This window comes from Saccopteryx leptura, chromosome 1 (genome assembly GCF_036850995.1).
Source record: "Saccopteryx leptura isolate mSacLep1 chromosome 1, mSacLep1_pri_phased_curated, whole genome shotgun sequence".
Classification (NCBI taxonomy): Eukaryota; Metazoa; Chordata; class Mammalia; order Chiroptera; family Emballonuridae; genus Saccopteryx; species Saccopteryx leptura.
Window position 1 is genome coordinate 235146027 of NC_089503.1, and position 72089 is coordinate 235218115.

The window sequence follows — 72089 nt, forward strand, 5'->3', positions numbered from 1 at the left end:
AGAAGTTCAATTCTCTGTAATGGTGTTATATCTTAGAAGACTTTCACAGTTGGAGTTGTGACATGGGAAACTGGATAGAGTAATAGTTACAAGTGGCCCTCGGGCAGGACAGAGATATTCTACATCCTGAGGAAAACCAAACAGAATGCCTATACCCCATGCCTTCCTCTTCATACAAACCAACTTCAGGCTCTTATAATCAAAATGTATATTCACTAAGTGAACAGGAATCCCAGTTGGCACTGAAAACACAGACAATCACAATTGTCATTTGTTGCTATCTAATTTAGACCTCTCTTTAAAAATCTAAATAAATAACCAAAATCTCACAAAAAATTTCAGGAAAGTCAGGATGCTGAATGTTAACAAAGGTGGTAAAAGGATGAAACCATAATGTTTTCCTATGAGGTATTATTTGTGATGACTCTCAGTGAAGAGAATAATTTAAAGCTAGGCAATAGATGAGAAATTACAGTTTAATGGTTTCAATATTTTAGATTAAAATAACTGAGCAGATAAACATCAAATAGTAATTAAATAAGGAAAGTTGTACTTTAATGGGATGCATGTTCTGGAAGGTTTTAAATTTCAGCATTTTTATATTAAAGATGTGATGAACACTTTATTTAGGAGATGGGGGTCTTAGCAAGAGTAGCTTGAACTCCCAACATATTATATTTTAAGCAACGTCTATTTTTATTACTTCCATAGTTATAAATCATTGTGATTTGCACCATAAATTTAAAGTTCTATACATGGCTTCCTAAGCTCTATTGGTTATGCCATTATAAAATCAAACTCCATAATACTGGAAAATAAAACACCTGCATGAGTGTGCAAATTAAATTTAAAAATAGATTATGTATTTTGACAGGGAATATGTTCACAGGATATGTACTCACAAAGGACAGAAAGTGAATTAATGGTGAAATAAAAATGGAATTTAGGACTTCCTGATTGCCAATTATTATTTTTAGTAAAGAAATCAGTTTTGTCTACTTTATTAACAAGTGTTCTGGCAACATTATCTTTGAATTTAGCCAACTAGAATTTTTGTCTAGTTGATATGAGAATCTAAGGCCTGAAATCTAAGCAGACCCGGAGGAGGGACTTCCTAAATGGTTGATATGAGAATATCAAGTATATAAGAATGTACAAACATACGTCCATTTGGGTCAGAGTTGAGAGAAGAGGAAATTGTAACACTTTACTAATTACTAAAAATACTTCTTAGTTATTTAGAAAAATAATATTTTTTTTACATTTTTAGATCATTATTTTGTTTAGTAAACTTTTAATATACAAGGAAGAACATCTAATAACATAAAGTAGGTTATATGGCCCTTGTGTGTTATTTGCCATTCCTATGGGCCCTTTCATTGATAGGACATCCACCTAATGTTAATTAAAGTGTCTCCTCCGGTGGTTTTTCTAGTCTGTAGTTCCTACTAAACTATAATCTTCAAAAAAATAGGAGCTTTGTATTATCTAAATCTGGCATAATGCCTGGCACTTACTAAATATTAAATAACCATTTAATGAATAAAATTATTATATAGCTATTAGTCTAATTTAATCTAAATGTATACTTTATTTAATCAAGTTAGCTTTTCAGAAAGTTGGCTTGTCATGACTCTTCAGTTCTTATAATATGAATATTCATATTTTTATTGCTTTCAATTAGGAAATTATTTTAAATTAAATATATTTTTTGGTTTTGACTTTTTGGAATTTTATTAATTTATTAGAAATATTTAATCTTATCTGTATAATGATTTTTTTTCCTTTTCTTTTATTTAGAAAATTAAATTTAACAGTGTGACATTGATCAACAAGAGTATATAGATTTCAGGAAAACATCACATCATTTGAATAGTCGATTATGTTGTATACCCATCACTCATAGTCACATCATTTTATGTCACCTTATATTTGTCCCTCTCTACACCCTTCCTCAACCCCCTCCCCTCTACCCTTTGGTAACTACTAAACTCTTATCTATGTCAATAAGTCTCAGTTCTGTATCCTAGTTACGTGTGAAATCATAGTGTTTAGCTTTTTCTAATTTACTTATTTCACTCAGTGTAATGTTCTTGAGGTCCATTTATGTTGTAAATGATACTATGTCATCATTTCTTGTGGCTGAGTAGTATTTCATTGTGTATATGAACCATATCTTCTTTATTCAATCTTCTATCAAAGGACACTTTGGTTGTTTCCATGTCTTGACCACTGTAAATAATGCTGGGATGAACCTGAGGGTGTATGTGTCTTTATGTACTAATGTTTTTGAGTTTTGGGAGTATATACTCAGTAGAGGGTTTGCTGGGCATATGGTAGTTCTGTTCTTAATTTTTTGAGAAACCACCATACTTTCTTCCTAAATGGTTGTACTAATTTACATTCCCACCAGTAGTGAATGAGGGTTCCTTTTTCTCCACAGCCTCTTCAACACTTGTTTCTACATGTTTTATTGATAATAGCCAATCTAACAGGTTTGAGGTGGTGTCTTACTGTAGTTTTGATTTGCATTTCTCAAATAGCTAGTGAAGATGAGCATTTTTTTTTCATTATTTGTTGGCCATTTGTATGTCTTCTTGGGAGAAGTGTTCAGGTTGTCTCCCCATTTTTTTATCAATAAATTTTTATTAATTTTAATGAGGTAACATCAATAAATCAGGGTACATATATTCAAAGAAAACATGTCCAGGTTATCCTGTCATTCAATTATGTTGCATACTCAACACCCAAAATCAGATTGTCCTCTGGCACCTTCTATCTAGTTTTCTCCGTGCCCCTCCCCCCCCCCCCACCGTAACCAACACACTCTTGTCCATGTCTCTTAGTCTCATTTTTATGGCCCACCAATGTATGGAATCATGCAGTTCTTGTTTTTTTTTCTGATTTACTTATTTTACTCTGTATAATGTTATCAAGATCCCACCATTTTGTTGTAAATGATCCGATGTCATCATCTCTTATGGCTGAATAGTATACCATGGTGTATATGTGCCACATCTTCTTTATCAAGTCCTCCATTTTTTTTTTACAGTGATTAAAGCCTTTAAGCAAACTCTTGGCCAATACAGCAAGAATCCATAAAAGAGTAGTGTCCTTAACATGTTCACCAAGTCCAAGTTGACACCATCACCATTGTAAATCCCTGAAAATGCAACCCAACCCCAGTTCAGTCTGTTAGGAGCTGTCACAAGGAGCAGGAGTCCAGAAAAAGTCCACATCCAGGAAAAGTCCACATGGCACTGGAATTGTCACAATTCTATACTTTGCAGCTCACGTACAAGTCCCAATGACCGCTGATTCTAGCTGGTAATGAATCAGGTAAACTGGAAAAGCCATCTGCAGCATGTGTGGAGATGGAGCGTCTGTTCTCCTCTGCCTGGACAGTGTTTCCCCATTTTTTAATTGTATTGCTTGCTTGTTTGTTGCTGAGCTTTGTGAGTATTTCACATATTTTGGATATGAACCCCTTATCAGAGATGTTGTTTCAAATATCATCTCCCATTTAGTTGGCTATTTGTTTTTGTCAGTTTCTTTTGCTGTGCAGAAGATTTTTAGTTTGATATAGTCTCATTCATTTTTTTTTTTTTTTTTGCCTTTACTTCCCTTGCCTTTGGGGTCAAATTTATAAAATGTTCTCTACTGCCAAGGTCCATGACTTTAGTACCTATGTTTTCTTCTAAGTAATTTATTGTTTCAGATCTTACATTTAGGTCTTTGGTCTATTTTGAATTGATTTTTGTGCAAGGGGACAAACTGTAGTCAAGTTTCATTCTTTTGCTTGTGGTTTTCCAATTTTCCCAGCACCATTTATTGAAGAGGCTTTCTTTTCTCCATTGTGTGTTTTTGGCTCCTTTGTCAAAGATGATTTATCCATATACAGTGGTACTTTGAAATACAAACAGACCAACATACAATTTTTTTAAGATACGAGCCGTAACTTGGTCTGTATTTTTGTTCGAGATCCGAGCGAAATTCTGAGATACAAGTCGTTATTCAGAAAGCTGCTGCTAGTTGGCACGTTGGTGCACAGGTCCAGTATTGGCAGTTTGATATATGAGTTGAGTGACTTACGAGCTTCATTACAGAACAAATTAAATTCGTATTTCAAGGTACCACTGCATATGTGGTTTTCTTTCTGAGTTTTCCATTCTTTTCCATTGGTCTGTGTGTCTATTTTCTGCCAATACTATGCTATTTTGATTAACATGGCTCTATAGTATAATTTGAAGTCAGGTAGTATAATACTTCCAGCTTTGTTCTTTTTTCTCAAATTGCTTTGGCTATTCATGTTTTTTATGGTTTCATAAAACCTCGTGATTTTTTGTTCCCTTTCTTTAAAAAATGACATTGAAATTTTCATGGGAATTCCATTAAACTTATGTAGAATAGGGACAAGCTTTTTTTCTTGGATAAATAACAAATGTCCAAACATAATTTATTTTGACTAGATTTTTATTGATTTTCGGAAATTTTACACATTGACAATATTGGTGTAGTATCCTTTCTAAACATGATAGCTCCTCTGTGTCTGATGCTTATTATTTTTGTTTATTTATTAGGGGATTGTATTAAAGCAACCTCCTGGTTTCCATGGACTGAAATGACAGTGGAAAATGAGTACTAAAATGGGAGCAAAATAGAATACTTCAATTGAAAAGTGAGAATGATATGAACTAACATTATATTTATACTAAAGTGAAAAGTGAAAAGAAATGGACTACTGAAAATAAGAGAGGCAAATGATTCCTATGACTCAGAAAGGATTTTATCATTGTTGTAACCACCCTCTATATGAAGACCTCCAATATATGAAGACCTCCAATGGTCTTCAACTACTGCTATTCAAATGCTTTTATTGTCTATCCCAGTCCCACCACATAGGGCTGATTGTATAACCAGTAAGATATTTTAGAAACAAGATGAGTGACTTCTGAAAAGAGAGAGAGAGAGAGAGAGAGAGAGAGAAGCACATACTTTATACCTGAAACATTTGTACTGATGAGATGGATAAACGGAAAGATGGAATAAATTCAATTAAAGGTGTCTTACTGCAGCAATAGATGGCATGGAAAACAGGTGAATTATGATTGTCAAGAACTTAATATGTCCAAAAGAAGTGAAACAAAATCAGATTACACTAGCATGCTGCTTTGGTTCTTTTGGAAGTTTCAAGTAGTAGACAATCAGGGCGATGGAGAACTGTATACCTACCAAATATTCATAATATCTTACAGCTTCAATTTGGAGATATAACTGAAACAACTTTCCTTTTACATATACATAAAAATAACTTTTACAAGTTATTAATAAACAGATTAGTCACTTTATTTTTTATCCTTTTTTAAAAAATTGATTTTAGGGAGAGAGGAAGAGAGCAAGCAAGGACAGAAACATTGATCTGTTTCCATGTGTGCCCTGACCCGGGATCAAACCAGCAACCTATGTGCTTAGGAATGATGCTTTAAGCAACCGAGCTGTCAGTCCAGGGCCAGATTAGTCTCTTCTTATTTGTATAATTCATGCCACAGCTTTGTAATTTTCTAGATATATACATACTTACATAACACAAAGCAGCACAAAGATAGTAAAATTTAAGAATGTAGCAATTGTAAATTTACTTGTGCTTGCCATGTGCCTGGTACCTTTTAAGTGATTAACAAGCATCATCTCACATGATCCTCACCATGACAAAGTATTCGCATAAGAAAACAAAGGGTTGGAGAGATTTTAATGATAATTATGACTCACAAAGTGGAGAACAGGCTTTAAAACAAGGCCAAGGGACTCCAGAGTTGGCAATTCTAATCAATATGCTCTCTGGTTACAAAATGCATAATAAATGTGCCCTGATTCTATGCTGTTAATGTCAAATTTTAAATTCATTTAAGTTAAAAAAAATCTCATAATTATGAGCAGTCATTATATCCTTGTTTTCCTTTTTCCTTTTGGTATGTATTGTTAAAATAGATCTTGTTGAAAAGTAAAGTGTCCAATTTACTTACATTTCAGCTAATTTAATAAAACACTCATTGCATTCAACATTATCTTAGCACCAATTACAGATCTTGGTTCTATGAGAAGATGAGGTAATGGAAAATAAACCTTTTTTCTCCTTTGGTCTTGTTCTACCTAGTAAGTGAGACAGAGCTGTTACACTTGCAAGCTTTTTCCACCTGAGTACTTTTAGGAACATTTGAAAATAGTGTATAAGTAAAATACAGTGTAAGTGCTATGATTTAAACTCCTTACATAAGTTCTGTTACCTAATTTTTAGTGACTGACCTAAATGAAATTTCAACTTTGAGATTTTTTTTTTTAATTCAGTGAGAGGAGGGGAGGCAAAGACAGATTCCCACATGCACCCTGTCCAGGATCCACATGGCAAACCCACTAAGCGGTGGTGATCTGCCCATCTGAGTTTGTTGCTCTGTTATTCAGCAACCGAGCTCTTCTCAGCACCTGAGGTCAAGGACATGGAGCCACCCTCAGCGCTGGGGGCTAACTCATTCTAATCGAGCCATGGCTGCAGGAGGAGAAGTGAGGGGGAAGGAGAGTGGAGAAGCAAACGGGAGCTTCTCCTGTGTGCCCTGACTGGGAATCGAACCCAGGACATCCACATTTTGGGCCGACACTCTCCCACTGAGCCAACTGGTCAGGGCTTTAACTTTGAGGTTTAAAGTGCATTTTATATTTCGCACATGTATAGTTGGATGCTGTATTTTTGTCTTTTTTGCAAGTTTGATGAAAAAGATAAAACTTGGTTTTTATGTTATATAAATTGATAGGTAAGTATTTTGAATTCAAGCTAGATGTTTAAAAAATAAATTTTTAATTTATCTAAAATTTTTTTAATAAGAACAAGCAAAATATAGAAAAATTTGTAAAATTTATTTTACCTTTAAAAAATGTAGTTGGAATTAAAGAGATCTAAGAATAAAATTTAAAATACATCTTTTCATAAAGAAAACATCTCTGGTTAAAATTAAAAATAATAAATTTAGAAGATAATATTATTTATGAAAGTCCATAGCTTCATTCAATATTAATTGAATATTGATAGCTGTATTAGTTCTTTATTGTTGATGTAACACATTACTACAGATTTAGTACTATACCAACACAAATTTATTATTTACAGTTCTGTAGATTAGAAATCTGACAGTCTTACTTAGCCAAATCAAGATATTAGAAAGGTGTTTCTTTCTGTAGGCTCCAGGAACAAATGTTTTCTTGCTTTTTCCAGCTTGTGAAAAGTATTCACTTTCCTTTGTTGTGACCTCTTCTCCCATTTTGGAAGCCAGCAATGTTGCATCTCTCTGAGCTTTACTTACAGAGTTATATGTCTCTGACTTTAACTCTCTGTATAACCCATTCTTTCACTTTAGAATGCTTGTAATCACATACAGTGCATATCTACATGATACAGGATGATCTCCCTACCTTAAAGCTAACTGATTAGAAAGTATAATTCTATTTTCTATCTCAATTCCCCTGTGCCAATAACATAAGATAGTCATAGATTCCAAGAATTAAGGTGTGGACATCTTTGGGGACCATAATTCTGCCTACCACAAAAATTTATCTTTGCTTTTAATTTATTTTATTATTTATTTATTTATTTATTTATTTTGTATTTTTCTGAAGCTGGAAACAGGGAGAGACAGTCAGACAGACTCCCGCATGCGCCCGACCGGGATCCACCCCGCACGCCCACCAGGGGCGAAGCTCTGCCCACCAGGGGGCAATGCTCTGTCCCTCCAGGGCGTCGCTCTGCCGCGACCAGAGCCACTCTAGCGCCTGGGGCAGAGGCCAAGGAGCCATCCCCGGCGCCTGGGCCATCTTTGCTCCAATGGAGCCTTGGCTGCGGGAGGGGAAGAGAGAGACAGAGAGGAAGGAGGGGGAGGTGGAGAAGCAAATGGGCGCTTCTCCTGTGTGCCCTGGTCGGGAATTGAACCCGGGTCCCCCGCACGCCAGGCCGACGCTCTACCGCTGAGCCAACTGGCCAGGGCTCTTTGCTTTTAATTTAAACATTATTGATTCTAGATTCTTTTATTCAAACAAAGTGGCAGTTATCACATTTTGTCTTGGTCTCATTTATTTTTCTATTTTATTTCTATATATTGTTCATATTTCATGATGCAACAAGAAAGGATAAGTACTGTATTAGTGAATACCACTTAGATGACCCTGAATCATTTCCCTCTGGACCTTTATATCAATTAATTTTGAAAATACTTTAAACAGTGGCCAGGACACATAAATCAGCAACATTTCACAGGATCCTTACCTCAGTGGAGAAAGAATGGAATGAACCTCAGAGCAAGTTTGCTAAAAGTGCCTCTGTTGGCAAACTGTAGACATGGGTCAGGACCTGAAAGTGTAAAAAAATACATTTTTAGGAAAGAAAACATATTAAGAGGATAATTTATTTTGAATTATTATGTAAGCTAGTCTAAATTAACTTATTGTCTCAATGTTTTGTTGTAATCAAAAGAAGAGAAATCATAAATGTAAGTATATAGCATATGACCAACCAAGGTGTGGCATAGACTACCCCAAATATTCTGAAAAACTTAGAAGGCTAAAGTAATTCCACTGCTCACTCTGAGAATTTCTGTATGAACTACTGAAAACATGGGAATATGCGCCTTATAAAACATGGAAAATGGTAAACTTATACAGTCATTGTCTCTTAGGTGTCCTGCTCATCTTCCAGCAAGTCTCTTGTCTCTATACAGAGATGATCTTGATCCCAGCAAGGTTTGCACATTGCCTTGTCCATGTGTAGGGACATTCGAGCTGCCTATAAAACTGTGGCAAACCAGAATTTGTCTATAAGTCTATAGGTAGATTTCAGTATTATCAGGTAAGATCTGGACAAAAACTTTTTTCTTAAAATTCTAGCTGCTTTTTGTCCTTAAACCTGTCCTATTTCAGGTGGATGCTCTCAAGTGTCCCTAGTGTCAGGGTCCCATCACACATTCTACTCGGCTCTCACCTACTGCCTTTTGCAATATATTCCTTCTTTGACCTGATGAGAATGTATGACCTTATTGTACCCTGGAAAACTGCAACATTAGATATCCCCAAAGTTCATTTATGTATGCAGATAAAATAGACTGCCAAGTAACACACTCCACTGCATGCTGAATAAACAGGCCTCTTATCAACACATCTTTTCAGAGAGTGAAACTGAGCAGTTAGCAACCCTCAGAGTGTGAGAATCTCTTGAAATAAAGGAAGTCTTGTTAGGATACTCCCTCTGGTAGGAAAATTTACCCAAAAGAGTAGACCTAAAACATAGTCTAGGAAAATTATCACACTTTGTTGACTTCTGGGCTTTCAGGCAAATAAATAAACAAAAAGACAACCTTTCAAAGGAATCACCACAAAAATACATTGATATTGTGCTTTTTAAGATGATTCATTGAAATAAAGGAGGGAGCCATACCTCAAAAACACTCAAGGAAAATACACACCAAGGACTGCATATCTAGATCCCCAGACTTTTGTATACCAAGATCATTGAAAAATTATCCATGTAAGAATTCAGAAAACATTCTCCCCGAGTACTTCCGTAAAAGACAGCAAAGGTTGGCAAAAGAAAGCCACTCCTGTGCCCTTTTTATATGGCCTTTTTTTCCCAGTATTTTTTTCCCCCTCTCTGTGTTACATTTTGAAAAATTTCTATTTCTATGTCTTCAAGTTTTCTCCTGCAATGTCTTAGGTTCCATTCATCTTACCTGATACATGTTCATCTCAGATATAGAAATAATTTACTGTAGTATTTTAATTTATAGATTTTTAAAATCTATACTTTATGCCTGTACATAATATGATGAAGTTTAATTGTACCTTCTTGAAATTCAGTTATAATTACTTTTCTATTGTTCCTGTGTAATTATTCTGAGTTCATTCTTGTTCAGTTTTGCCAAATTGGTTTTTCTTATTACTTACTTTTTTAAGCCTAATAACTTTTGATTGGATGACAGGCATTGTGAATTTTACCTTTTCAGTTCCTACAGAGCTCCAAATAGTACTTATTTTAATTTGTGTGGATTGTTCTTTTTCTATCATAGGGAAATTTCTTCATACATTTTCTGACAAGTGTACTTGGGGTTTCTCTGTACCTTCTCTGGTGCTTTTCTCTACAAACTCTAGCCCCCTAGACCCCTGATGGCGAACCTTTTTATAAAAACCGCCCACTTTTTCAGTGCTAGTCAACCTAGTCCCTCCTGCCCACTAGTGAGCGTTTCAGCTTTCACAGTGGCCAATCACTGCCCTGTTTGATTACTCTGCTACCACCCACCATGAAAGCTGGAACACCCACTAGTGGGTGGGAGGGACAAGGTTGACCAGCACTGCAAAGGTGGGCGGTTTTTATAAAAAGTTTGGCCATCACGGCCCTAGACTCTTCTGGACTTCCTATTGATATATGATTCTACTTTTATACCTGAGTACTCTCTCCTGGTACTTTATCCTGAAAAGATTCCTAGGGAGTAGACTAATAATAGCAATAATAGGAGTCACTTTATTTTTGTTCTTGTCTCTCTGAGATTACTGGTTTTTGTTACCTCAGGTTCAGTGTTTTGAGAGGAGAGTCTATGTTGCATATATTTTGTCCAATAACTTAGTTTGTTTCAGGTAGGATGGTAAATTCAGTTCCTTTTAGTTTACTTTGTCTAAAAGTATAAATTATTGTTAACATTTTGAGCTTTCTCCCTGTATCTCCTCTCCCGCTCTGTCAATATTTCTCTATTTATATTTATATTCGTGTGTGTATGCAACATATATATTTATTTAATAGTAAATGTACATTTATTTAATTTAATGGTAACAAAAGAAATAAATAGGATATTATACTACCAGTGCATAAATATATAGACATATATACCACAGTTGGCTTTTGTTATATTATCTTACCAATCTTTTGCCTTTGATGCTATTAAATAGAGCCTTATTTTCACAAAATAATTTTTGTTTGAGAGCAATAATTTTTTATAGAAATACTTTTCAATTTTATTTCTGCAATATCTTTTTTATTCATATCAACTCTTTGCTTATAGGTGACTATAATTGTTCAATTTACTGAGAACCTACCATGTACTAAGAACTTTTTAAAGTGTTTTTAAACATACTAATTTGTTTAATCTTTCCAACTACTCTTGATCTCACTTAAAAATTGTCGTGAAGACAATGACTACTCAGAGACCACATAGTGGGCACCGAGGGACCTAGGGGAGACTGCCTCACAATCCCTTATACAGGTTTCATGAGATGGTCCAGAGCCCCAGTCCTTAAGGTATTTATTGATACACACAAAATAGAAGCAGGGACAGGAATGGGGAAGTTGGGAAGCAGAGAAGAGAATGAGAAGAGAAAAAGAAAATCAGGAAGGGAAACTTTGCTAGAGCAGATTAAAAGGCAAGCAAAGTAGCTCAAATGTCCCCACCTCTTCATTAATCAAAATTGCTAAATCTATCCTTACTGTGCTGCAATCAGTACAGTACAGCGGTCCCTCATTTAACACGGGGGCTAGATTCACCTGCTGGGATAGGTGAAAATCCAGAAGTAGCAACCTTAAATTTATTTCATTATTTATATATATTTTAAAGCTATGGTTGCTGAACCAATCAGTGCACAGCCAATCAGAACACAGTGCTCTGGTCGTGTCTCCCATCCATCAGCCAATAGTGTGCCTGTATGATCTCATGTGGGCAAACTAGCTCAAGAGAAGTGGCCTTAGCTGTGTTTTCCATACATGGAGTCTTTGTCTACTCATCTGCTATAGGCTACGTATTTTATTTCAATTTATTACTCTTTTAATATGTTTTAATTAATATATTTTATATTTCTTATATTGTTTTCAATTTTTTAGACTAGAAAACGCTTATTTTACCACAAAAATAATTAATAAATATATAAAAATATCAATATACTGCAACATCCTGTGATATAGCAAAAAATCCACGATACAAAATTAGGTATATACAATTTAAAAATCCGTGAGATTGTGAAAAGTGAACTGCGATATGGCAAGGAATGACTGAACTACTCAATACTTTTGTCAGTAAAGCCACTATGGCCTCTGCCTTGGGGCACTGTGCTCTGTCCCTGTTTTATGTTCCTATTCAGGGCTTCTACCAAAGAACAAAACAAAACAATAACAAGAAGTGAATGAACCTGAAGCTTAGAGAAAATAAGTGACTTGCTAAGATTGTAGATTAACAGGTGCCAATATTTGGATTTGAATTCATCCAGGCTAATTATAAAGCCTTCACATGCTCTAAAATAATATATGTACTGCCTCTGTCTCTGCTGCTCTGAACCCTGAGTAAACAAACATCCTCATCATCTGGGGATACTTTTAAAAACAAATCAGTGTTCTTGCCTTATCCCCTGAATAATTTCTAATACAAGTAATTTGGGATAGGTCTGATATTTTAATTTTTTAAAGTCACCTGATCATTAAATATGGACCTGATTGTTCTGATGACAAATAATGGCATAAAATAGACGGATAAAATTTATAGGTGACTGTATGGAGATTCGGAGTGTCACATAATTAATTCTATGAAGTGCTTATGTACCAAGACAAGTGAATCAAGGTATAATTAGTTTAATTAGCACTTGTACAAGTTTTCAAAGGCTTCAGTTTGCAAAATTCTTGTTTTACCCAAGAACATAAAGGAAATCACTGGCTGTAAACCTCTTTGTGATGAAGATTTTAGGCTGTCAATCCTTAGGGGTAATTACTTTTTTCATGCATTTAGTTTTACTTTTTAAATATTAATAAAATAATAATGTTTAATTATATGAAGACAAATGCAAGAGTAAAATTAAAAATAATATAAATAGGTAAAAATAAGGTCAATCTTTTCCGAAAGATTAAAACAGGAAGAGGATGCAATTATCATAAAAACTTAATTCTTCTTAGATGATCTCAGTAGCTCATTTGAGATTTCAGACTCTATTTTCATACCTCCATTAGCCCTGTTTATCCCTGGAAATAGGCCCTTTTCTTAAGATTTTTCCCAGGAATACAATTCACTTATAGAATTTCTTTAATTCTTTTCTCGATGTTGGTAACCGCATGGGGCATTGCCATGATGGGACCATTGGTTCCTCTCCTGCTCTTGCTAACAATCTGTGTACACAGTTTATAAGACTCATTACCTTTAAAGTCTATAAGTACTTCACTGTGCTGTTCTGAGCATTTTTATAGACGTAGCAGTGTAAATATTATTTGCCATTTGCTTGAACTTCTTTGATTCTTCTCTATTTTATGAGTTTATTAAAATGAAAAATGTGTATTCTCTTTCTTGAGCTATTATGGCTCTACTGAAGAATGAAACAATTATTTTACTTGATTGCTATACACAAGCTCTGCCTTTTGTATACCAAAATTATCATTAAAAACATGGTTATGATCATGTTGCTTACATGCTCCCCCCCCTCAAAATGAGAGGAGACAGCAAGTACTAACCAATGCATGCTGAATACAATTTGCAGCATTTTTCCAACCATCTTTAATGCATTTTCTTTCCTTTGTCCATGAATTTCTAAGTAAACAAAGTAAAAAAATATTTAATACACTTTTAATAGATTTAGCATTGTCTTGTCTATATGCATTACTCATAAATTGAAATAACCTTCTTTTCTACCTATTTGTTCTCTTGTTCAAATGTTATATATTAGATTAAACTTTTTTGGATCATAAAAGTGAATTTTTTCTCCTTTAATGGGCTCACAAATATTTTGTACCTATATTGACTAGAGTACCTATATGTTACTGCTTCCTTCACTAAAGCCTAGCATCTTGCTTTACTCATCTTGCAGTCTTATTTATTTTTTATTTTTAAAAAAGATTTTATTTATTCATTTTAGAGAAGAGAGTGATTGAGAGAAAACACAGAGAGAAGGTGGGGAGGAGCTGAAAGCATCAACTCCCATATGTATCTTGACCAGGCAAACCCGAGGTTTCGAACTGGCGACCTCAGCATTCCAGGTTGATGCTTCATCCACTGTGCCACCACAGGTCAAGCTCATCTTGCAGTTTTAGTGTACGGTTTATCATACATCATAAGAAACTTGAAGTGCCTGTGCAACTCATTGGACTACAACTTACAAACCACATTCGGAAATAGTTTTTTATCTGTGTTACTTAGGTATGTAGCAAATATGTATCATATCGTTGGTACATACAAAAGGTTAGTATATATTATAATTACCTCATGTCATCAGTATAATCTATGACAGAATGGTGCCTTGATATTAAAACTTTTCATGCATAGATATAGAGCTATGATTAGAAAAATGTATATTTTATATACCATATAATGCCACTATATTTTTAGATTCAATTATTAAATATGCACTGACTTTTAATTTATAACCACCTATTTGAAAGAATTCATAAACAATAGTCTTTTAAATCTGAGGTGTAGATTGAAGAAACTACTTTGTGAATTTAAACTATGAATACTTTTCAACTAAGAAATAAATAAACATGCATTTATACATCAAAATGACAACTCTTGCCATATGAAAAGTGATAAAATACTGATTACAAATGACATTGAAATTGGCAAAGCCTAAACCATAAGGATGATTTATTTAAAAGGCATTTCTGCAAACCTTTCCAAATGATGAAGGATAAGGTGTTTACCCTTATAATTTCTTTTGTGTTGCCAACTAGATTATGTTTCTGTGGAGTGCTACTGTCAAGGAAAAGAGAGCAAAACACTGAATGATTAATGGTATAGGCATTTTTATCTTCCAAAAAGAAAACATTCTGATTAGAAAACATATAAATTTAAAATGCCCTTTCCTTCAATGGAAATTTGATAGTTGAGAATGATTTGTGTATTATAGAAAATCTCTCTATATCCAGTGACACTTCATATTTTATATTGATGATCCTATAAATGGATACATCTACTCATACTCTGATATGCACTTTTTAGAATCTCTGTAGAATATGTTGGGAAAAAATATTATCTGCTTAAAGAGTAAATATATTTGTAGGGATAGTTTCATGGTTTACCATTTATTACACATTTTATGACACTTACATGATGCTGAATCTATAGAAAGATAAAACAACCACTGGTTGCCTCAGTAGTTGAGACCAGCTTTTATACTCTCATCAACTGCCTGAAACATTTCTGTTTTCTGAGGTTCCTACAAAAGCGAACTGGCTAGTAATCTCCTAACAAAGTACTATATGCTGCTTTGAATTATAATCCAAACAGGGTTTTGCCAGGAACAGAATCAGCCATGTATACAGTTTAGTTAAGAAAGTACCTGAGAGATAAAAAAGAGCTAAATAAATGCTTGCTTCTGTTATTATTTCCATTGTCATTTCATTGGTTTTCCCATAAAACTGAGGGTGAGAAAAGTGTTCTAGAGAACAGTCTCTCACTCTAACTTTTGAAAACTTTTCACTGGTTAAACAAGACTTTGATTAACCATGCCTTCATTAAATGTCATCTGACATGTGAGAAGGGTTAACACTCCTTAGTGACAGGTGAATGTATGTTTCCAACATGATCATTAGCAAAGAAATGGCTCTGCGAAACATAGTTTATCAATTACTTGTGTAGTGTAAAAAATAGATATTATTTAAATATTTTATGAAAGACACTTATTTTACATTAAAAGTTTTTTTTATTAATTGAATTTAATGAGGTTACTCTAGTTAAAATAATTATACAGGTTTCAGGTGCCCAAATCTACAACACCTCTCTGTATAACAAGTTGATTACTTAGACTATTTTTGGATATCTTAGTTTGTATTCAGAATAGTTCTGAATATAGTTACTGCAGTGTCAACCTGGTTCTCTGATTTTTAGCTGAATATCTTTCTGTAAATAAAAATGTTTTAAACTATGGTGATCAGCCATCTCGTTTTTGTCTGTAACAGCCTTGGTTTAATCCTGTGGATATGGTGTTTAATATGGATCAGTATTGTTCTGGATTATGAATTGCTTTAAATAAAGTATTATTTAAAATACATTAAATGGAACCATAAGTATTTTTAGTAGACTAGCACTGGTACTTATAATTCTTCCTTGATCTCATATAGTAGTATGTAACAAGCATGTAAAGGGTGCTGTCATTTTAAATCATGTTAAAACTTAAAGATCACAGATGAATACTGAAAAATCCATGTCTTTCTAGACAGAATATTAGAAAACCCCCCCTTTTAAGGGTACCATTTTAATATAAAAATCATAGACATCAGAAGCCAGGGACAGTTAATTTCTTCTTATTCATTTGGTGGGAGGGAGAATTATTTAGTCATTCAGTAGTAAAAGTAGCAAATCATTTGATAAATGTTTGTGAAATATACACATGAAATGGATTCCGAGCAGTCCTGCTATAGAGAATGTAGAGAAGGTGCTAAATGTTCTTGCTATAGGGATTTTAAATTTTATTTTGGGATATTAATTATAGGTACTTATCTTACTGTTTTAAATTATTGCATATTTCAACAACAAAAAAAGATAATTTACATATTATGTTCTTGGTTTTAGTCTTAAAGAAAGTTGATAACAAATGTGGAATTGGTCTAAATCTTGACATTTATCATTTACCTGAGGGTAGATGAATATCAGAAGATACAAATCTGCTGGGAAAACATCAGTCTCTACTTCAAAAGTTAGTAAATATTTCAAAAAGACTGTGCTGGAGATGGTGATTTAACACCTGTAGGTATTGAAGACTTAATTAGCTCATTACTCTATGGAATATGAATCTTTATTTAGATCAAATAACTGCTCTTCAAATTAATTTTACTCATTTTAAATTCAAGTTTTCTTATGATCATGATTAAAATTGCAAGACTAGTGGTTAATATGTTGCCTCCATTAACAGTTGAACTTTGCAGACATTGCAAATATGTCAGATTCAGTAGGTTTAATCAGATGGTTCAAATTGAAAATCAGTAAGTTAATTTCAGATATACAGTGATACCTCCATTTTCATTGATAATCCATCTGAAAACAATCAGCAAAATCCAAACCAATGAAAACTGAGGCAATTATATCCATATGAATCAATGTAAAACCAATTACTTACTGTCCAGAGCAATCACTAACATGTAATTGTAGTATTTGCACTCGCAATCAATAAAAAAAGCACAAAAACACTGAAAAGCAATGGAATTTTTTGACTAGACACATGGGATAATGCTCACACAAGGAGAAATAATGCCACGCTGAGCAGGAGAACGCATGGGTCACCCTTTGTTTTCGCAAAATTAGCAGCGAGGTCAAGTGGGCACCCAATGAATTCCAAGACAAATTTTTCGCAGAAAAAAAATCTATGAAAACCAAAACCGACGATAACGGAAGTCAACAAAAACCGAGGTACTCTTGTACTTTAATTTTATCTGGCATTATTCATTTTCAATTGTTTATTATTGTGAATGTTCTTGAAGTATAGATTTAAAGTTTACTATTGATAGTAAAATATTTTGCCTTGACATTTACTGTAGAAATAAAAATTTTTGTTACACACAATTGATAAAGAAAATTGATATTCCTACAAAATTAAGCATCTATGAAATGGATATACTTGGAATTGACAACTGCATCCAAACAAATTGCAAAATATTACCACTAGGAAAAAATGGGGTTTTCAAAATTTATAAATGCACATAAGTAGAATAATTATACTCTTATTTTGTGATAAAGCTGATATTGAATACAAATTATACTTAAGCATACTAGAATTGTGGCTTTTTCTTTGCTGACAATCATCAACTTAATTTAACAAAGATTTAACATTTAAATAACCACTTTTATATTAAACACTGTCACCTAGAAAGATATAAAACTATTTTTGTAAATGAGTACTTAAAATTTTGTTATATTTTGTACAGTCAGTTGAAACTACTCAAATTATTCTATATATGGAGAACAAAAATATGTTTCATTTTTTAAGCTTATTGTGTTGTAACTATTGAAAATCACACTTGAAATACAAAGGAGTTGAAAGTTATCTCCTAAAATCAATGGAGAAATCGAAAAAAATTAAAACAGAGATCATATAGTACTTTGCTTTAATTTTGAAGCCCTAAAGTCAATCTTTGGATTATCTACAATTTCAAGAAGAATCCTTCTAAGGGAACTTTTATGGTACTATTTTTAATTAGATAAATTGATATTCTGAATCAGAATCAAATTTTTGTAGATGAATTGTAAAATGGCCCTGATTCTTCATTTTTCCCTGTCCATCCACTTTATTCTGTATTTTGGTAGCTTCTTCTATCAAGAGATAGTCTTACCTTAGGACTTACTTGAGATAAACAGCCATGGCAAAGGAGTCAATTTGCCAGGATGAACCTAGGCCTCCTGAGGTTTGGCATACTACTCCCTGTTAGAGACCGTCATTTAGAACAAGTTAATCAGAGGATAAGAGACCATATGTGGTCAAGTTGAAGAGGACTTCTTATCCCTGCAGGAAATAGCTCAGACCAGCCAAATGACTAAACAAACACAGCGGACATCAGCAGACCTCCAGACATCATGAGCAGAATAGCCCAACCACCTCAAAGACTTTTGATGAGTCATTGTTTTAAGCCACTGAGTGTTGGTTGGGGTTGTTTATAACACAGCAGATAGCTAACATATAGGCATGAAGAAAAAGTTTACAAATTTATAGTATCTCATTTTAGTAAAACATTCAGAAGATTCATAGAAACAATGTTTTGTAGAGTATTGATTCGTCTGAGTATTTCTTAACAAATGAAAAAAAAAAGGTGCCTATAAAAAGATGAAATATTTTCACATTTCAATTGTTTTTTTTAAGAAGCTAGAACCAGAATGGAGACTATCTTTATTTCCCAGAATGTCCTGAGTTTACCATGTAGGTCAGCACCTTAAGAGATAACATTTTTTAATTTAAAACACCGAGACCTATGAAAAGAGTCAGTTGAAAGAGTCATTCATTTCACTGAGTGCCCTAAAAATGAAACTCTGAAAATTATAGACAAGTTATGAAAAATTAAACATAAGGACTGAGAAAGATATAATATTCAGAAAATAACAGCTATACAGTATTAGAGACAAATATAGTTAAGGATTAAGTGAATATGTGAATACCTACATCAAAAAGTGATGATTTTGATTTTTATTATTAAATGTGCAAATAGCCATAAAAAAAAGCTTGTTTTTATTTGGTTGTTTTTTAGGACTATTTTTTAGAGCAATTTTAGGTTGATGGAAAACTGAAAGGGTACAGAGATTTCCCACACCACCACCCAAAATTTCCCAATGTCTTCCAGCTGCTACTAGTGCTTCAGAGTTTTCACGTTGAGTTTCATGCAAATTACACATGTCTTAATAATTTTCTTTAAGTTCTGGAGTACATATCTACTATTCAAGGTAATTTTTCTCTGTCACATTGAAATCTCAGCTCTAGCCATTTTGTTTTGTTTCTTCATGTACACTTTTTATTCTGGCATTTGAATGCTTATTTTTCCTTGTATCTTTAGTACTCCCGTGACGGCGAACCTTTTTATAAAAACCACCCACTTTTGCAGTGCCGGTCAACCTGGTCCCTCCCGCCCAATAGTGGGCGTTCCAGCTTTCATAGTGGGTGGTAGTGAAGTAACCAAACAGCACCGCAATTGGCACCAGGTTGACCGGCACTGCAAAAGTGGGCGGTTTTTATAAAAAGGTTCGACATCAAGGCTCTACTCCCTTATACAAGTACACAAAACTCATCTCTTTCATCCAGGTTTTGAATTTAGTTTTTGGTTTATATTTAAATCCTGCCTTTTTACACTTTCATTCCCGGAATAAACCTAACTTGCTAATGAAATATTATCCTTCTTTCTATGCGCAAATTGCAGAATAATATTTTTCCAAATGTTTTTTTTATTTTAAACTTTTATTTATTTATTTTTAATGTGAGAAAGAGAGAGTGTGTGTGTGATAAACAGGGACACACAGGAAGGGAGAGAGATAAGAAGCGTCAACTCATAGTCACTGCACCTTAGTTGTTCATTGGTTGCTTTCTCCTTTGTGCCTTGACTGAGGAGGCTCCAGCCGAGCCAGTGACCCCTTGCTCAATCCAGCGACCTTGGGCTCAAGCCAGTGACCATGGGGTCATGTTTCTGATCCCATGCTCAAGACAGCAACCCCGTGCTCACCTGGTGAGCCCATGCTCAAGCCGGTAACCGCAGGGTTTTGAACCTGCGTCCTCAGCATTCCAGGCTGATGCTCTGTCTACTGTGCCACTGCCTGGTCAGGTTCCAAATATATTTTAATTAGTTGAAAATTTCAACTAAATTTTTTATTACATAAGTATTCAAATGTGATCTTATTTTAATATCTGTATAGCTTTTCATTATATCTCTTTAATTCAATCACTTGTTTATTTACATTTTTCTTGATTAGTCTCACAAGAGTCAAGTCAATTTCATTTTTTGGTTCTAATAAAAAGACTTTTGGTTTATATGACACATGAAATACATTTTTAAAAATAACTATGTTTATAGTAATCTGGGTAGCTAAAAACTTTAGTAGAAGCAACATAAATGAGCCTGTGATTGTCACACTAAGCACTTAAATTACTGCCATCCCACCGGTGCCTACTGTCCACTGCACACTCATCTGTCTCTTGTTTATCTTTAACATCTTTATTATAGTTCACATACTATACAATTCACCCACTTAATGTATGCAATTCAATAGCTTTTAGTATGTTCACATATCTTTTCATGTTTTTATCTCTTCTTTCTCCTGCTCTTTTATTAGGGTTCCTCTGATCTACTTCTCAACTAAAAAGTAGTTTTATTAGAAAGCTAATGATATGAACTAACCTAGTATTGGTAAAATGCCACAAAGAACCAATCCCAACTGAGCTGTATTGTGTTATACTGACGCCATTATCATTTCATTTTATTAAAACCTATATAGGCTAAGGAATAGGAGTAATAAAAAGATGTCTTGAGTATAATAAGAAAATATCACTGGATTCATTTGCCTCTAGTAGACTTCGCATCCAAATTAAAAGTACTAAAGGGAAGTTGAGTCTCTTTATATTATCAGTAGTGGTAATACTTGTGAAACTAAAATTCATAAATGCCTACTCTGAATTTACCTACCATAGTAGATGATTAAATAGTACTAAGTTGGCCCTGGCCAGTTGGCTCAGTGGTAGAGCGTTGGCCTGGCGTGCAGGAGTCCCGGGTTCGATTCCCGGCCAGGGCACACAGGAGACACGCCCATCTGTTTCTCCACCCCTCCCCCTCTCCTTCCTCTCTGTCTCTCTCTTCCCCTCCCACAGCCAAGGCTCCACTGGAGCAAAGTTTGCCTTGGCGCTGAGGATGGCTCTGTGGCCTCTGCCTCAGGTGCTAGAATGGCTCTGACTGCGGCAAAGCGACGCCCCAAGATGGGCAGAGCATTGCCCCATGGTGGGCATGCCGGGTGGATCCCGGTCGGGCGCATGCAGGAGTCTGTCTGACTGCCTCCCCGTTTCCAGCTTTGGAAAAATTAAAAAAATAAATAAATAGTACTAAGTTTACAGAAGTTCACATTTTTATGCATTCCTGACCATCACATGGAAGTGTATATAATATGGGAAGGCTTAAATTAAGTGTGCTGCCTGACCAGGTGATGGCGCAGTGGATAGAGCGTTGGACTGGGATGCGGAAGACCCAGGTTCAAGACCACAAGGTCGCCAGCTTGAGCGCGGGCTCATCTGCCTTGAGCAAAAAGCTCACCAGCTTGAGCCCAAGGTCGCTGGCTCAAGCAAGGGGCTACTCAGTCTGCTGAAGGCCCGTAGTCAAGGCACATATGAGAAAGCAATCAATGAACAACTAAGGTGTTGCAACGAAAAACTGATGATTGATGCTTCTCATCTCTCTCTGTTCCTGTCTGTCTGTCCCTATCTATCCTTCTCTTTGACTCTCTCTGTAAAAAAAAAAAAAAAAAAAAAAAAAATAGGTTGTTGATAATTTCTAATTTCAGTATCACATAATAATACTGAACCTTCATATTAGTACATTAGTATATGCAAATACTAAAAGATTTCAAAAAGGTAGGAACCTAAGCATTCATTTTACTTTCTTTTACAGTTTCCAGAACTAATTTTCAATGTATTAAATAAATTAATTTCATCCTAATCTCTACTGCACATTTATGCTACGTAGTTATACATTGTATAATGAAGAATGTACAGGAGAGATGCATTTCTATAATTGGAAGATACAACTCTTATATTTTTACATGTAATAATCTAGAATTGAATCTTAATTCGAGTTAGCTTACTTTTTGTAGGAGTTTTTATTGTTCACTAGAATGATGAAGAGTTAAGTTGTCAGAGTGATTAAAACTACCACACATATTAATGATACATTTTATTCTTCTCTATCACACAGGATTTTTCCAATAGTAGAAAGTGTAATTTAACTTTTGTGTAACATGTATAAACAAAGATATGTAAGCTACATTGTTAGAAATCTAAATGGTCTTTCTAAAAAAGAAAAAACAACTTATTAATTGTATCTTAAACTATGTATAACTAATTCTATGGGGGAAAATAAACCAAATAGTATCAGAATACATTTCAAAACATTGAATATAATATGTCTGTAAACTAATGATGAGTATATTCATGAGCATCTCTACTGACTCTAAATTGTTGAATTAAACAACAGACCTAACTTAAGATATCAGAACATGCCAATATTCAGTCTTAGTCTTCAAGCTTTTAGCTTGAAATTTGGCTCAGAAGTCTGGGAGAGTGGTATGGATTAAACCTCATTTTCTTTAAACTACTCTAGACAATAAAACAGAAGTCTCACAGTATATATTTAACTTTCTTTTTACCTACTTCTCATTTAACCTATCAAAAATATATAGTTACTTTAAAAACTACCATTACACCAAAGGAAATTACTTGGGAATGAAAAAAGACAGCACAGAATTTATGGGGGGCATGATGTGGAGGGTTGAGGGCATTATATAGAGTGAGACACTTGAAACCATATTAACACAATAAATTAAATATTAAAAAAATACCATTACACTTTGAAGCTGTACAGAAGATATATGGAAGGAATAAAAAGAGAAAAGGCATTTGAAATGAACATCAATGTGAACATTCACTCAGACACACACAAAGTACACAGAAAATGCTCTTTTTTAATATAGTTCTTTCTCTTTTCTTCTTGATTGAAATACTTGATGTCAGGCATGTTGCTATCTCAATGTTATTACTATTCTTATAATTTGTTTATTACAGTGCTTTGTATATAACATCCCAATGTGAATGATCATATAACCAAAAGTTATTGTACCACTGCATAACCAAAATTTCTTCCTGCAGCTATTTTCATCTTGGAAGAGAGGGATAAACTTATTTTCCCAAAAATTATTTTCAGACAATTTCTGTAGCAATAAAATAAGTTGCTGTAAAAGGGATATAGCTTAGGGTACAAAAAAAACCCAAAACTATTTCTATTCCTAGGTAACTCATCCTTTCAAAATCTATGAGAGTTATATAAGGAAAGAGAAAGGGAAATAATGGAAATAAAATGTATTATGATCTAGAGCCATAATAATAGACCCTGGTGAATAGCACAAGTGAATTAGACTTGACCCAATGGAGAATTTCATTGTCTAATCTAAATCAGTTGTAATAACATAAAACTAGGCTTTTTGGTAAACTGCTGTGTATCTTTCTGTCCTACCTGATAGTCTAAAAGACATTTTATATATAAACAATGTGAAGAAAAACTGTAACCTTCACAATCATTGGAAAAAGAAACAGAAAGTATGTTTGCTCTAATGTCTAGGTAGAGTTGGAGGAGGAAGACTTCCCCTAATAGAATCTATATCTGACTTTGCCTTAAATAGGTTTTTTGTTTGTTTGTTTGTTTGCTTGTTTTGAGAGTGAGAGAGAATAAAAGAGAGAAATAGGAAAGGGGAGAGAAAGAATAAACGAGGGTGAGAAGTGTCAACCTGTAGTTGCTTTTACTTTAGTTGTACTTTGAGCTCATATGTGCCTTGACTGGGGCTCACCAGTGTCTCCTTGCTCAAGCCTTGGGCTTTTCATGCCAGTGACCTTTGGTCTCAAGCTGTCCTACTTTGAGATAATGTGGACGATTCTCCTGCTCATGCCAGTGACCCTGTGCTTATAGCCAGTGACCTCGGGGCTTCTAACTGGTGACCTCTGCATTCTGGGTCCACACTGTACCTTCTGTGCCACCACCAGACAGGCATAGATTTTTTTTTTTTTTGTATTTTTCTGAAGCTGGAAACGGGGAGAGACAGACAGACTCCTGCATGCGCCTGACCGGGATCCACCCGGCACGTCCACCAGGGGGCGATGCTCTGCCCCTCCGGGGCGTCGCTCTGTTGCGACCAGAGCCCCTCCAGCGCCTGGGGCAGAGGCCGAGGAGCCATCCCCAGCGCCTGGGCCATCTTTGCTCCAATGGGGCCTCTGCTGCGGGAGGGGAAGAGAGAAACAGAGAGGAAGGAGAGGGGGAGGGGTAGAGAAGCAGATGGGCGCTTCTCCTGTGTGCCCCGGCCGGGAATCGAACCCAAGACTTCTGCACGCCAGGCCGACGCTCTCTCACTGAGCCAACCGGCCAGGGCCTGGGCATAGATTTTTGATATTCTCTCAGAAATGGAACATACATGACAGTCTTTTACTAGGCATTGTGAGTCCTTCAGTAGTTATAACAAAAACAAAAACAACCTTGACCTGAACAATCCAGAACAATGTTCCTTCTTCTTAGCAATGAAACCAAACATTGAGTTAATTAATTTCTCTTCTGATTAACAGCCTGAAAAAGTTAATAGCCAATATATCTGCTTTTGTTCCTTTTTTAAAATTTTTATTTTATTTATTCATTTTAGAGAGGAGAGAGAGAGGCAGAGAGAGAGAGAGAGAGAGAGAGAGAGAGAGAGGAGAGAGAGACAGGGGGGAGGAGCTGGAAGCATCAACTCCCATATGTGCCATGTCAAGGCAAGCCCAGGGTTTCAAACTGGCGACCTCAGCATTTGCAGGTCGACGCTTTATCCACTGTGCCACCACAGGTCAGGCCCCAATATATCTGCTTTTGTCTCCTACCAAAATGGTTGACTTCTCAAGGAAAGTGTGTAAACCTAATAACCACTTTCAACTACTATGTATAACTTTAACAAGTAAAATTTATAGCTGGTAAATTATTCTTAACTACCATCCTTATCTCAAAATGCTTAAGGAAACTTTATACATGGAGTCATCCTCAGTCTTGTTGGTCATCTTCAAGACTTTTCTGTGAAATAGTCATCAAAACTTTTTTTTAAAATTCAGATATCAGCAGCAATAAAGTTTATGTTGCAAAGGGGAGTGGAGAGAACATGGCAAACCAGGCTTTTTATGACAGTTGAAATTACCTACCTTTGTTTATAAAATAAAGGGAAAAATGACTGGAGGGAAAAATTGTTGCAATTAACATTACCATTAAGGAGGAAGAATGAGAATATTTCTTATAAGCAGCATTAGATCTGAATTACTTATGCTACATAATTTTATACTCACACACACATACATGTAAAGTTCCCTAAGGAAAGAGAATCTTAACACCTTTCTGTATATTTTCAAAGACCTAAAGTAGCCCTGGATAAGTGGGGAAATTCTGTATCACTAGAAATAACACCTGTGCCGGCAGCCTGCTCTCAGCAGCTTGGCACAACCTGAAGATACCATTGCTACATATCCCACTGACGCACCACCAAAGAGTGCTGGTGCCAGGTGTTCCTTCCAAACATACTGAATTGGCTCAGGCTAGCAGGTTGTTTCATGGCATAGAGAGTCCATATGTTTAAAAGTAGGAAATTATTTAGAGGCATGCAAAGCTATAATTAGCTTTCCTGTGACCAACTAGAATATCGTAAATAATCTTTCCAAGGTTACCAATTCCCTGCACAGTATAGCTCAAGATGTAGCTGCTTTTTTTATCTGATACAGATGAACTTGAAATATCTTTATATGATATTTCGATAAAATGTCTTTTGGATCACTTAGGACATCATCTTCAAGGTTTATTCAACTGAAGATCCGTGGGCCCATCCCAGACTCACAGAACTCCATAGATGGGAGGCCAGAACTCTTGGCATGTGAGCATACAGGACCCACTCCGTTTAAGAATCACTATGCAGAACACAGGGCAGGTGGTCACCTTCAGAAAGAGCTTGGGCAGAGTTTGGTTAAATGGTTGCTTAATAGAATTCTGTATGCACAGGGCTTTAAAAGAAAAACTCTCATTCTAAAGTGATTAAGGTTTTTCCATCTGAGGAAATAACTGGCTGGCCTTTTCTGTTTTCTTTAAAAGAACATTCGGAGTTCACTGCAGAATAAAGGGAGGCAGGGAAGCGCTGCTACTTCTATTTGGAAACATGGCTCCTATCAATTTTGGTACAATTGGCTCCTTTGGCTATTTTTATTTTAGCTTGGGCCTTTCATGTTAAAAGGAACAGAAAGCTGAAATTGTTGGACATTTTCTTTAAAAAAACAAAAAAAACCACTAAAATATATAGGGAAGAAGAAATATAGGGAACTCTTCACTAGCCACATATAGCCACACCTCGTGCAATTAGAACAATGTTCTTTTTCTTTCGAGGTGCAACATTTTATTGGTACCAGAAAATCTAACAATTCAATAGCAGTTTCAGGGATTCTGTTTTCTTTAAATTTTTGCGTGATTATGATGCAACTGAGAAGCATGGGAAGATATCTGTTTCCTGCTCTAGAGATTTCAGAGTTGGTTTGTTTTACTGTCTAGATTTGCTTTATCTGCTACTGACTCTGCTTCTATCACTATTCTGGATTGTATGAGCTGCTTTTATTTCATACTCATTTTTTTAAGTAAGCTATATTAGATCAATTTATTTTTAGTCAGTATAGAAATCAATGAATGAAACTATGTCTTTGTCAGACCACTGCTGAGCTCAGGCCTTTCTTGTATCTAGTATGTGGTTATTTATTCTAAGGAGCAGCCTGAGGTAACTAGAAATGATAATAAAATACTCTCACCAGAGTTCACCAGATAACTGACCACCAGAAAACCTTGAAGAAGATTACCTTGTTTTTCTGTGGGGGTTTTTTTGTTTTGTTTTGTTTTGTTTTTGTGTGGGGAGAATATTATTGGTTTACTCATGAAAAGAAAAAAGAGAGAGGAAGAGGAAGAGAAGGAGAGAAAAGGGGAGGGAGGAAGTAAGGAGAGGGAGAGAAAGATAGAGATAAATTTATTTTACTTTTAGTTGGATGCTTTCTAGCTAGACAACTTATTCTGTAGAAAATAAAATCCTTTATTATAGCATGGAGATATAGGTGCTTTGTTAGCTATCCAGTAGTTGTGACTTAATAATACTGTTTATCCTTCTCTGTTAGGTACTTTGGGTTGTAAATGGCAAGTTTTCCAGTATTCCCTGTAGTTTAGAAGAGTGACTCAGGATGCTATTACATCAAATGCTATGGAACTCTCAGCAACCACATAGCAGATTACCAGCTTTCTCCAATAAAGAGGTTGCTTTCTTCAAGTGACAGTTATTGTCATGATAGGAAATGTTCCTGTAGTTAGTATTTATTTGTCTAACACTATTATTTCCTGCTTGGTCCCTGATTATCTTTTAAAACGTGAGAGTTATTTCTGAGTAAAAGCTACAGAGAAAAGAATTGTGATTTTCACAAAAGCCTCCAAATAAAAGCCTTATGTCTTAACTTGTATAAAACTAAGTTGTGATTCCAGTAGTATACAGCTCAGTTCTTTTGGGCAACATGTGAGTTCTCCCTTTTATTAACATAGTTACATGCCAGAATTTAGCTGAGCATTACTATTTTATTTTATTTTCGAATCAATGGCACTCTAGCTATTTATTAGATGCCCTACCCTAGAAAGAATGAGACAGGAGATTATTATCAGTGTGATGAATAGATAAAGTGCACCTCTTTCTATGTAGAGGTTGTGGAAGATTCTCTGCTTCCCCATATGGAAAAAGAAAGCACTTTTCTATACTACTTATTGATAATGCTTGTTTTCTTGTCATCTCCATTTAAGAACAAGGGTTAAAAAAACTTCATTGTGATGTACGTCCATCAGTGCTTACCACACATAGAATCATAGAGCAGACGAGTTAATGAATTAATGGATACATGAATGAATTGGAGAGGATTCATTAATTTTTTCCTTGCTCTGTCACAGAGTAGCTTACTACATGATTTGAATATACATGTGAATGACCTGGGTGTCTGAATAAAATGCATAGCCTGTTTGGTGGCACTAAAGTAGGGCCTGAAGTGTCTAGTTTTTAACCTAAATGATGCCAATCAATATTTTTGGTAAATGAAACACATTTTGAGAAACAAGTTTAAAAGTATTGTTGCAAACAGTAAGTTCCTTTTTTGGGAGTTTTTTGAATAAGGTAAACAATGTATAACATTTAAAATAAATGATGTGGCCTGACCAGGCAGTAACTCAGTGATCGATAGAGCATCGGGCTGGGATGCAGAGGACCCAGGTTTGAGCAAAGCTCACCATCTTGGACCCAAGGTCGCTGGCTCGAGCAAGTGGTTACTCCATCTGCTGCAGCCCCATGGTCAAGGCACATATGAGAAAGCAATCAGTGAACAACTAAGGTGTCACAACAAAAAACTAATGATTGATGCTTCTCATCTCTCTTCGTTCCTGTCTGTCTGTCCCTATTTATCCCTCTCTCTGACTCTCTCTCTGTCTCTGTAAAAAAAATAAATAAATAAAAAATAAAATAAAATAAATGATGTGGCCCACTGCATGGCAATATTTAAAATTTTTCTATTTGTTATTTAAAAAATAATGTAGATAGCTTAATCAAGCTATACTTTCACATGTGTCTGCATTTTATTTTTTAAACTATTAAAATAATAAAGATGTGCATGCAACATACTATTTGTTAACCTGCAGAGACTACATTTAGTGCTTTAACTAGTCTAAACAGTTGTCCTCAAAATCTAGTCTGTGAAACAGTGGAGATCCTGATTTATTTTCATGATAAAACGAGGATGTTTTTACCACTAAAAAGTGTTTTGAAACTAAGATATCATTTACTTTTTTTTATTACATTGACATTTTTGATGATAGTGCAGAAATGATAGCTCTTTAGCATGAATCAAGGCCATATGGTCAACTGTACTAGTGATTGTATTCTTGACCACCATGTACTCACAGTTAAAATAATGCTAATTTCACTGAATAATGTCCATGATGAAGCAATTGAGATTACAGTATTTTCTTAATTCTTGGCCTCCAGTATGTATCTTTTGAATATTCTGTATATTGAAAGAGGAAGCATGTATGTAGCACTTTTCTGCACAATGAAATGCAATGCTTGTCTCAAGGAAAAACACTTTTACAATTTTCGATTTGTGAGCAAAACCGGTTGCTGTTTTTAATAGAACACAATTTAACTTAAAAGAATGCCCGATTATGAGTTTCTGATTTGTGTGTGTGTGTCAGACATTTCTATGAAAAATGAATGACGTGAGTCTGTCACGTCAAGGTAAACAACTAGCAGTATTTGTTGCCAGTGATAGAATTTGAGCTTTCTAAGAAAATCAGATTTTGGAAGAATTGTATCTGCCACTGTGTTTTTGACAGCTTACTTGTACCTAACACTTTCCTAATGAGAAGTGTAGTGATATTTAAAAATGAGATTTTTTTTTGATATTGTATAATGTAATCTGTCAACATTTTTGAAGCAGTGAATAACACACAAGCTATTATTTTCCAAATGATCAATACATTCTGTTGAAAAATTATACATGGTTAAAAGAGCCTTCCACAATAAGAAAGACAAATAGATGTTAATGTGGCCAAGTACAAAAAGTTCATTGATACGGTTTTAGATTCCAATTGCAACTAACATTTGTAAAAAGTACCATTTGTCAAGAGATTGGGTGTGGTATTATAAAAGAACAGTCTGCTGTTTCAATATGCCGTTATATGAATGCATCCCAATTTTTAACTATAATTCATTAAATAAAATTATCAATTCAGATATTGCTTCTCTGATTATTACTATATTTTCATCTTTAAAGTATATCTTGACTTAGTAAAATTTTGGCATTTCTAAGCAATCCTGCATTATTCCTACATATATACTATTTTATAATATATATCTATGTAATTATATATGCCTAGTAGTTGGTTAACTGCTTAAATAGTTAAATTTTCAGTCACTGTAAATTTATTTGCAATTGAGTGAGTGGGTGTTTGTATATTTACTTTTGTTTATTACAGTCAAGCATATGCTTCTGTAAAAATTATAAAGGTATTTCTCAACATATAATAAAAAATGAGCAGTTTATCAGAATTATTTTAACACTGGGTCAATATTTTTACTAGTTAAGACTAATTTGCTTGTTAATCTAGCTATATTGTGTTTAAAATATAAAAACTATTCCAATATTTTTTGTTGCTGTTATTAAATTTAGAGTCCAATGCAAAATGTATATTAATTTTTAAAGTTCTCAAAAATATTGGTTTTATTTTTAATATTTCCATTATGTGTTTAGAGTAAAAATAAAATGTTGGCATAAATTTCTTAAGTCATAATGTCTAAAAAATTAACTTCAAAGTTATTTAACTGTCTCAAATATGAATTAAGTGTGATAATATTGAGCTATATTTGTTTTAATTTTTTTAAAGATTGTTATCATCTAAATAATTACACATGAGTTGTCAGAAATTCTAAAGATTTGGATCTAGGATTCTTTAGTCAAATGGCTATGATTTTATATAATCTGCTCTGTGATCACAAAAGTCCACCAACATAAGAATGGAGTAAAATAAATGAATCATTTCCTCTTGGTTTGACTTTGGAACAGGGGGCAACAAACTTTTTCAGTAAAATGTCAGTAAGTAAACACATTTGTATTTGTGGGCTATACAATCTCTGCTGCAACTACTCAACTTTGTTGTGGTATGGAACTGCCAAAGACAAGAAGTAAATGAGTGTGTGAGCCTGTGTTCCAATACAACTGTACTTACAAACACAGATTTTAGGCTGTTTTGGCCAAGAGGGTTGCTCATTTCTCCCTCCCAAGCTATAGAAAGATGATGTAGCTTGTCACTGGGTCCCTGACACAAACAAATAAAAGGTACCTTAGGAAGTACTTGGCTTTATGTTAGCCATTGCTATTTTTAGTATTTTTACTGCTTCAGATGGAGAGTTGAATGCATACTGTGTGACAGGCACTGCCCCAGTGCACGCGGTATGGGAATTACTGATCTCAATGTCGAGTTAAGCATAGCAATATATCATTCAACAGGAATAGTGAATTTGACGGGGGACAACATGAAGACATATGCTATGTCCATAACAAGGGACCCTAGAAAGAAAATCATGAAGCCATAAGTGATGAGAAGACACAAGCTGACTTTTGAAATGTAAATAAGTACAATTGCTTGTTTTGAAATAAGATTTAAAAAGCATGTAGGCAAAAGACCAGCAGTATGGCTCACCATGTTCTTCTCTGCAGTGCTCCTGGCCAAACTGCTGGCCTTACCACCCAGTGGGAAAGACATATAAGGAATTTGCATAAGACAGCTGTGCAGAATGGAGCTGGATGAGCCTTCTTTGTGCACAGAGATACTCCTAGAATAACCCAGATATTCTATTTGATTTCACACCAGAAAACTATGAGGATAGAGGCAGTTGTAAAAATCTATCCAGAAGAGCATACAGCAGCAGCTGTGCTTCCAGTCCCAGATATAGCCCAAAGACAGAGAGATGGCTACCCATCTCTGCTATGAACAAGGTTGCAGAAGTTTTACAGGTGCCTCCAATGTAAATGTATGAAGTAGCAACGTTTTATACAATTTATAATCGAACATGGGTTGGAAAGTACCACATTCAGGTCTGCACAACTATACTTTGCATGCTTCAAACTCTTGACAGCATAGCCCATTCAGAAAAAGCTTAGAATAAACATTGGAGAGACTACATCTGACAAACTTTTCACTTTTGTAGAGGTGGAATGTTTAGAGGCCTGTGTATATGTACCAATGATTCAAATAAATAACTACTATGAGGATCTGACACCAAAGGATTTTGAAGAAATTACTGATGAGCTCAAAGCGGCAAAATTCCCAAAGCTGGGCCAAGGAGTGGCTGCTTCTCTTGTGAGTGAGCTGGGGGTCTCACCTCTTTGCCTGGACCACCTAAAGGATCTGTCTTTGGTGTGCAAGAAGGTCTTTAATTTATATTCAACTGTAAATATGTCACAGGGACAATAAAATATGAATCTCCTAGCTCCATAAATTTTTAATATTTGTTCGTTTCAACCTGTGTATAGCTTAGTGGTAACCTAGCAACTTGCAGTTCTGGAAGTACTATGTCAAAACTTCAGAGCTCCATTTTAAAGTCTTCTGCTATCTGTAGCTAAGTATGAAGGCACTATTTCATAATCTAGTTAACAGTAACTCTAAGGCCTCGTTTTCAACTGCCAGGTCATTTTTATCTATAATACTAGGTTATTGTGAAATAGAAAGTCAAATTTCAAATTAAAAAAAAACCAAACGTGTAAGTAAAAGGTATTTGTGTTAATCTTTGTCATTCTTTTGAAGTGATATATTTCATGCTTATGACAGTCATCAGGGTTTTGAATGGACCTGACAGTATGTTTTTTTGTTTGTTTGTTTTTGGTTTTTTTTTATATTTTTCTGAAGCTGGAAACGGGGAGGCAGTCAGACAGACTCCCACATGCACCTGACCAGGATCCACCTGGCATGCCCACCAGGGGACGATGCTCCACCCATCTGGGGCGTTGCTCTGTTGCAACCAGAGCCATTCTAGCACCTGAAGCAAAGGCCATAAAGCCATCCTCAGCGCCTGGGCCAACTTTGCTCCAATGGAGCCTTGGCTGCGGGAGGGGAAGAGAGACAGAGAGGAAGAAGAGGGGGAGGGGTGGAGAAGCAGATGGGCGCTTCTACTGTGTGTCCTGGCCGGGAATCGAACCCGGGACTCCCGCATGCAAGGCTGATGCTCTACCACTGAGCCAACTGGCCAGGGCCCTGACAGTATGTTTTGACTACCTAAACTTACCTTTAATTTTTCATCTGTTTTGTTTTATATCGCCCCTATGGTGCCAGCTCCACGAGGGCAGCCACACTGTTTTGTTTATTATTGTATCCTCAGTTAGTCACTATCTGGGACAGTTAGGGTCTCTGGTCATGCGTTCGAGGCCCCCTAAATATAGTACTTCTTTGCTGGAATCCTCAATCAATCGAGAAAAGAAAAATGAACAGGCAGAGGGGGCTTCTATGAGTTTCTGTTTCTTTGTTTATAGCTACCAATGGTCATCAAAAATAACTTATTTCACCGGGTTGTTATGAGGATTGAATGAGATAATACTTATTAAGCACTTAGAGCAGTGCCCATCCTATCCACTCAACAGAAACTACCTGTTACTATTAACAGGCTACAATTATATTTTTAAATAAACACTAATTGAATTAATGTGGAGGGTCTCTCATGGTGTTTTTAATTACTTTCATTTGTATACATGATAATACTTAAAATTAAGAAAACAACAACACATTAGGCTCTTACTGTGTTGATGGTAAATTTAATTGTACTTGATTAAAGTTATAAAGGAATCTTGGATTTATTTATCTTCAGTAGAAAATGTTGGCTTTTTATTCCTCTAATTATTTACTGTGTTACTCTAATAGCTTTAAATTTTCACTTAAATTGTTTTTAATAACTATTATCTTTTTTCACAATACTTAAAATGAAACATAAAACCTATAAATATGGGTTCGTACCCTCTTAGTGGCAAATGTAACTCTACCTGCTTATGATTATAAGGAAAAGCTAGATTTATTCATGTATTGTATATGTTTGTTGTGGTACTGAAATAACTTTAGATTTTGTAGTTTTATAAACTATGGCAGAAGAGAGTCCTTCATATCATCTATTACACAACCCTTTGTGCTGGACAGGTTCTTTGTGCTCCACCTGATTACTTCCCATTTCTACCACTGCCATCCCACTCTGTGCTGTGTGCAACCATAGATGGGCCAGTGTGTACTACACTAACTGGATCCTTTATCCAAAGGCAACTACCTTCCAGAAGATAAGAGGAAAGGGCAAGAATGAGGTCAAGATATTTCTTCCTCTGCAGGGTGTCACTGGATGATGTCAGTCAGTCATGACATGAGGTCATAGATCATGTTAGACAACTCCCTCTACACAAACGTTTCTCCTCCAAGTTTAAATACATGTCCTCTGGGCTCCCCTCTTCAGGCCTTCAGGCAGAACACTGTTCTCACTTTTATTAACCTTAGGGTACTGTTCTATGCCATGTGGCTTTCTTATATCCTACCACAACTTTGTAAATAATCCTTTTGTTAATTCTCCTCACATTGGCCCAATTTTAGTAATACTTATATTTTAATTCTCTGGACACTGATGACGCACTATGTACAAATAAGAGAAAAAGGTTTTGAGAATAGGAAATAGCCTACCAGTTGGCTCAATGGATAGAATGTTGATCTTGCCTATGGATGTCCCAGGTTTGATTCCTGGTCAGGGTGCACAAGAGAAGTGACCATCTGCTTCTGTTTTTCCCTAACCCCCTTCTCTCCCTCTTCCCCTCCTGCAGCCAGTAGCTCGAATGGTTTAAGCCTCAGCCATAGGCACTGAGGGTGGCTTGATTGGTCCAGGTGTTAGCCTCAGGCACTTAAAATAGCTCATTTGATTCAACCATTGGCCTCAGAAAGGGGTTGCCCAGTGGATCCCGCTCGGGGTGCATGCAGGAGTCTGTCTTACTATCTCCTTTCCTCACACTTAAAGATAAAAATAATAATAGGGAATAGTTGTCTTTTAACTAGAAGCATGGAGACCAGGGACTAGAAGTGAAGTCTTTCAGTTATAATTAGTAAGATCTTAATTGCCTTCATTAGCAACTCTGAAAACAAATGAATACAGCAGTGCCCGTCTCTATATTGCACTCATTCAGTACATGTATTGCTTGCAGTCACCGCAGGGTAGTGATTAAATGAGGTTCTTTAGCATCTGGTTGCTTTCTGGGTAAAGGCTGCTCACAGAAGGACAATGTCTGTTGAACAAAGCCAGCAGTTGGATGATGCCTGCCCTGAAGAAACCGACCTGAAGCTTCTCAGCCGGAGCAAAGCAGGCCTCCAGAACTGAACATGGAACTTACAAAAGAAAGCAAGCAAATGTAGAATCCTTATAAGAAGCAATTGTCAAAAAATAAAAATAAAAAAAAAAAAAAATAAAGAAAGAAAGAAAGAAAAAGTGTGCCAGTCTCCAAAATTCACAGAGAACCATTGCTTCAGTTCAGGAGACCTCGGCAGAAATGATTTGTCAACTCCAGAAGAGTGAACTCTGTAAGTCCACAGCAAAGTTCTTATAAAAATTATCCTGAATAAGAAGCAGAACAGTACCTTTCTAGACCTCAGTGCCAATGTGAAAGAAGAGAAAAATGACCCTATTTCTCCTGCGAGTCTTAAAACGTGGTCCCTCTCAGATGTGCTGGAGTGCTGCTTTGTCCCAGTGTCCTGGCTGCATGACCCAAGAAATGCAGCCACAAGCCCACGAGCTCCTTCAGAAATACAGCAACCCTAAAGGTTACCAAAGACCTTCTTCTGCACATGAATGTTCAAGGGCCTTTAAGATAAACTGTGCCAAATTCAAACAGACACCTTTCACCACTGCTAGACTCTTACTCTTATCCATAAATGTCTTTGCAGTCATCCAAATAATACAAAATGCGGGTCAAGTTTGAATCAACTCTACCCTTAGACACAGTAGAATTTGACTATGGGCTCAATTGTGGTCTCCTCCTGAAGAATCATTAAAACCCAGCCGTAGTTGTTAGAAGTGACACCTACAAGAGTGATTGTTGGTCATCTCTAAAGCCTAATGTAGGTCTCACTGAAAGAGGAGAAACTTTTAATCACCTAGTGTTATGTTCTTAAACACTAGTGGCCTCTATAAATGCTTCTCCTGATAGTGAATATGTCCTTCTTCTTCAAGATAGAATTGCTACAGTTTATACCATTCTTAAAATTATTTTTGTTACCGTGTGCTCTCCCCTTCTACTACTATGACTTCTACTAAATGTGAAATAGGCCTCACCCATTTTATTGCATTTGTTCGTTTGAGCAGAGATTATTAAAGTCTTTGAACTTGGATTGTTCAACTTGAACTTTTTAATGGACTCAGGGTTGTTAAATCACCTGACATTCTATGCACATTTTGAGGGACTGGATAGTCTTTAGGTTAGGTTAAAAAGAAATATAACTACACAAAAATTAGCTAAAATGTGATTTAATATTTGAAAATCACATTATCTTATAACAGAATTATTTTGCTTTTGATTGGGAGCCATTAGGATAGTTTTGGAAGTTTAGAGTCTTCTCTAAATTTAAGACTGTAAATGCAGTTTCATATTTAATAGTCATAACTATTTATGCAGTTAAAAAAACGACAGTTTTGAATGCTAAAATGTATGCATAAAATTTATAAAATGGCTCTGTTATTATCTTAAACAAACTGCACTTTTATAAAATCTGCATTTTCACATATATAGGTGAAGATCCTGAAGCAGACACACTCCTACAAATTACTTTCTTTTTATTTTAGGTCAAAAAGGGTATTTAAATTAGGAAACATATAAATATTAATAATGTGCTGGGAAGTTTCCAAAATATATTTTAAAATTCCTAGACTTGATTAAATAATTTATTTAAAAAATATGTTCACGTTAAAAATAACCATTTCCCTTTATGATAGCCATACCAAAAAATTTGAGGTGATATCTTATTGTGGTTTTGAATTACATTCCCCTGATGATTAGTGATCTTAAGCAGCTTTTTATGTACCCTTTGGATATTTGGATGTCTTCTTTGGAACAGTGTTTATTCAGTTTCTCTGCTGAATTTTCAATTGGTGGGTTTTGTTGTTGTAGTGAGTTGTTTGAGTTCTTTATATATTTTGAATATTAACCCCTTATTCAATAAATGGTTTGCAAATGTGTTTTTTTCATTCTGTAATTTGCCTTTTCATTTTGGTTTGTTTTTTTTTTTGGATCATTTCTATTGCTGTGCAGAAGTTTTTTAGTTTGCTGTGGTCCCATTTGTTTAATTTTGCTTTTATTGCTGTGCTTTTGGTGTTGCACCAAAGGTCATCCCCAAGACCAAAGCCAAGCAGCTTCTTGGGTATATTTTCTGATAAGTGTTGGCAAGGATGCGGAGAAAAGGAAACCCTTGTGCACTGTTGGTGGAATGATAAATAAGTTCAGCAACTATGAAAAATAGGATGGAAAAAATAGAACTGTCATATGATACAATAATCTCACTCCTGAGTATATCCAAAGGAAATGAAAACAAGACATCAAAATGATATCTGCACTCAAATGTTTATTACAACATTATTCATAAATGCTTAGATATGGAAACAACTGAAGTGTCTGTCAACAGATAAATGGATAAAGAAAATGTAATATATATACACAATAGTATATTTATTCAGCTACAAAAAAGAAGGAAACCATGTCATTTGCAATAACATATATGGATCTTTAGGGAATTTTTGGAAATAAAAATAATCAGGCAGAGAAATGTAAATACTATAGATATCACTTATATGTGGAATCCAAAATAGTCAAATTTAGAAACAAAGAGTAGAACAGTGGTTACAGGGTCCAGGGGGTGAAGAATTGTGGAGATGCTATTAAAAGGCACACATTTTCAACTAGAAGACGAGTAAGTTCTGAATATTTATGGTACAACATAGAGATTATTGTCATTAATACTATATTTTAAAGTTGCTTAGAGTAGATCATCAATGTTCTCACCAAAAATAAAGTGATAATCACGTGACATGGCAGAGGTGCTGGCTAATGCTGTGGTGGTAATCATAATACACAGGGTGGGAAAATGGTAGTTATTGGTATGGGAAATAATACAATAATTAACAAGTAATAATACAAAAATATACTTCGAGTTTCACATACAACTATAAACCTACTTTTGCCACACCCTCATTAATGTATCAAATCAACATGTTGTACACCTTTAACTTATATAATGTTATATTTTATTAAAAAATAATTTTTTCTTGACAAAAAAATTTTCATTGATTAACCTAAGCTAAGAAAAACAGAAAATAGAATAGAAATGAAATAGTAGTAACCTTTATGATATAAAGGCCCTATAGTTATCCAAGCTCAAACTTCTCTTCTGATAACATATAGGTAGATAGATAGATAGATAGATAGATAGATAGATAGATAGATAGATAGATAATAGATAGAGATGGATACAGATATAGCTTGATGGTTTCTTTTAGTCATAACCCTAATAGAAAGACTATCAGTATGAATCTTCTCTTTTACCTGACTACATCATTTAAACCATATTGTGCTTATTGGAACTGCACTTATGTTGCAAGACGAATCTCTTGATTTTCAATATGCTTTATAATCCTTGTTCCCTCCAGTATATTTATAGACAATTTTTTAATCTTCGCATGGCTTCTGGATGAGTTTTAAATTACTCCATCTGTATACCTGTTTGAAATTATGCCATAGCAAATATTAACTATAAAGCATTGTGTGCATGAAATGAAGAATGCAGTTATTTGGTATGTTAATTTATGTATTGCATTTTTGTAGAATCCACATCGAGTCCTGTTTTTAATTTAGTACAGCAGCAAGTCTCTGTTCATTGAGATGCTCTTCAGAGCACAGATGAGAATGATCAATGTATTAGGTAAAATGTAGACTTTCAAATGGGAAATATATGAGAGAATTCAGCACTGTCCTTTAACTAGTTTTTGTATTCCAACAGTCACTGACTAGCACCTCTGGTCACACTGATGCCCATATACAACACTTGAGAGATGACGCCTTAATGTCCCGCATGTGCAGTAAAAAAAGGCTGTTATTTTATCCCCCAAAATCAAGTGTTGATGTATTTGATCTGATTTACTAGTGTCTGTTTTGTATCTTATTTTTTTTTTAGTATTTTGCACTTAGCTTGAATTTAGGTCACAATCACACAGAATGGGAATATTAATATATTGTTGGGCATTAATAATGGTTACTTACATCTTCAAAACTGAATATGTGGATGCATTAAAACTGACTTTTTTTGTTATTGCTACATTCTTGCCTTACTCTGATCACTGAAACAGCCGACTTATTTAATTATATAAAGCAGCTGTTGTGCAAGGGTAGCAGCTGTTTTGTATGATGCTTATTTACATTGCCGTAATGCAATTTGAGAGGCTATTATGGTTCCATCTTTTAAGGCCAATCTCATATTTCCCTGTAGATTTTTGCTGCAATGAACTTCTCTACTTTGTCAGAGTCTAAAGTGATGAAGTAAACCAAATGATATCGTGACATATTTATTTGACTTTATTTTATGAGTAAAGAATAGAAGTGTAGAATTTCTTCTCCACTCAGTAAAAAGGTATCTGAAGAAATGTGAGGATTAGAGAACATTCGGGGTGATACTACATTGAAGCATTTGTTAACACACATAGTATGTGTGCTTTTTTAGCTTCTTTTTGCTCTTCCCTTTCTGTCTCCTTGTCCAGCGTGCCTTTTGTGTGGGGTGCCCTCAACTTGGTGCCTGAGAGGTTACTGATGGGCCAACTTATACTCCTGTAATCATGATCAAGTTAGTTTCCTGTGGGATGAATCTTAAGCCTTGAGAAACAGGATCTGGCCCTGGCCGGTTGGCTCAGCGGTAGAGCGTCGGCCTAGCGTGCGGAGGACCCGGGTTCGATTCCTGGCCAGGGCACACAGGAGAAGCGCCCATTTGCTTCTCCACCCCTCCGCCGCACCTTCCTCTCTGTCTCTCTCTTCCCCTCCTGCAGTCGGGGCTCCATTGGAGCAAAAATGGCCCGGGCGCTGGGGATGGCTCTGTGGCCTCTGCCTCAGGCGCTAGAGTGGCTCTGGTCGCAACATGGCGACACCCAGGATGGGCAGAGCATCGCCCCCTGGTGGGCAGAGCGTCGCCCCTGGTGGGCGTGCCGGGTGGATCCCGGTCGGGCGCATGCGGGAGTCTGTCTGACTGTCTCTCCCTGTTTCCAGCTTCAGAAAAATGCAAAAAAAAAAAAAAGAAACAGGATCTAGGTAAAATAATTACCCCCACACACTCGCTCCTTGATTAGTTCGTGGTGCAGTCCCATCACCCTCGCTCTAAGGAGGAAGATGCCATGTTGTGAACTCTGCTATGCAGATCCCCAGGTAGCAAGAACCTGAGGCAAGTGTCTTGCCATCAGCTAAGGAGGAACTGCATTCTGACAACCTGTGAGTAGCTGAATGCTGCCAACAACCAGATGATTGAATTTAGCCTGGAAGCTGATCTTGCCCCACTGAGACTTGAGGTAATGGCACAGAAGTCAAGTCACATGGAAACATAGTTAGGTGAGGAAAGGGAAATAAAATGGTTTCTACTCAATAAACTGATAGAATGAGTATTCATTAAAGCTTAATGTCATCTCAACGTGAGATAATATTTCTCTTAAACAGAGTCATACCAAAGTGGGATGGCGTTCCTTTTTATGAAGTAAACTTCAATCAGTGGGCTGCTTGATCATGTTAGCTGTGGTGAGTGCTCTCAAGGAAAACTTGAGATGCAAGGAATGTCTTGTTCCTCTTGTCCTCATTGACATCAAGTTCAAATCAGTCAGTGACTATTTGCACTTGAGAAGTAAAGGAAGTATTTGGCCTCATTGGACCTAATGGGAGAGTCATTTTAAGAGAGCTAGTGCACACAACACAATCAACAGTTCAAATGCTATAGAGATGTACACTTGAAACCTATGTACTCTTATTGATCAGTGTCACCCAGTTAAATTTAATTTCTAAAAGAAAAAAAAAGGAAAAATGTTGCAACACTAATAAATACACTAACAAAAACATAATTGGTGCCTGTTTTGGATTGAATTATGTCCCACTACTGGTTGTGTTGGTTCTGGGTCTTCTTGGATTGGTGTTAGCCATTGTTTGTAACCTGCCGTGGGCTACCTGTCTGAAGCTACAGCTCTGTTCACTGTTATAGTCTGCAATTTGTGCCTGGTTAGTGTGGGAGGGGCCAACCTGTATATAAGGATCATCATCGTCCTGCTTAGAGATGACAGCAGCTCTGTAAAAGCTCCAAGCTTTGTAAGATTTCCCTCCACTTTTTTTCTGCTCCACCTCTTCTTGCAGCAGCCTGGTCTTCCCACAGAGTTTTCTTTAAAAAGGCTATAGTGTGGGCTGAGACTGGCCTCACCCCACCAACCCCTCTATAGGCTGCAAACTTGATGAGTTAGGGCAGCTGAGGTTGGAAATACAATGTTAGTGGGATCCCCTAATTCAGGGGTCTCTTACTCAGGAGCTCAGTACAGGAAAAGTGTCCCATACTCCAGAGCCTAATCCCTCAGACACTGCAGGATACTTCAATTCTATTTCTCCCCAGCAAGGTGAGCAGCAGCAGGTTCAGAATGGACGGGGCCGACAGTCCTCTCTGCCGAAGTTCTTCCACCTGATTAAACCCTGGTCTCAGGGGGGAAGACTGAGAGGGTCTCCCCTTGGGCTGATTGCACCCCCATCCAGAAAGTGGCTAAGCTCCTCAACCAGATCCAACAACAGGCTCACAGAGACCCATACTTTACATGCCCATGTTCCAAGCCTCTCTCCCTTCCCCTTTGGAATCCAGCTTAGCAGGACAGAACATCCAGAGCCCAGGCCGGCTGACTGTGAAGCTCCACCCTATCCAATGCACATGAGCCGCTGTGCCGGTGCTGATCACAGAAAGTACAGCTCGCCTCAGCTTAGGATACCACTCTACCAAGGGTTGTTAGGTTGTGAACTGTTGCTTTCCGCAGCTGGCCCCTGGGTGTGCCAGCCCTGGGCCGCTCAAGCAGGAACCCAGCGCAGACCAGTGGGTGACACTGCCTGTACTGGCCTTCAGCAACCTTCCTGGAGCTACAAGCAATCCAAAGTTTGTGGCTGCCTCTGCTAGGCCCAGGTGCACAGGGAAATATCAAGCTGCACTCCTAGGCTGGCTTTTACCCACACTGGGCCTGGGGTAAGTTCCACAAAATGCAGAGGTTCCCTGAGCTCCATCTCCTGCAGCTTGTCTGCTGGCTGCTGGTGCTCGGCCGCTGAAAAAACCTCTGCTAGAGTCTAGAGCAGGGGTCCCCAAACTTTTTACACAGGGGCCAGTTCACTGTCCCTCAGACCGTTGGAGGGCTGCCACATACAGTACTCTAGGAGCACAGGATGCATCTCACTGACCACCAATGAAAGAGGTGCTTCTTCTGGAAGTGCGGCGGGGGCTGGATAAATGGCCTCAGGGGGCCGTATGCAGCCCACGGGCCATAGTTTGGGGACCCCTGGTAAAGCCTTTAGCAATTCAGCAATTAGAAAAGGTGGTGGGTATGGCTCAACCCTCAGCCCCAGGTGTCAGTCTGTCCAGATTTTTTCACAGACCTCAGTAGGGTGAGGCCCTAGGACTACAGTGGGTGTGGCCTCTGACACCCAGAGATGTGGTCTTCTCACAGTCCAGACAGTTTCTACTGAGTCTCCCATGAGGCGGAAGCACCAGTCTTAGACTCAGGCCAAAATCTCTGACCTTAAGGCCAGAAAATGTGAGTCACTGACATGCCTGTGCTTCCTGGCTTACTTCTCAGAATGGACATGTCTCCATGGGGTAGGGCAGAAGAGAGTCCCGAGGGTGGGGCAGTTGCTTTATCCAGGCTAATGCTGCTTAGAGGGATTGCTCCACCCGAGAAAGATGGCGACTGCAGTATTGGAGAATGACTCAGCACAGGGGTTCCAGTCGCCCTCCCCCATGGTTTCTCTCCCTGGGCCACTGCGGGGCAGCCGGGTTAGGCTTGTTCACTAGTGTACCAGCTGCAAGTGCTTTGCTTGATTAGTGCCTGAGCATGTGGCAGAGGCATTGTGCATAGCCTATATAAGGCGATGGGTGCTTGTGCTCCAGAGATGAGAGATGGGGGGTTGTGGTTGGCGGTTTGCCTGCTCGTCACTGTGAGGGGCCATTTTGCTGTTTGTTTGCCTGAGAGGCTGTTTCCCCTGCCTGTGTGCTGTTGTCTGTTGTGAGACTCTATTAGACAGAATGGCACTAACGCTCGCCGGCCGGCTCTGCAGTTTCTCTACCATCTGCCCGAATCCAATGTGAACCTGCCTGCCCTTGGCCACCAGCGTTATAGCCACCAGCTTCACATTCTCCTCATGCAACTCCAGTCCTCTCTTCCCTCCCTGCTGGAGCCCCGGATAAGTGGCTGTGAATGAGATTTTCTGTGCAGGCCCTTCCAGAAGGAGCCTGTGTCTTTGAGAGCTCAATCTCTTACTCGCAGACAGAAACCCAGCTCTTTTCACCGTCAAATGCTGTCTGGGCACCTCTTCTAGGCTCTGGGGCCCTAGGCTGCGGCTCCGGGACTGGGGCTGAGCACCCACACCTCTCAGGATGACCCTACCTACAGTGAGAGTCTCTTCAGACCCTCAGCTGCCACTGGCTCCTGGGAGCGGAGTGTCCTTTCCGCATCTCCACTCTTTCTACCAGCCCCGGTGTGGGTTCTGCTGGGATCCTTGGTTAGGGACTCCTCTTTCTTTGGTCCAAAGTTGGTTTTTCAAGATGATTGTTCTTAAATTGTAAGCCAGTTTGGTCCTGGGAGGTGGCAGTTGGGACGTCCACCAAGTTCACTGCCATCTTGGAATCCCCTCACTCCCTTAAGGCTTTTTGCACTCCGCCAGCCTTCAACTTTACTCTCCCTTCGGTTTCTTTAACTTCCGCCTCACTTCTGTTGTAAGATTATCCTTCACAAGGGTGGTAAACTGATTACCAATATGCAGTAATAATTCTCTTACCCCTTAGAGTCTGTGATGGGGTAAATATATATACTTTAATTATATATATATATATATATATATATATATATATATATATATATATATATATATATAAATAAGCAGAAGTTTAATTTTTAGGTGTCATGACACAACTCTTGGTATTCAATTTATGAGTGTCTGAGTGAAAAATAATGACTTTTATTCATTGAAGGGGGAACTCAGTGAAGTGCTTGATTATTTGGAGGACTTGTGGGAGAGATGAAAATTTTATCTGCTTAATGTGGTAGTTAAGAAATATCTACTTCTAAATCAATCTTTCTATGTTTTATTTTTTCTGAGACTCCATTAACATTCATTTTTGTCATCAGGATCTCTGGTGGGCTGTGCCATTTGGGTGTGCTAGGAGACTCCAAGGCTGTAGAAGGAATAAACTTTATTCTTTCCCAGTTTGTTTCCTGTGTGCTTGCTCCCTGCCCCTTTCTTTCCTGTTAGCGTCACGCCCAGCTTCATCCGAGCAGCACCAGTTTGTTCCTTTGCGTTTTCCCCTTTCACTTCTTGAACCATTTCCCTCTATCACTTCCTTAAACAAGGAGCCTCCTCAGAGGCAGGAACTTGCTCTTGAGATCTCTTCTCCAAGCTCAGAGACACAGTAGCAGCACCTCTGCCTCAGAGGTCCCACCCAGTTCCAGCTCTGTGGGCATCTTTGCCAAACGTCTTCATTTAAATGGAACTATACTTTTTTCTTTCTTCTACAAATCCTTCAGAATGGTAGCTACCTTCTTGGAATTGTTTTCTCAGTGATAATTTAGGTGTTGTGTGTGTGTGTGTCTGTGTTTGTGTGTCTGTGTGTGTGTTTATTTTCTTTCTACTATACTATCTGGTTAACAATTTTATACCTGGTTAGCAATTCCTTACATCAACTTTTTTTTTCTGTTCAAACAAAAGCATGTCTGTGGTGTTGCTAAAAGATTCTTTTATTTCTTTTAGCCCCTGGGCCAAAACATTTTTTTAAATGTAATTTTTCTTGTTGCAGAACTAAAGCATAATTTTAACCTAATGTCCTACCAAGTTTCATACAAAGTTTAGTGCACTTTTTAGTAAGAATTGTGACCCTAAAATCTTGAATGAGGACATTTGCTTGGAAGCAGCTTTCCTTCTCGTGTAAGTGCATCCTCATGCTCCCTCTGCTCAGAAGCACAATAACAATCACACCTCGGGAACTTTCCTTGCAGAAAAATCCCAGTTCTTTTCAAAATCTATCTCAAATACTCCTATTCCCATTAGACTTATAAGTAGGGTTATATCCTAGAATGTTTTAGCAGAGCGAGTAAAATGTGATACAGTAGGCAGTTGTTTATATACCAAGATAATTCAAGATTTTGCTAATTTATATTGGCAGAATCCTGAGGAATATATATGGGAATAGATACCAAAAGTATTATACTAGGTAGGATTTGTTACTGGCAAAACTACCAGATCTTGGTTCTTGTTGTGTTGTTGTTATTATTATTATTATCATTATTATCATTATTATTATTGAGAGGGAGACAGAGACAGACTCCCACATGTGTCCAACCAGGATCCACTTGGCAAGCCCCCTACAGGGTGATGTCTACCCATCTGAGGCCACTGCTCTATTGCTCAGCAACTGAGCTATTTTAGTGCCTGAGGTAAGGCCATACAGCCTTCCTCAGTACCTGGAGCAAACTCGTTCCAATCAATCCATGGCTGCAGGAGGAAAGGGGGGGAGAGAGAGAGACAGAGAGAGAGAGAGAGAGAGAGAGAGAGAAGGAGGAGGGTGGAAAAGCAGATGGTAACTTCTTCTCTGTGCCCTGATCAGGAATCTAACTCAGACTTCCACACATCGGGCCGACAATCTACCACTGAGCCAACTCACCAGGGCTGATTCTTCTTGAAGCAAAATATTCAGTCAAGAGACACAATGCAACAAGAATTCATTGGCTGTGGGGGTAGAAATTCAGAGAAAAGGAGGCCTTGAAGACAGGTTCAGGGAGTTCGCCCAGACAAATTGGAACTGCCCATTGCTTACCTGGTTGCAAGTATAGTGAGGACACTTAGAGCTTAGGAGAAAGAGACAGATGGAAAGAAAACGTGCCTGAAGAAAGAAGAGGGGAGAAGGAGGAGGCCAAAGGAGCAGAAGAGGGAGAGCTGCCTGGGACCTCAGTCCTAAGGGTTCTTAAGGGTGGAGATCTTAGGGCGGTGCCAGGAAAGAATCTCAATAGAATATTCATCTACTCTCTACATTTGTCCTTTTAGGCTCATGATCTCCACTGATTGGTCAGCTTCAGGGAAGGGGTTCACTGTCAATGCAGCTGGTCCTGAGGTCAGCTGTGACAACTCTTGTCCTGTTCAGCTGCTTTTCCGGGCCTGAAACTGAAACACAGCTGAGGTATAGATGTTATCTCTAGGGGTTAATGCTTAAGGGTTATTCTCTGGCCCCCTTGTTCACTCTCCTGCTAAAGGGGTCTAACCCTCATGACTAGTAACAAGCCAGGGGAGGAAATGTCAGAGGAGGGTCCAATCTGCATGACCAGAAATATGAAATCAGGGGTCTAAATGGCATGGCCAGCAATATGCTAGTGGAGGAAAGGTTACCCTGGGGTTGAGATCTTTGTTTCCCAATTTTGCTCAGTATTAGGCACCTGTGATCTTCTGTGCCTGGGCCATAGTCCTTACTCTTCTCATGTCTGTCTAACTGCCTACCAGTTAGACAGACTCAATTGTTCAAAAATAACATCAAATTTGGTTGAATTTAATGATATAAATGTGTTTATTAGAAATTTTGGATTTAGTATGTTTGCTCATTCAGCTGCAAATGACCCTAACAGCTTACTTGTTTGGTTGTCTGAAATTTGAACTCAACAGTGGTCTATGCCTAATGAAATTTAATGCCAGAATGTTTCCTGGCATAATGTAGAGAATGGAATCCAAAATTTTAAAAGAATAGGAATGTTGGGGTGGATTTAGTATGTGTGACATACCCATATACTTCACATACTACATCTCATAAGTGGGCCAGAAGACATAACCTTCATAAGGCATTGAGACTCATTATTAATGAGGTCAGGACTAGCTTTTCTTGAAAGAACTGAGATTGCTCTGCTCTGTAGACAGTGGAAATGCTACCCTTCATAAGGGCTCCCGAGATTCAATGGAGAAGAGATCCCAGAATAGCAGAGGCCAATCACATCTCAGAACTTTCTGAAACATGAAATACATGGGGTTCAAATCACAATTAACTTGAAATAGGAATTAGTATATATAAGAAACAACATTTTTGTTAAATTATAAGCTGGGACTACTTCCTAGCCATTGAGGCAGCTCACATCACAAAACAAAATGGAAAAGAAGAATATTACTCAACTGGATGAGACTAATGATTTTGATTGCCATGGGGAAATCGAGTTACCAGTAGGTAGTGAGGTCATTTGTTACATTAGGCACTTCTTTGCCTTTCCTTGCCCAATCGTAAAATGAATAGATCTCTATAGCAACAATAACTAGAGGTAAGGTTCACAGAGAACTGAGTCTCTCCGAAAACTAAATGTGCATCACCCTTCTACGAGGACACCCTCAGTTGAGATTCTGGTTGAGGACAAAGAAAATGCATAAGTTATAAATAGCCACTTTAGCCTTGACACAAGTTACACAAATGAAGGATTTAGTATCTATAAGAAGAGTTAAATAAAACATTGATTTAATTAGGAAAAAAGAAGAGAAATAGCACGTGCAAAGTTGGTGAGTTGGAAGAGTGTCTAGTGTGTCAAAGAAAAGAGTAAGGGGACAGGGTGACAAGTGAACAGAGAGAAAGAGTTGGAGAGACAAGGTCTAAGAGATAAAGGGGGTTCTAATAATTAGGGCTTTGTAAATAATGGACCCTGATATATACCATGACTCGGGGTATACATTGGTAAACATTGGAGGGATATTTGGTAGCACCTTAAATATTATAATACAGGTACTCTCTGACTCAGTCATTGCTTCCATTTTACCTGGAGACATAGTTGAGCTATATTCAAAGATATGTGTAGTAGAGTATTTATTGCAGAATGGATTGCTATAAAAACACAACCAACTGAGATATCTGGATAAAAATATATTTTATATCTATTAATGACATTCAGTATGGAGATATAAAGAATGATAATTTCTGAATTTTCTAATAATAAGGAAAACTGTAAGATACATTATTAGGTGAGAAAAACAAGGTACAAAAACCATCTTGCTATTTATTTGAAAATGTATTTAAGCATATACACATATATGCACATACAATGTTCTGGAAGAAAAGAAAAGAAAAATAATTTTTTTGTGACAGAGACAGAGAGAGACAGAGAGACGGACAGTTAGGGACAGACAGAATGGAAGGGAGAGAGATGAGAAGCATCAGTTATTTGTTGCAGCACCTTAGTTGTTCATTGATTGCTTTCTCATATGTGTTTTTACGGGGTGGGGGGTTACAGCAGAGTGAGTGACCCTTTGCTCAAGCCAGAGGTCTTGGGCTCAAGCTGGTGAGCCCATGCTCAAACCAGATGAGCCCACGCTCAACCTGGCGACCTTGGGGTTTCAAACCTGGTTCCTCCGCGTCCCAGTCTAAAAGAAGTATTAGTAGTTTTTATTTCTGAAGTGATAAACAGAATGTCTTTTCCTATTCTTCTTGACTGTTAGAGATGTTTACAACTTAGAAGTATTCATAATATTAAAAAAATTAGCAAAGATTAACTAATAAAATATAAAAATTAACTAATTAGACAAATATAAGAAAATTAAAACACTATGAATATTACCTTTTATATCCACATTATCAGACATATATTAGTATATCTGAATTCTGTGGCACATGTGTGTGTATACATGGATATATATTATGTATACATGTATGGATCTATTTAATGTATACATAATATATGGTATTTGAATAGATTCCAATACTTTTTTGTTGGATATAGAATGAGCACTTTTCTATAAAAGTTTGGATTGGAATACTACTGGTTAACAATAAAATCTAGAAGTCTCTTTGTATTTTCAGATACCTGTGGTTGTAGGAGATTTTAAGAAACTCCTACAGTGTCCTTACATTGAAGTAATCCTGAATTGGAAGGTAATTTATAGTTTATGATTATAAAAATTGTTGCTATCGATGTTGAACAAGACTGAAGACATCCATTTTGAGTTAGCTAAAATCAATGATCTTTGCCAATAAGTTTATACCATGAGCTGAAGAGTTTTAGAATACAAAATAGTGTTCAACCCAAAGGAACTTAAATTAATTTTTGTATAGTAATTTTCATAGACTCTGCTGAGCTAATCCCATTTTCTAGTCAGAGTTCAGTTATATTTAGATGAGCTATAAGCTATAAGAGATAACTAGAGTTATATCTGAATACATTCTTCTGAAATTCATTCAAACAATGAGACCTAGGTGAAAACCTTTAAACTGGTGGGTTATAAAGTACAAAGTCAGATATTCAGAAAAAGGATGTAGGCAACTTTGAAAGCACAAGGAAATAGATTTTATTGTGTCAAGTATATATACACTTTGCAGAGAATTTCTAATTAAAATTTTTAAAGTTTTTGCTGTCTTTTATTTTTCCATACCTTTGAAGAATATCTTTGAACCTTATTTAAAAATGAAATGTGAATGTTATTTCTGAGAGTAAATGTAGCTATTTTGACTAAGCACTAACTTGCATAAATGATTTATGGGCATCCAATTTGGAACTTAATTTATATAGTTTCATTTTTCTCCTTTCAGCATATTGTCCTTTATTATTACTGCAAGGTCTTGGACACACTATTTCTTCATAAAATCAGAAAGTTATTAGAAAGAGTGTTATATTATTTTACATTGAGTTGAACCTGATGAGAATGTGACAATGCTGAAATATATTCATTTATATGCAATAAGTTGAGTACCATAGTTTTCCATAAGTATTATTTCTAGAAACTGTTTGTTCTGTATAATTGGAAACAAATTCAAACAAAAAATAGCCTCAAAATAATTGCTAGATCAATATGATATTAGCTTGTCCTCTGTTTATAACTTTTTCATATGAAAAATTTATCATTGAGAAAACCAATCACAAATATCTAAATATATGCAACAATTTGAGCATATATGACATTCTGGGCTTCTATTTTTCTAAGATATTTAAATACTTGTATAAATGTATTATTTTGTTTTAAATCAAAGCATTTGTAAATATTTTTTATTAAAAGTAAAATTTAAAATCAGAAAAGTATTTTATTTGAAAATATAATTCAATAAATGTAAGATAATAAAATTTAAGCTATACTTTATCTTTTATCTTATTGATACCATAGTAATTATTATATCTTATATAGTAACATATTACTTTAATTTATCTCCTCTGGTTTAAGCATGCTATTTTAACCATTTTGTCTGTTAAAAGATATTTGGTGGAGTTCCTGATGATTATAACAGATTCAGCAATTATTTCAATCACACTTAAATTAAGAATATAGTATATTTAAATATGGCAGTAAGTGGATGTCAAACATTTCTTTGTAGTTCTTTGGCTCAATTTTACTAAGAAAAATCACTTAAACTTTGTATTTATCATGTGTTTTCAAGTGAATAGTGCAAAAGTCCTGTAACTTAATTGATCAAGAATTCAGAAAAGTGAAAAATACGAAGAGAATCCCTTAGGAAGTGACTGACAAATGATTTTCCAAATAGAATACAACTCAATGTTCACATGAATCTTGGGTTACCAACAAATAAAAATATAATTCACTATTTAAAAACATCTTTGTAATTTATCCTGCAGAGAGCCACACTTACTTGGATTCATTTAAATAATGTTCATCTTTCTAAATTAGCAATAGCATACAAGAGTGTGGTCGCTGGAGTGGTTCACCACAGTGCAGGCAATTAGCGTGTGTAATGTGTGCAGAGAATGTAAGAAGAATAATACAACCGACTACAATTTGTTCTACTCTTTATTAATACCATGTAACGGAAATTCTAAAGGTTGACAGAGGTAAAAATTCCCCTATTTAAAATGTCTTTTTATCCTAAGTTTTAAACATTTGCTGATTTACTGTTCAGTTTTAATTTTATATATATATACACACACACACACACACACACACTTACCCATATGTAATCCTCAAGTCAGCACTTTCTTTTTTAATGGAGACAGAGAGAGGGACAGATAGACAGGAAGGGAGAGAGATGAAGAGCATCAATTCTTCATTGTATCACCTTAGTTGTTCAATACTTGCTTTTTCATAGTGTCCTGAATGGGGACTACAGCTGAGTGAGTGACCCCTTGCTTAATCCAGTAACATTGGGCTTCAAGCCAGCGGCCTTGGGGCCATATCTATGAGCCCATGTTTAAGCCAACAACCCCATGCTCAAGCTGGTGAGCCTGCGCTCAAGCTGGCAACCTTGGGGCCTCGAACCTGGGTCCTCTGCATCCCAGTTCGAAGCTCTAGCCACTGCACCACTGCCTGGCCAGACTCAAATTAGCACTTTTAAAAGCTTTTTTACCAAATAGAATTTAATTCAAAGCACTACTAGCTATACACTCAACTATAACACATGTAGACCTTGCTGCTAGCACTCATTTGGGGAGTAATAGAGTTCAGGTGTTCATATCCTGTGATTGTGCATAGTCCTGTGTTTAAAGAGTAGATATGAGTGTCAGCCTGGTGTGTGGAAGTCTTGGTTTCAATTCTGGGCCAGGGCACATAGGAGAAGTGCCCATCTGCTTCTCTACTCTTCTCCCTCTCTTTATCTCTCTCCTCCCCTCTTGCAGCCAAAGCTCCATCAGAGCAAAGCTGGCCTGGGCGATGAAGATGGCTCCATGGCCTCCACCTCAGGTGCTAGTATGGCTCTGGTTGCAACAGAGCAATGGCTCCAAATGGGCAGAGCATCGTCCCCTAGTGGGCTTGCCAGGTGGATCCCAGTTGGGCACATGCGAGAGTCTATCTCTCAGCCTCTCTGCTTCTTACTTCAGAAAAATACCAAAAAAAAAAAGATAATAAATAAATAAATAATAATAATAAAAAGGATACACACACACATGACAAATAGTGAAGAGGAAGAAAGATATTTTATTTACTCCACTTCTATCATTCACTGTAACCATCTGGAGGATTTCTGTTTAATATTAAAACAATGAGCTAGAGTATAAAGAGTAAGATATAATGTTTATTAGTAAATGAAAATTTTTGTTTATACTTCAAATATTTTACTGAAAATAATGTTTTTTTTATAATTTTACTTTTTTAATGCTGTGACATCAATAAATCAGGATACATATATTCAAAGAAAACATGTCCAGGTTACCTTGTCATTCAATTATGTTGGATACCCATCACCCAAAGTCACATTATCCTCTGTCACCTTCTATCAGGTTTTCTTTGTGCCCCTCCTCCTCCCCCTTTCCCTCTCCCTCTCCCCCCACTGCCCATAACCACCACACTCTTATCAATGTCTCTCAGTCTCACTTTTATATCCCACCTACGTATGGAATAATGCAGATCCTGTTTTTTTCTGATTTACTTATTTCACTTCGTATCATGTTATCAAGATCCCAACATTTTGCTGTAAATGATCCGATGTCATTATTTCTTATGGCTGAGTAGTATTCCATAGTGTATATGTGCCACATCTTCTTTATCCAGTCATCTATTGACGGGCTTTTTGGTTGTTTCCATGTCCTGGCCACTGTGAACAATGCTGCAATGAACATGGGGCTGCATGTGTCTTTATGTATGAATGTTTCTGAGTTTTTGGGGTATATACCCAGTAGAGGGATTGCTGGGTCATAAGGTGGTTCTATTTTCAGTTTTTTGAGGAACCACCATAACTTCTTCCATAATGGTTGTACTACTTTACATTCCCACCAACAGTGAATGAGGGTTCCTTTTTCTCCACAGCCTCTCCAACATTTGCTATTACCTGTCTTGTAAATAATAGCTAATCTAACAGGTGTGAGGTGGAATCTCATTGCAGTTTTGATTTGCATTTCTCTAATAACTAAAGAAGATGAGCATCTTTTCATATCTGTTGGCCATTTGTATTTCTTGCTGGGAGAAGTGTCTGTTCATGTCCTCTTCCCATTTTTTTATTGGAATGTTTGTTTGTTGTTGAGTTTTATGAGTTCTTTGTATATTTTGGATATTAGGCCGTTATCTGAGCAGTTGTTTGAAAATATCATTTCCCATTTAGTTGGCTGTCTATTTATTTTGTTACTGGTTTCTCTTGCTGAGCAAAAACTTCTTAGTCTGATGTAGTCCCATTCATTTATTTTTGCCTTCACTTCTCTTGCCTTTGGAGTCAAATTCATAAAATGCTCTTTAAATCCCCGGTCAAATAGTTTACTACCTATGTCTTCTTCTATGTACTTAATTGTTTCAGGTCTTAAGTTTAGATCTTTGATCCATTTTGAGTTAATTTTAGTACGAGGGGACAAACTGTAGTCCAGTTTCATTCTTTTGCATATGGCTTTTCAGTTTTCCCAGCACCATTTGTTGAAGAGGCTTTCTTTTCTCCATTGTGTGTTGTTGGCCCCTTTATCAAAAATTATTTGACTATATATATGTGGTTTTATTTCTGGGCTTTCTACTCTGTTCCGTTGGTCTGAGTGTCTATTTTTCTGCCAATACCATGCTGTTTTGATTGTCGTGGCCCTATAATATAGTTTGAAGTCAGGTATTGTAATGCCCCAGCTTCATTCTTTTTCCTTAGGATTGCTTTGGCTATTCGGGGTTTTTTATAGTTCCATATAAATCTGTTGATTTTTTGCTCCATTTTTTTAAAAAATGTCATTGGAATTTTGATGGGAATTGCATTAAATTTGTATATTGCTTTGGGTAATATGGCCATCTTGATTATATTTATTCTTCCTAAACAAGAACAAGAAATATTCTTCCATCTCATTATATCTTTTTTGATTTTCCTTAATAATGGTTTGTAGTTTTCATTATATAAGTCCTTTATATTCTTTGTTATGTTTATTCCTAGGTTTTTGTTGTTGTTGTTGCAATCGTGAATGGGATTATTTTTCTGAGTTCGTTCCCAAATGTTTCATTGTTGGCATATAGAAAGGCTATGGACTTCTGTATGTTAATTTTGTATCCTGTGACCTTACTGTATTGGCTTATTGTTTCTAGTAGTCTTTTTGTGGATTCTTTGGGGTTTTCAATGTATAGGATCATATCATCTGCAAAAAGTGATACCTTTACTTCTTCTTTTCCGATATGGATGCCTTTTATTTCTTTGTCTTGTCTAATTGCTCTGGCTAGAACCTCTAGTACCACATTAAATAAGAGTGGAGAGAGTGGACAACCCTGTCTTGTTCCTGATTTAAGGGGGAAAGCCTTCAGTTTTGTGCCATTTAATATGATGTTAGCTGATGGTTTATCATATATGGCCTTTATCATGTTGAGATATTTTCCTTCTATATCCATGTTGTTGAGAGTCTTAAACATAAAATTGTGTTGTGTTTTATCAAAAGCCTTTTCTGCGTCTATTGATAAGATCATGTGGTTTTGTTCTTTGTTTTGTTGATATGGTGTATTACGTTAACCGTTTTACGTATGTTGAACCATCCTTGAGATTCTGGGATGAATCCCACTTGATCATGATGTATTATATTTTTAATATGTTGTTGTATTCGATTTGCTAGTATTTTGTTTAGTATTTTAGCATCTGTATTCATTAGAGGTATTGGTCTGTAGTTTTTTTTTTTTGTGCCATTCTTGCCTGGTTTTGGTATGAGGGTTATGTTGGCCTCATAAAATGTGTTTGGAAGTATTGCTTCTTCTTCAATTTTTTGGAAGACTTTGAGTAGAATAGGAACCAAGTCTCCTTTGAATGTTTGATAAAATTCACTGGTATAGCCATCAGAGCCTGGATTTTTATTTTTGGGGAGGTTTTTAATGTTTTTTTCTATTTCTTCTCTACTAATATGCCTGTTTAGGCTTTCTGCTTCTTCTTGACTCAGTCTAGGAACGCTGTATTGTTCTAGGAATTTATCCATTTCTTCTATGTTGTTGAATTTAGTGGCATAAAGTTTTTCATAGTATTCTACAATAATTCTTTGTATATCTACGATGTCCGTGGTGATTTCTCCTCTTTCATTTTGGATTTTTTATATGAGTTCTTTCTCTTTTTTCCTTAGTAAGTCTTGCCAAGGGTTTTTCAAACAGCTCCTTGTTCTATTAATTTTTCTATAGTTTTTTTTTTCTCTATTTTATTTATTTCTGCTCTGATTTTTATTATTTCCTTTCTTGGGCTGGTTTTGGGTTGTCTTTGTTCTTCTTTTTCTAGTTCCTTAAGTTGTGAAGTTAAGTGGTTCACTTGGGCTCTCTCTTGTTTGTTCATATATGCCTGAAGTGATATGAAGTTCCCTCTTATCACTGCTTTTGCTGCATCCCATAGATTCTGATATGTCGTATTGTCATTTTCATTAGTCTGTACATATCTTTTGATCTCTGCACTTATTTCTCTTTGACTCATTCATTTTTTAAAAGTATGTTGTTTCGTTTCCACATTTTTGTGGGTTTTTTTCCCTCTTTTTTGCAATTGAATTCTAGTTTCAAGGCTTTATGATCAGAAAATATGCTTGGCACAACTTCAATTTTTCTGAATTTGCTGATGTTGTTTTTGTGGCCCAACATATGGTCAATTCTTGAGAATGATCCATGTACACTGGAGAAAAATGTATACTCAGTCACTTTGGGATGAAATGTCCTGTAGATGTCTATCATATCCAGGTGCTCTAGTGTTTTGTTTAAGGCCACTATATCTTTGTTGATTCTCTGTTTGGATGACCGATCTAGAGCCGTCAGTGGTGTATTGAGGTCTCCAAGTATGATTGTATTTTTGTCCGTTTTTGTTTTTAGGTCAATAAGTAGTTGTCTTATATATTTTGGAACTCCTTGGTTTGTTGCATATATATTAAGAATTGTTATGTCTTCTTGATTCAGTGTCCCCTTAACCATTATGAAATGGCCATTTTTGTCTCTGAGTAGTTTTGCTGTCTTGTAGTCAGCATTATCAGATATTAGTATTACACGCCTGCTTCTTTTGGATGTTATTTGCTTGGAGTATTGTTTTCCAGCCTTTCATTTTGAATTTGTTTTTATCCTTGTTGCTTAGATGAGTTTCTTGTAGGCAGCATACAGTTGGATTTTCTTTTTTAATCCATTCTGCTACTCTGTGCCTTTTTATTGATGAGTTTAATCCATTTACATTTAGTGTAATTATTGACACTTGTGAGTTCCCTATTGCCATTTTATACATTCCTTTCTGTTAGTTTTGTTTGATCCTTCTCTTTCATTTTTCTATCTTTTGTTTTTATTTGGTTGTATTCCAAACATCTTTTCTCTGTTGCTATCTTTTTTAAATCATGTGCCTCTGTGGTGATTTTTTCAATGGTGGTTACCATTAAGTAATGAAAAGGGTTCCTATCCTGTTCATTGAGTGCACTATTTTGTGAGTACTTTTGCACTCCATCGTCCTTTGATACTGTTAATCTCCATCCTCTCCCCCCCCCTTTTTTGGTTGTTGTCACAGTTTAAATTTGGTTTTATTGTTTTCTTCTTGGAGCTTTTTCTTGTGGTTTTGCTTTTTTTTGTTCTTTGTATCTGATTGGAGAACCCCTTTAGTAATTCCTGGAGTGGGGGTTTTGTGATGATAAATTCCCTCATCTTTTCTGTATCTGTGAATGTTTTTATTTTTCCTTTGTATTTGAAGGATAGCTTTGATGGGTATAGTATTCATGGCTGCAAATTCCTCTCTGTCAGGACTTTAAATATTGGGGTCCACTCTCTTCTAGCTTGTAGAGTTTCTGTTGAGAAATCTGATGATAATCCAATGGGCATTCCTTTATAAGTTGTATTCTTCTTTTCTCTGGCAGCCTTGAGAATTTTTTCTTTGTCATTGGTTTGTGCCAATTTCATTATGATGTGCCTTAGAGTAGGTTTGTCGGGGTTAAGAAAACTTGGAGTTCTGATTGCTTCTTGAATTTGAGGCTTTAGTTCTTTCCACAGGCTTGGGAAGTTCTCTATTACTTGTTTGAGTATGTTCTCCATTCCATTTTCTCTGTCTTCTCCCTCTGATATACCTAATTTTCTTATGTTATTCTTTTTGATGGGGTAAGATAATTCCTGTAGAGCTATCTCACTTTTTTTTAAATTTTGAGTCTCTTTCTTCTTTTCTCTGTTGTGCCTCAAGTTGCTTCTCTTCTATTTCACTAATCCTACCTTCTTTCTGGCCTGTTCTATTAGCTAAGCTTGTTACCTCGTTTTTCAGCTTGTGAATTGAGTTTTTCATCTCTGTTTAATTTGTTTTTATAGTTTCAAATTCCTTGGTAATATATTCTTTGTGTTCATTCAGTTGTTTTCTGAGCTCCCTAAATTGCCTTTTCTGTGTTTTCTTGTATATCTCTGACTATTTTTAGGATTTCTATTTTAAATTCTCTGTCATTTAAATCCAAAGTTTCCAATATATTAAATTTTTCTCCATAGATTTTTCCTCATCTCTCTGTTACCTCTCTTTCTTTTGTATCCATGATATTCGATTTTATCTTCCTTAATGGCATCTGAGGGTGGTTTTGTTGATAGTATTAATAAAATTTAATAAAGAATAAAAAGTTAAAAAAAATAAAAATAAAAAATAGAAGAGTTTTTTTTAATTAAAAATTAAAAAAAAAAAAATTATTCCCCCCCTCCTTTTTTTCTCTCCTCTCCTCTCCCCTCTTTCTTGAGAAAATCTTGTAGTGAACTGTGAATTATATTGTACTAAATAGAACAAACAATGCCTATAATGGAGGGCCTGAGTTGGGTAGAAGTAATAAAGGGGCAAAAGAAGGGGGTATGGACCCACAAAATGCAAATAAGGAAAAATTATGGGTCAAGAATAAAATGATTTGCTTTTAGGTATTGGTTGACTAAGAGATATGATGAGAGGAATAAGAAGGAAACAGGAAATTGGGGGGGGAATTAAAAAATTACTATTGTATTTAGCAGAACAAGAACTAGATAAACTAGAGAGCCAGGGTTGGGAGCACTGCTAGTGAGTTTAAAAAGTGTAGTGAAAACCCCCCAAAATGCCACAAACATAAATTTGAGTCCCAGATAAGATAATTTGTTCATTATTGAGGATTGAATGAAAGGAAACGTAAAGGAGAAAGGAAGAAACTAATATAGAGGGAGAAAAGAAAGAAAAAAAAAGAGGGAACCACTAAAAGAAGAAAAAAGAAAAAAGAGGAGAGAGAGAGAGAGTTAAGGGTTTTGGAATGCAACCCTCATAGAGAGAAAGGAAGAGGAAAGAAAAGATAATGGGAGATGGAACACATATGGGTAGTGTAGTTCAAGGAGAGGAGAGAGTAAGACCAGCAGAGAATTAAATGACCAAATTGGAAGAGGAAAAAAAAAATCAAGACATGAAGATAAGAGAAACAAACAAACAAATATAATAAAATGGGACAGGTTATAAAGTCTGGATTATTCTTGATTTTGAGAGGTTATCTTCTTGCTTTTTCTTTTCTCTTCCTCTTCCTGGTCAGTGACTCTGTACCTCGGGTTCTGCCCCTTTGGCACGCTCAGGTAGAGGTTTGCAGTTGATAAGTCTCTATGGTGATGTCATGTATTGGGCTTCAGTCTCGTTGGCAGTCGAGGCTCATTAGCATTTGTAGGCTCCGACAGTGAGAGAAACCGTGTTCTCAGAGCCTCTCTCCTAGTCTTTCCTTCCTCAAATAGTAGCCTGGTAATCTTCTATGGGGTTGCTGCTGCCTCTGCCTGGATAGTAAGAGGCTCAAAGAGCTGGCAACTCCCCACTCTATTCCCACTCAGCACAGGGCTCTGGGTAAGGCTCAGTCAGTCAGAGCTGCTAACATAATCAGGCGGGGCTTCCACCCACACAATGACCTCTGGCTCTGCCACTCTGTCTGGTAACAGGGGCGGGCGGGCGGGCACCCACTCCCGGGATGCTCAGAGGAATCTCTCGCTCACTATCTGTGCGCGCAGACCAGGATATCAGGCTGGCAGTCTCACTCTCTGAGTAAAACCTCCGCCTGCACGGAAAAGTTCCAGCATTGGAATTAGCTCTCACTCCCTCCCTGTGCACGGCTTTTTCAGGGCGCTGGGCAGCCCAACCTCTCTGTGGAGTAACACAGGCGCCCACTCCTAAGGCGCTCAGAGGAATCTCTTGCCCACTCTCCTTGCGTGCTGACCAGGATATCAGGCCGGCAGTTTCACACACCAAGTGAAACCGACACCCGCATGGAAAAGAATTCCAGTGTTGGAATTAGCTCTCGCTCCCTCCCCGTGCGTGGCTTTTTCGGGGTGCCGGGGCTGTCCCGAGATTCTGCTTTCAGGGACCGCCTCTGACTCTGCCTCTCTGTAGGATAACAAGGGCACCCAATCTTGAGGCACTCGGAGGAATCTTTTGCCCACTATCTGCGCGCGCCAACCAGGAGATAGGGGCGAATGGCTGCCCCACTTGTCTTTCTTTATCTGGGTTTGGCGCAAGTGTTAGCTTGTATTGCCTGGGTTGCCACAGGCACAGTTTTTCCTCGGCTGGGATCTCCGTGCCACAGCCTTGTTCGGCCATTTGTGCCGCAGCCTGGATCTATTCATCTCCTTTGCCCGCCTTAGTTCTATACTCTAAGTTCCCAGTGAAAGCAGCCCTATTTAGGTTAGTGAGGAAGGCGGAGTATTTCTTACTCCCTATTTCCTTCAGGGTTTGATTATATATTTAGTCAATTTTTCACTCGACCATAACTTTGGGTGTATTGTGGAACATCTGGAGGCTCCAAGGATAGATTTTTCTGTTTCTGGTTGAAGATCTTGTTGAGTTTTTGGGGAGATTTATCGGTATCGCTTCCTACTGCACCATTACTCTGATGTCATCTTGAAAATAATGTTTTAAAGTTAAAATTTAGGCCCTGGCCAGTTGGCTCAGTGGTAGAGCATTGGCCTGGTGTGCAGGAGTCCTGGGTTCAATTCCTGGCCAGGGCACACAGGAGAAGCACCCATCGGCTTCTCCACCCCTCCTTCTCTCCTTCCTCTCTGTCTCTCTCTTCCCCTTCCGCAGCCAAGGCTCCATTGGAGCAAAGTTGGCCCAGGCGCTGAGGATGGCTCTATGGCAGCATTTCTCAACCTGTGGGTCGTGACCCCGGCGGGAGTCGAATGACCAAAACACAGGGTTCGCCTAAAGCCATCGGAAATACAAATTTTATTTAAAAATGTATTGTATAATAAATATGTATTTTCCGATGGCTTTAGGCCATTCCTGTGTTTTGGTCGTTCGACCCCCGCTGGGGTCGTGACCCACAGGTTGAGAACCACTGCTCTTTGGCCTCTGCCTCAGGCACTAGAATGGCTCTGGTTGAAACAGAACAATGCCCCAGATGGGCAGAGCATCACCCCTTGGTGGGCATTCCAGGTGGATTCTGGTTGGGTGCATGTGGGAGTCTGTCTGACTGCCTCCCCATTTCCAACTTCAGAAAAATACAAAGAGGAAGAAAGAAAAAAAAAAGTTAAAATTTATTTTTAAATTTTTTTGTTTATAGCACAACTAAAAATAAATCTAGAAAAATTATTACCATACTTATTTGACATGATTATTACTAAAATAAATTGTTGTAATAAATTCAGTGTTACTTAAAAAATAATCTACTGTAGGAATCAAATATGCTGAAAAGATGTATATGTGGCAACACATGTCACATAGAGTGAAATTCCTGGTTGATGAAATACCTTTATATATTTTGCATTTTCTTAATAATATTTCTGATATATGCATAAATGTTTATATAAAGCATACAAGAAATTTTATTTTAAACTTTGTAGATATTAGATAAGGAACTTCAGAAGTTCTTATCAATGTATTAGTGTCATTCAGTGGAGATATAAAAAGGTTTATTTAATCATCCTTGTGTCACACTTCTACAATATCCTTGAAATATACTTAGACAGTTTGCTAATGACTTTGTTTCTAACTGAATCATAATCAATATTTATTTTAATTTTAAATGACCTTAATATTATATTCAGGAGAACAATTACAATTAATGAGACCATTAGCAAGATATTATTCTTGAACAGAAAGTTATAAACTGCATCAAAATCAGTAGTTATTTGAAAAAAAAAGAACAAGAGGATTATTGAACTAAGTTGTTGACATCAATCTATTAGTTTGAGATGCTCATTTAAAAGTCATGATAATAAAATTCATGAAAATGACAATATTAAAATATTTTCTTCCAGACTGTATAACTTAATCACAAGCTTAGTTTTGAAATTATGTCCTTAACATATTATTTCATAGAGTGTTTATAACTGTCCAGTGATGTTTATAAAGCTAATATACCTGCAAGTTTTGTTAAGGAAACACTACACTTGACTAGCCCTAAGCCATTACATACTAATTCAGTTGAGCAAAAGTTAGAACCCTATTCCTCTGATCCTCAGAATGAAAGGTTGATGCATCTAATGATATAAACCTCACAGATATTCAACAGAGTAAGTTCTTCTCTCAACTCTATGATAAAAAAACCCCAAATAATATAAGTAAGAAAGAAATAAAACTCATCACAAAGATGGTTGAAATATTGGAAATTTATATCAGTGTAGAAGTATTAAAGAGCCATATTATGAATAAAAATATGAAACAATTTATTCATATTAGTACATATAGCTCCTTCAAAACCAAAAGAAAAATACATATCTTTGTTAATTATTGAAATTGATTTTTTCCTATTCTAAGTCCAGAAAATGATAATTGCTTATTTTTATTTCATAATTTACTGTCATTTACTGAATAGATTGTGAAATTGAGGCTATATTCTAATGATGGAATTTAGGGCGAAACTAAAATAAAAACTCAAGTTTTTGCTTTGTGCATACTAAGAATGAGATTGACTGATAGGCTGCCTTACTTAGGATGAAACTCAAAACAGGATAGAAGGCCAAGTTAAAACCTTGGCTATTGTTGTTAATGTGTTTTTTCAAATGAAATTATGTTTAACTTCTGAAGTTCACAAGACAGATCCTAAACAATGAAGTTTTACATACTTGCCTGATTAAATCAAACTTGTGCTAAATGTTCCTTTTCTGAACCATTCACTGTATGATCCTGATTCTATGGCAGTGGCTTACAAGCAAGGTCTGTAGCTCTCAATATTGAAAATAAACTCTTGTATCTATCAGAATTATAGGCCAGGAAAGAGATAATCAAATGTTTGGTCCTTCTGAATCCAGCACAATTAAGTGACTAAAAAGTAACCAGTGTTCACAGTGGAAAACTTGGTGGTACCTTATAGTTTGACAATCAAAACTTTAGTTGAGTAAAAACTGGGATTGGTTCACTTTACTAAAAGGTTCTCCAACTGGTCTGAAAGATTGAAGGTGTTTTCCAAAAAAGTAACAGCTTTCAGAATGGATAAATCTGGTTTAAGAGATTTGAAGCATAGTACCTTCTCAAATGGAAAGGTTAGAAGTTTAAAAGACAAGAATTCATATAATATAAACCTTTTATTTTTACAGGGTCAAGGCATATATAACTTTTTTGATTAAGAATTATAATTAAAATAGGATATCTACATTTTATTTCTATCTTGATAATGAAATGAATTGAAAAATAACCTTAAAATTTGTTACTTAATTTTCATATGCTCAATTATCTGTCTGCTTTGTATAATATAAAAACATTGTTAATAAAATGACACTTTGTTATTAGTTCACTAATATTGTCAAAGAAAAAATGTAGAATATTGTTAAAGAAAATATAGAATTAAATAATTATTAAAATATCAATGCTATTATTTTTTATACTTTATTTTACTTTTGAAAATCTAGCTATTGTTATATTTAATTCTCTATGAATACATTATTATTTTCATGATTTTAAACATTAGTTTTAATGTTTATCATTCTATATGAGAGGTAAAAATATTCAGAATTTTCATTCTAAAAGTAACATTAAATCAAACCGAAGGTCCACTTTATCCTAAATTCTGCCCTTCTCATGAAAAATATATACCATTAAATATCTTTAAACTTGGATAAAGAAATTGCTTCAAGTGATACTATAAAATACAATATTCATTTGGTTATTAACTAAAATGATATAACAGATGAGTTGTTTCTATATTTTTCTGCTTATTAAGTCATAAGAAGTTTCTTATAATTTTTATTATGGAGGATAAAATGAGTTAAGATAAAAATATACTTTAAAATACTTCCAAATGATTTTTCACCAGATTATGTTGATTTACTACAATCATAAATCAAAAAGAATGGAAAAGAAAAAGGCAATCTTGCATTGACTGTATAAATATTTTTTGTAGACTACAACTTAAACTTAACATCAGTAAACTCAAATCTCTGTTGTGTTACTGTTTATTTTCTTTTTAACTGCTTAATATAGTTATTTGTGCTTTATGATAAAGGTGAGTAATGTTACAGAATTGAAAATCTTGGAATATTAGTTAACCTACCTAAAATTATATGTGAAAGCAATTATATCTGAAGAAATTAAAATTAAGACAGTACAAGTAATAAAAGTCACGGAGAGAGTTAGGAGCACAGCTGGAATCAGCAGTTTTCTGACATGTACTTGCTAGAGGTTTATATTCACTTGCAAGTACTCTAAAACATCTGTGTTAATACCTTCCTTAAATAACATGACATTATAAATCACTAAAAAATAATGTATATTCAATCATACCAGAGGTATCCTAAAGTATCAATATATAATCTACAAATAAAAATATTTCTATATTCCTTGATATTGTAGTATTGTATTGATCGCCTTGAAAATAATTTTAGCTTAGTCTGAAGTTGTTTCTTCAGAATTCTACATAAAGTATGTTAATAGCTTTATTGGTAATTTGGTATAAAATGAGGATCAGTTTAGAACACTTGTTATACAGTTGTATTTGCTGAAAATGATGATGGTTTTATTTAGATTTTATGTTGTAGATCATTAGATCTATTGAAGTTTTTCTAATCGTGATTTGTAGAAACTTAAAAAATTTAAATGTCAGCCTCATTATTACCAATATTTATATTAGAAATAATGTTATAAAAATAAGCCGGGAAGCTGATGAAGATTACAGAAGGCAACTCACTCAACATCAGCTGCAATAGAACTTTTTACACTGTCACTGTTTTCACCTGTCCTAGTTTAGGAACAAGGTGATGGAGACACGTGCTTACATGCATATAGACATGCATACATACATACATATGTGTAGAGATAAGACTTGTCATATGTTGACAGTTGAATTATTTTTGCTGTCATCTTGGGGACTTTACCTAAGGATTTTGTGTCCTTGGAACAAGGTCTCCACAGATCCTGAAAAATGGGTTTTGCTAAATCAGAGGATTTTCAAGTTATTGGAATCCTGGTCATCTAGACTTCTTCTAGCAACTACTTCTATAACCAGATAGGTTCAGTTATACAGTGCATTTAAAATTAGACAAGAATTATGTAAATATAAGCACTCTTCCCTTGGCATCCTCTAGGATTCCATGTCAGACCACAATTTCTTTTCAAATTCTGTAACTTTTCAATTGGCTGATAAGAGACCATTACACAACTGGACATCAGTTTGTTTAAAAATGTGATTGAAATTTAGCAGAGAAATGGATTACTAGCTAAGATGGTTATATTTCATAAATTAATTAGAAAATTACAGTTTATAACTGTCAAACTTGATAAATCACATTTCACATGCTATACTGAAATAATTAAACTATGAACAACTTATCCACTTTCTCTGGGTAACTATCCAGATACCTGTTTGGATATCTAGTTACCTGGATATTTTTGTTTTGTTAATGAAGTGTCTGTGTAAATACATTTTTCATGTTTTTGTAATTTATCAATTTAGAAAGGCTATTAAATTTTTCATTTGAATGCTATAATTAATGTATAGTTTAATTTGAATGCAATATATTTTATAGAGATACAATGCTTATTTCAAATTGATTTAAAATTAGAAGATTCTTTCTCTTCATATTTTTTCAGAAGAAATACTTGTTTAAGATAAATAAACTTTTAAAATAATCAAAATTAGTCTCCTCCCTTTTATGAGCAAAAAGTCTCTAATATATAAAGTGTGAAATGTATGCAAGTGTAATTGCTTGACCTTCTTCCATAACAATAGGCAATAAATAATCTTTTCTGTACATAGGCTTTCTTGACCTGAACCTTTCAGCATAAGATATAAAGTATCCTTAGTCTGATCATTCAAACTTATGTTTAATTTTTTTCAAAATGTGATATGTCAAAATTTAGTCATGTTCAATGGTTAAAATAAACAATAAAAAACTATTTTCCCTCATACATTACTTTGTAGTTTTAGTTTAATAGCTTTGTTGTCATAAATATCTTATAGAAGTTATAATTAAATCTTTAATATCTAGCATATAAAATTTCTACAAAGAATAACAAAACTTTCATCTCAATAAAACATAGTTTAGAAATGCTGTTTATTTTCAAAATATTTTTCATATTTACCTTACATTATAAGATAGTGATTTTAGTCAAAAGAATAAACACGTATAATAATTTTATATTTCTCAGTTATTGATTAAATTATAAATGTATTCTAACTTTTTATAAAGTAAAAACAATCAAATATTTATAAATAATGATAGGGCTCATTACTGAATAGCTAAAAAAAGAATTATAGAAAAAATACTAAATCATTACACAAAGCATTCTTGCCAATTAAGTGTAAAAACTTGACTTTAAAAATTTTTCAGAAATAACTCAATATTGATTTTCTGGTCAGGTTTGCAATGGCTTTCCTACATCTAAGTCATTGGGTCACTACAAGGAAAAATTGTCAACCACATGACCATGTAATTTGTATTCTGTAATTATCTGCTTCCAAATTCTTTGCTCTGTTTGTAAGGTATTTTTCTTTGCCAAGAAAGAAGGAAAGGGCCAGAGCCACAAAGTGTGGAATAGTAAAGGCTTTATTGAATACCACACTGCCCGGACAGACGATGTTCTCTGGTCCCGGGGGTTCAGGGGTCAAAGAAGTCGCAACGGGTGACCGGTGTGAGAGAGATCTAAAGGGTCCCTAGGGTGGTAGAGCTAATATGATGTGGTGAAATCTCACTGGCTGGCAGACGGTTGCTCTTTTCCAAAGGGCTCTTGGGAAATTTCTTTTGGTGTGCTTGGTTGTGGGCGGCCCTAGCCAAAGTTCCCGGGCCTGAGTTCCCCACGTGACCTTCCCCCAGTGCCCACCACCCTACATTCCCGTCTTTTGTGTTAATTAGGGGCGCTGCTTATTTGTCTGGCTACTTTCTGCTGATTAGGGGTGTCGTGGAGAGGGGGAGATCAGAAGGTGATGATTTTGAGGGGTGTCAGGAGGAACATCTGTTTGGCCGTGACTGGAGAAACTTCACAGATGCGGTCCTGTAAGGATTAAAAAAAAAAAGAGGAGTAATAGGAGGATTTGCAGGGTCCAGCCTTTTGGTGAGATGGAGATGGGTAGAGTCCAGTGGTTCTGACTGCCAGTGGTCCTGCATGGAGGCAAGCTTGAGGCAAAACTGCATGTCAGGGGTGGTGTGCAACAAGGAAAAGAAGGGGTCCCATCCATTCCCATAACCAAAACCTGTGAGAGAACTAGAGGTCCAGAGTGTGATGGCAAAACAGAGAAGGCAGCTGCCGTGTCCACAAGAAATGAGATGGACTTACCCATTCCTGTGGCATTACCCTGGGGTTTGGTGAGGCTGATGGGGGTGTCCGAGTCCAGGACATCAGTCCCTGGAGTTTGAGCAATGTGCCCATCTGACTAGCTTGGCCTTCCCATTCGGGCTGCCTGTCCTTCACGTAGAGACGCTGAGGAAAAGCCTGTTGCCCAAAGGGGCAATTGCTCCGCCAGTGACCGGGCTGCTTGCAGTTAGTGCAGGGCTCAGTGGGCAGCCGTGGGCAGGGGCCCTGTCGGGCACAGTGGTCCTGCTTGCCACACTTAAAGCAAGCTTCTGGTGGGGATCCTCTTGGCGACCCGGACTTAGGTTGAGCACCTTCTGTGCCTTGCCCTTGTTGTTCTGCCGGCTTAGGGCTGCCACAAGAGCCTGGGCTGGAGTGATACCTTCTGCTGCATGCGGGCCCAGCAATCAGCCTCAGCCTGTTCCTCTCAACTGTTAAAAACCTTAAATCCCATGTTCATCAGGTCTCGGATAGGGGTCTGAGAGTCCTCTTCCACCTTTTTAAGTTTCCTCCGAATGTCCAAGGCCGATTTGGAAATAAAGTGGGTGGCTAATACAGTGGCCCTGGCATTGGAGGTAGAGTCTAAACGAGTATGGAGGACTATAGCGTCAGGGAGGCGATTTAAGAAGAGAGCCGGATTTTCCTCAGGTCTTTGAGTAATTTCCCTTAATTTGTCATTGTTAACTACCTTTTGTGCTGCATCCTGCATGCCAGCTACAAGACATTCAATCATTTGGTCTCGTCGTCTCCTACCTGTTTGTTCTGTCTCCTACCTGTTTGTTCTACCTGTCAGGGACCGCCTCTGGGCCCACCGGCATTTGAGGGTTTGAGGCATGGACCTTATCTGCATGAGCTCGCGCCACCGTAGATTCGGTCCCATTTGTCGGGGGTAAAGGTAGAAGACATCATAATATAGAGCTCATGCCAAGTGAGGTCATATGCCTGAGTGAGATATTGGAATTCCTTGGTACAGTTGGTAGGATTAGAAGAGTAAGAGCCCAAGTGCTTTTCGATTGTAGACAGATCAGAAAGGGAGAAAGGCACATGAACCCGAATAACTCCTGCTCTGGCCACCTCGCGGAGAGGGCATAGGAGGTTGGCTTCCTCTTGTGGCCTGGAGTGAGATCGAGTGTGAGCGCTGACTGGAGAGGAGAGAGAGAGCGCATCATTTGCAGGTGGGGAGGCAAGATCTAGCGAAGAGGGGGGAGGAGTCCGATAGGACTGAGGGAGCCGAGGGAGTCTTGCAGGAGGGGAAGAGAGTTCCTCGGGGGAGTTGGCAAAGGAGGAGAGATCTGGAGCAGAGGGTTTACCTGAGGTTTCTCTGGCCAAGAAGACCTGCGTTGTAGAGCAGCCGGCACAGAGTTTAGGACGAGAACGCAGATGCCAAAATCCCTGAATATAAGGGATCTCTGACCACTTTCCAGCCTCCTGGCAATAGTTCCATAAATCCATAAAGATGTTAAAATTGAAAGTCCCTTCCTGAGGCCACCTGGTCTGGTTATCCAGTGGGTATTGTGGCCAGGCTATGCTGCAGAAGAAGATTAGTTTCTTCTTTTTTAGGGAAGGATCAATGTTTGAGAGATTCCAGATAAAGCACCTCAGGGGTGTTTTAGAGTCAGGTTTGGATCCTTTTGCCCCCACGGTCACCCTCAGTTCTCGGAATGGTCAGAGATGAGTATTGGTGTCCCCAAACTCAAGCTCTGGCCACAGATGGATAAGGTAAAGTGGATGTGCTCGGGAGACTCCATGGGCACACATGCACTTGGAATGGAAAGAAGTCCCTGATGCAGCTGCGGTTTCAGATAGGGATTCTTGGAGGAAAGAACAGAAGGGAGGTGAGGCTGGAGGTGGGGAACTTACGGCACCATGTGCCGAAGTGGGTGGAAAGTCGGAGGTCCCTGTTCTTTCTCGGAGGGGAAGAGGAGAGGAGCGGTCCTTGCAGACTTCAAACTTCTCCTGGATTTCGGCACCAAATGTATGGTATTTTTCCCCACCGAGAAGGAAGGGGCCAGAGCCACAAAGTGTGGAATAGTAAAGGCTTTATTGAGTACCACACTGCCCGGACAGACGATGTTCTCTGGTTCCGGGGGTTCAGGGGTCAGAGAAGTCACAAGGGGTGACCAGTGTGAGAGAGATTTAAAGGGTCCCTAGGGTGATCGAGCTAATATGATGTGGTGAAATCTCACTGGCTGGCAGACGGTTGCTCTTTTCCAAAGGGCTCTTGGGAAGTTTCTTTTGGTGTGCTTGGTTGTGGGCAGTCCTAACCAAAATTCCCGGGACCTGAGTTCCCCATATGACCTTCCCCCATTGCCCACCACCCTACACTGTTAATTTTCACTTGGGATTCCAGCCAGAAACCTACAACAAGAGGATACTTGTCTAGTAGTTTGTCTACATCACAGGCCATCTCAAAATGCTAGCTAAAAATTACATTGTTTTATACACTGTCACCACAACAAAGGAGAAAGACATATTGACAATGTACTTTCATTCACTTTTAAGGAGTGTTTGTTTTCAGAATAACCATCAGTGGACAAGAAAAAATTCAATATATTTATAAATAATAAACATCCCAAGAATATTATATTGTTCATATTTACATTCATTATTTGCATTCTTCCTATGTAATGAGGATGGGCATTTTAATAAAATAAACTCAATGTATAAATGGAAAAGAGGCTATTGCAGTAGACTGTCTTAGAAAAAAATGAAAAGCTATATATAAAAAGTTAACTTTTACTTTGTGGCAATATATTTGTTTCCTTACCTCCATTAACCTTTAATCTCAACATTATCCTATAAATACAGAGTATTTCAATTTTATTTAAAAGAGAATTTAGGCCCAGAAATACTAAAAAATTTACACAGTGTTACCTTACTTGAATGCCAACTTCCAAAAAGAGTACTTCTGCTGAGGAAACAACCTACCAAAAAGCAGACAGACTCACTAATAATCATAATTTCAGATAAAACACGTCTATGTACTCTTTCAAACATACAAACGTAAAAACACATATATGTTTTCATTCCCAAAATGAAATTATCTGAATATCAAAATGAAAACTACCAAGAAAACTGGTATTTTCTATTGTCTGTTTGTTAAACTAATGAAAACCCGGAATAAAAAAATGGGGTGCGGGTGGGTAGAAAGCAAAAACAACCAGACAAAACTGTTCCAAATTAAACATTTTATAAATTTGTTTATTAAGCAAATAAGAAATATAACTATTTTACATTGATGATTCCCATTTATGTCTTTCTCCAATACTCTTTCTTTTTTTATTGCTTGTAAAAAAATGAAGTCATTAAATCAAGGTTACTGAGTGATAAACCAATGAGTGAAAAACTGAGGCACAAATTAATAAATTAGCAAGGATTGTTCTCCAAGAAAACACTAATTGTACTGCATACAATTAATTGATATATAGTAATTTGGTGGAGTAAGCATAATTTAGCATCACTCGATAAACAATTTTAGGAAGGATTAAAACAATTAGCTTAATTTTTGTTCTCCCAATCTGAAATGATGACTGCATTGAGTGAAATGTACTTTTTAGCGATCAAACTATAGAACTGTGGATGAAAGAAAGAACAGGAGCTTGATATGTAATCATAAATTACTTTTCTAGGCTTGAAATAGCACAAGCTACACACTGATGTTTCTTGCAATTCCATTCATTAGCTAAACTACTCTGAAAGAATCACTTTTTGGGTAATATTTTTTCACACTAACACCTGTAAAATAAAATGAGCTGAACTGTGTCTTTTACAGTCTGGATATCTGGATGTGTTTATATATTGTTCACAATTTTGAGAAATGTGTATGTGCAATATAGTACCCTGTGGGACATCTTTCTAACCTGGTAGAATTAAAACTGTTTCAGTCTTAATGTGCAATTATTTTTATTACCTGATGCTTAACTTTATTTATTTATTTTTTATTCAGTGAGAGGAGGGGAGGCAGAGACAGACTCCCGCATGCACCCTGACCAGGATCCAACCATAAGCCCACTAGGGGGTGATGCTCTGCCCATCTGGGTCCTTTGATCCCTTACAACCAGAGCCATTTTTTAGTGCCTGAGGCAGAGGCCATGGAGACATCCTCAGCGGTTTGAGCCACCTCGCTTCAATAGAGCCATGGCTGCAGGAGAGAAAGTGAGAAAGTGAGAAAAAGAGAGGGAGAGAGAGAGGTGAAAGGGGAAGGAGTGGTCTGTGTGCCCTGACTGGGAATTTTACCCAGGATATCCACATGCCAGGCAATGGCTCTACCACTGAGCAACTGGCCTGCTTTACTTTCATATATTAATAACAGAAAGTTTTGCTTCATTTCCTATCCATAAGCTTTTGTTTTACTTTCCTTATATCTCAAAAAATCCTGTATAGTCAGATACTAAAGCATTTTGATATTGTCTTTGTAAATATGTACTTATTTTCTCACCCTCCTACTAAATTATGAGACTCTTGAGGGCTTTCTCATCTTTTCTTCATTACATAATGGAATGTACTCATGAGAAGCCTTGTCACATTATTTTTATGAGAATTGCAGTATTATTGCCATTGTACAGCCATAGCCCTGAGACTTATATAAAATAATTTGTCCATAGTCCCATAACTAGGAAGCAAAACATCAGAGTCTTTTTCTGTGTTTGTCTGGTTTCACATACATTTTGTTTTATTATTATATAATTGCCCTGCCATATCCCTTTGTGTGTGTAGGTGAGCAGGGGGTGGCAATATTTTGCTATAAAAGATAGAAAATTTTTAAAGACAAACGTTAACCCAGCCTCCAATGGACTAACCATGCACGGTTTATATACTGCTCACAAAAATTGCAGAAAGGAAAGAATAGGTTTGCTGCAGTTAATAGCCAACTTAAAGCACATTGTGAAACACATGGGCCTTTTATATAATCTTCAAAGAAAATCCTCTTATATCTTTAAAGGAAAACGTCAAGAAGCTGAAAATAAAGTGGATAATCAGGATCAGAATTTGGGGAAAATGTCACTTCTGTGAAAGAAACTACGTGTACAGTCTTCTGTCACAAAATCAGGACCCTAATATGATAGGAGTGGTACTTAAACCTAGGATGAGTGTAACTGAAAACTGAGCTAGAGAATCTTGAAATCCTACATCTGCTGCTCAGATCACCTAACTGGTCAAAACAGCCCTCTCTCTCTCGTAAAGCAAGGAAAGGACTTAGACTGGTCGATATAGCTGCTGCCAAATTAGAATTCCACGCAGGGGTAGCCCTGAAAGACAATAGTGAATAAATGTTTTTCTAATGAGTCGACATATTTTATTTTTTGTATTGAAGAACACAAGCCACAATACTTTTTCTTATCATTTCCAACATATAAAGGAGTGATGGCTTGCAATATGAATCTATACTCACTCTAAATCGTATAATGTGGCCAGTTTGTTAACCTGGACTGAACTAGATTGAAAATTCATT

General features: G+C 36.6%; 2 non-coding genes and 1 pseudogene across 2 annotated transcripts; 1 reads left to right on the forward strand and 2 right to left on the reverse strand.

The window, feature by feature from the left end:
• Positions 1-6604: 6604 nt before the first annotated feature.
• Positions 6605-6680, reverse strand: TRNAF-AAA (transfer RNA phenylalanine (anticodon AAA)). The gene has a single exon. It is a non-coding gene; the product is annotated as a tRNA-Phe (tRNA).
• A 24846-nt stretch (positions 6681-31526) lies between these two features.
• LOC136389160 (NADH dehydrogenase [ubiquinone] flavoprotein 2, mitochondrial-like) lies at positions 31527-32262 on the forward strand (annotated as a pseudogene).
• A 737-nt stretch (positions 32263-32999) lies between these two features.
• Positions 33000-33075, reverse strand: TRNAA-UGC (transfer RNA alanine (anticodon UGC)). Its single transcript has one exon. It is a non-coding gene; the product is annotated as a tRNA-Ala (tRNA).
• Between the last annotated feature and the right edge of the window lie 39014 nt (positions 33076-72089).